Source organism: Aquarana catesbeiana, linkage group LG11, assembly GCF_042186555.1.
Source record: "Aquarana catesbeiana isolate 2022-GZ linkage group LG11, ASM4218655v1, whole genome shotgun sequence".
Taxonomy (NCBI): domain Eukaryota; kingdom Metazoa; phylum Chordata; class Amphibia; order Anura; family Ranidae; genus Aquarana; species Aquarana catesbeiana.
This window is the reverse complement of record NC_133334.1, coordinates 229,574,803-229,646,891: the sequence shown is the minus strand read 5'-3', so window position 1 is coordinate 229,646,891 and position 72,089 is coordinate 229,574,803. Positions and strand designations below refer to the sequence as shown.

The window sequence follows — 72,089 nt, the reverse complement described above, 5'->3', positions numbered from 1 at the left end:
TCCCCTTGTTAAAGAAGGCTTCCAGATTCCGATAAGCTCCCCACTCGCATACCCCCAAAACCACCGGGCAAGGGGATGAGGCCCTTGTCCCCATCAACATGGGGACAAGGTGCTTTGGGGTCATCTGCCCCACTACTGTAACCCCCTACACATCTGTCCCTCCACTGTACCACCCTGCGCTTCTGTCCCACCACTGTACCACCCCGCTCTTCTGTCCCACCACTGTACCACCCTGCTCTTTTGTCTCACCACTATAAACCCCTGCTTATCTGCCCCACCAATGTTCCCCCTTTCTCATCTGCCCCACCACTGTACCCCCCTGCTCATCTGCCCCACCACTGTACCCCCATGCTCATCTGTCCCACCACTGTACTACCCTGCTTATCTGCCCCACTACTGTAACCCCCTGCTCATCTTCCCCACCACTGTAACCCCCTGCACATCTGCCCCACCACTGTACTACCATGCACATCTGCCCCACCACTGTAACCCCCTGCTCATCTGCCCCACCACTGTAACCCCCTGCTTATCTGCCCTACCACTGTAACCCCCCGCTCATCTGCCCCACCACTGTAACCCCCAACTCATCTGCCCCACCACTGTAACCCACTGCTCATCTGCCCCACCAGTGTACCCCCTTTCTCATCTGCCCCACCAGTGTACCCCCTTTCTCATCTGCCCTACCACTGTAACCCCCTGCACATCTGCCCCACCAATGTAACCCCCTGCACATCTGCCCCACCACTGTAACCCCTTGCTCATCTGTCCCACCACTGTAAACCCCTGCTCATCTTCCCAACCAATGTTCCCCCTTTCTCATCTGCCCCACCACTGTACCTCCCTGCACATCTGCTCAACCACTGTAACCCCCTGCTCATGTGTTCCACCGATGTACCTCCTTTTTCCTCTGCACCCCTCTGCACATCTGCCCCACCTCTGTACCCCCCTGCTCCTCTGCCCCACCGCTGTAACCCCCTGCTCATCTATCTCACCAATGTACCGCCTTTCTTCTCTGCCCCAACAATGAACCCCCCCTGCTCATCTTTCCCACCATTGTAACCCCCTTCTCATCTGGCCCAACACTGAACCCCCCCGCTCATCTGTCCCACCACTGTAACCCCCTGCTCATCTGCCCCATCACTGTACCCCCCTGCCTTTCTGTCCCACCGCTGAACCCCCTTCTCATCCCTCCCACCACTGTAGCTCCTGCACATCTGCCCCACCACTGTACCCCCTTGCACTTCTGTCCCACCACTGTAACCCCCCTGCTCATCTGCCTCATCAATGTATCCCTTTTCTCATTTGCCCCACTACTGTACCTCCCTGCACATCTGCTACACCGCTGTATGCCCATGCTCTTCTGTCTCACTACTGAATCACCTTCTAATTTGTCCTAACACTGAACCCATCTGCTAATCTGCCCCACCAATGTACCTCCTGCACATCTGTCTCACTTCTGTACCCCCCTGCTCTCCTGCCCCACCACTGTAACCCCCTGCTCATCTGTCCCACTAATACACCTCCTTTCACATCTGCCCCACTGCTCTACCCCCCTGCTTTTCTGTCCCACTATTGAACCCCCTTCTCATCTCTTCCACCACTGTACCTCCCTGCACATCTGTCCCACCTCTGAACCCCTCCTGCTCATTTTCCCCACCGCTGTACCCTCCTGCTCATGTGCACCACCGCTGTACCCTCTTCTCATCTATGATATGCGTGATATGCAGAGCGGTGAAAGGAAGCAGAGATGAGACACATCTACCTGTCCTGGCACACTCATCCTGCTGATCCAGCTTTCACATCCAGCCCACATGCTTGTATGTGATGTATGTGATGTCACATCTGGAATGGATGCGCAGTGATGAGCTCAGGTCAGGGGCATTTTCTGAAAGCAGTGGGCCTGTGTGCAGGATCATAAGTTGGGCCCCCGCAGCTGAGAAAAAGTGTGGCGCTCTGCTCCACAGAAAAAGTTGGGTGTGATTTTTCATTGCGCTGAATACTGGCTGTGGCTTAATGGGACACAGAGTGCTGGATTCAGTAATAAGTGACACAAAAGTTCAGGAATAATTTCAACAAAGTTCCCAGAAGCTCAACAGTAATTCCACAAACGGTCACCTGATTGTGGTTTTCTCAATCACAGTGAAATCCCTTCTTTCTGAGATTGGTAGTGGCAACCAAGCAAGTCATGAAATTGGAAAGCATTAGTGTCTCACTGACACTCCCCTGCGCTGCTCTGCTGATGGGGAGGGAATCGAGTGCCGGAAAAAGAGGCTTCGTGTGCCGCTTGCGGCACCAGTGCCAGGGGTTGCCTACCCCTGATTTACATGAATGGATTATGGCAATTAACACTTCCCTGTTTACAATCACTTAGACAAATGTAAGGAAATAACATTGATCCATTGAACCCTCCTTCTAGTGGCTAATTTACACATCTGTGTATATAGCTTTTTGTGTATATCTTCTTATTTTATTATGTTATTATAAAAAATTTTAAAAACTACAAATTTTTTTTTATTTATTACTTTGGAGAAAATATAAAAATATGCAGCCACTGAAAGTACACTGCACTTCCTCTTTAATATATTAGCCTTGGCCAAACCACCCCTGTGTTTCTATGTTATCTCCTTCAGATCCGCGCTATAGCTGAATGACGGCTACAGCGCAGATCTGCTTTGCCGGGAGTACGTCTATTGATGTCCTCCTCTTTGCAGCCTTGCCACGCCCCCTGAAGGGGGCGCGCAGCACGCTGTGATCACCCGAGTCAATGAGACTCGGGTGATCACAGATCCGAGTCAGGGGCTGATCCCGCCCCCTTACCACATGATCAGCTGTCAGCCAATGGCAGCTGATCACGTGATGTAAACAGAGGATCAGTAATTTTTTTTTTCTTTTCACGCTGTCAGCGTGAGAAGAAAAAAAGCCAATAACTGGCTTCAGTTTGCAGTTACATTGGTCCCAAAGAGGAGCAGCATGTTATGTGCCCACCAGTACCGCCTGCCAGTGCCACAAATCAGTGCCAAAAAATCGGTCCCCACAGTACCCACCAATCAGTGCCCACAGTGCCCATGTTACTTAAATGCCAGCAATCAGTGCCACCTATCAGTGCCCACAAGTGCCAGCTATCAATGCTCACCAGTGGTACCAATCAGTGCCTCATCAGTGCCAGCTAGCAGTGCTGCCTATCAGTATCACCTAACAGTGCTGATCATTGCCAATCACTGCCACCCATCAGTGCCCATCACTGCCACCCATCAGTGCCACCTATCAGTGCCACCTATTGGTGCTCTCCAGTGCCACCTATCAATGCCCTTCAGTGCCACCCATCAGTGCCACCTCTCAGTGCCCATGAATGCCACCTATCAGTGGCCACCAGTGCCACCTATTAGTGCCCATCAGTGACGCCTTATCAGTGCCCATCAGTGTTGCCTTATCAGTGCCCATCAGTGCAGCCTATCGGTGCCCATCAGTGCAGCCTATCAGTGTAGCCTATCAGTGCCCATCAGTGTAGCCTCATCAGCAAACATCAATGAAGGAGAAAAAATACCTGTTTGCAAAATGTATTAACAAAATATAAAACGGTTTTGTATTTTTTTTTTAAAAATTCTGTGTTTTTCAATTTTTTTAATAAACGATAAAAAACCCAGAGGTGATCAAATACCACCAAAAGAAAGCTCTATTTGTGGGGGAAAAAAAGATAAAAATTTCATTTGGGAACAGTGTTATATGACCGCGCAATTGTCATTCAAAGAGTGACAGCACTAAAAGCTGAAAATTGGTCTGGGCAGGAGGGGGGATTAGGTGCCCAGTAAGCAAGTGGTTAATGGAGCAAGTTGTGCACTTGTGTTTCTCTTCCTTTTGAAATGAATTTGATTTCACTCATGTCCTAATGTATGTTTTTGTGTCAAGAATAGGTAAAGTTGTATACCGCTGGAAGTTTTTTTTTTTTTTTTTTTTTCTTCCTGAAAGGTAAAGTCATAATGTGCTAGTATGCATCGCATACTAGCATATTATGTGAAACTTACCTTAAAACGAAGCTGTTCCAGCGCCGCAATGTCAGCGCTGCAGCCACTTCCATATTCACCCGTCTTGCTTCCGGGTTCACAGGCTCCAGCTCTGTGATTGGCCAGAGTCGCAATGACGTCACTACCGCGCATGCGTATGGGAGCCGCCGTTCACGGCACAGGACTCGGAAGGAAGGGCACCCGTGGCCGTTCCTTCAGAGCACATGTGCCAGTGATGTCACTGGCTGCGTGTAATGTAAATATCTCCTAAACATTACAGGTTTAGGAGATATTTACACTACCTATAGGTAAGCCTTATTATAGGCAAGTGTCAGCAGCCGAGGAAGTTTACTTGCTGTTTAACGGATTCCATTCGGTATAGTATGACTGGACCTAGAGTTGCTGAATTCGGGTTTCCATCTCTGTGGAAAATGTTGTTTCATGTAAAGGATTTCTTTTATATAACTATACCAATGACCGTTGTGCAAACTTCCTCATTTTCTGACATAGTCAGCAGGTACATACATTTCAATATTTATAGAGGGAAATACAGGTATTTCTTTTAGTTTATCAAACCCAGTCAAGCCGACTAATGCAAATTCTATAAAAACATAAATGTAGTCAGAGACGTGTGTATCAACCATACAGCTACATACAGTAAGAGCAATGTTAAAGTGATAATAAAGTCTCGTTTTTTTGTTTTTTTTGGTTACAAAATAACCAACATATTATACTTACCTGCTCTGTTGCAGTGGATTTGCACAGGGCAACCCAGATTCTCCTCTTCTCTGGTCCCTCTTCGGTGCTCCTGACCCCTCCCTCCTGTTGAGTGCCCCCACAGCAAGCAGCTTGCTGTGGAGGCACCTGAGCCAAGCTGCAGCTCTGTGTGCCCATTCAGACATGGAGCCGCAGCACAGACCCACCCCCCTTTCTCCTCATTGGCTCACTCACTTTGATTGACAGCAGCGGGAGCCAATGGCGCTGTGCTGCAGTCACAGCCAATGAGGAGGGGAGTCCTGGACAGCCGAGTCTCTCGAGCAACATTGCTGGATCTAAATGGACCTCAGATAAGTATTAGGGGGGCTGAGGGGGGCTGCTGCACACAGAAGGCTTTTTATCCTAATGCATAGAATGCATTAAGATAAAAAACCTTCTGCCTTTACAAACACTTTAAAATAGAGTAAGCAAAGCAATTAAACAGAAGTTCAATTTTTATTGATTGTTATATAATGACAACTTGGACTGCCTTGTTAAAGCATATATAAACTGTATCTGAGTACCACAAACTGAAAATTCTATTTAATTCATTTTTTTATATTCACAGCAAACTCACCCATCCATACATGTCTCCATGCTTTATTTTGTTGAGAAAACTAGTTGAAAAACAACCCCCCCTAGCACTTCTAGCTGCAGCCATCTTGAGTAAGGGCAGAAGATTCATGTATCATTTATGTCCTAGAATCCATCTGCCTTTTAGCTCATGCATGCATGCAGGAGGGTGTGCTTAGCTGAGAAAGCCCCTCCTCCCCTCCCCCAGCACTCTGACCCCTCTACACCCCAGATATCCCCCCAGCACTCTGACCCCTCTACACCCCAGATATCCCCCCAGCACTCTGACCCCTCTACACCCCAGATATCCCCCCAGCACTCTGACCCCTCTACACCTCAGATATCTCCCCAGCACTCTGACCCCTCTACACCCCAGATATCCCCCCAGCACTCTGACCCCTCTACACTTCAGATCTCCCCCCAGCACTCTGACCTCTCTACACCCTAGATAGTCCCCCAGCCCTCTGACTGCTCTACAGCCCAACACTTATCATATACCATAAGATACCCCTTGTATTGTGACACCACTACATCCCTGATAGCACTATAGCCACCCAAGCTACCCCAAGCATTGCTACCCCCTATACACCCCAGATCCACCCTCAGCATTGTTTTCCCCATACACCCTACCTCCATGTAGTACCCCCTTTTCCAGTGGAGATACAGTGCATGTAAACTTTTGGCTATGTGCCCACCTCCAGCACTGGACTCACCTATACCAATCAAGCAGGCAAAAAGAGGGGCAGAGGAGGGAGCATCCCTCCGGGCATTCCAAGCCCTTCGGTGCAAACAGTGCTGGACAGCTGGCTCACCATGACACCATCCATATTCTACTTCCACAGGTGTGCTCTCAGTGCTGCTGACTCAGCAGCTCCCACTCCAGCTCCTACCCCGCAGCCTTCGAGTCCCAAGCATTCAACCTGCATGGGGCGGGGTCAGAGCATCATCAAGAACTGCACCCCAAAACACATTCTGCTACTCCTCCTGAGTATGGCGATACCACATGTGTGAGACTTTTACACAGCCTGGCCACATACAGAGGCCCAACATTAAAGTAGTACCTTCAGGCATTCTAGGAGCATAAATTACATTTCATACATTACATTACATCTCATTTCATTCCTACCTATCACACTTTTGAAGGTCCTTGAGCAGCAGGACAGTGGAATTACCCACAAAATGACCCCATTTTGGAAAGCAAACACCCCAACGTATATTCTATGAGGCATGGGCTGCAGATAGGTACTCGGTTACTCTGATGGGCTGGAGACAGGTACTCGGTTACTCTGATGGGCTGGTGACAGATACTTGGGTACTCCAATGGGCTGGTGACAGGTACTCGGGTAATCCGATGGGCTGGTGACAGGTACTCGGGTACTCCGATGGCCTAGTGACAGGTACTCGGGTACTCTGATGGCCTGGTAACAGGTACTCGGGTACTCTGCTGGGCTACAGATAGGTACTTGGGTACTCCGGTGGGCTGGTGACTGGTACTCGGTACTCTGATGGGTGGTGACAGGTACTCAGACGGGCTGTGACAGGTACTCAGGCACTCAGATGAACTGTGACAGGTACTCAGATGGGCTGTGACAGGTACTCAGGTACTCAAATGGGCTGTGACAGGTACTTAGATGGACTGTGACAGGTACTCAGATGAACTGTGACAGTTACTCAGATAGGCTGTGACAGGTGTTCAGGTACTCATGTACTCAGATGAACTGTGACAGGTACTCGGGTACTCAGATGAACTGTGACAGGTACTCAGGTACTCAGATGAACTGTGACAGGTACTTCTGCACTGTGACAGGTACTCAGATGGACTGTGACAGGTACTCGGGTACTCAGATCAACTGTGACAGGTACTCAGGTACTCGGGTACTCAGATGGGCTGTGACAGGTACTCGGTACTCAGATGAACTGTGACAGGTACTCAGGTACTCAGATGGACTGTGACAGGTACTCAGGTACTCGGGTACTCGGATGAACTGTGACAGGTACTCGGGTACTCAGATGGACTGTGATAGGTACTCAGGTACTCAGATGGACTGTGACAGGTACTCGGACATTCAGATGGACTGTGACAGGTACTTTGATGGGTGATGACAGGTACTTTGATGGGTGATGACAGGTACTTTGATGGGTGGTGACAGGTCCTCTTTATTAGGGGGGGCAATCAGTGTGTGTTGGTGTACACTGTAAGCGGTAACGAGATGTTACCGCAATCTCCTTCTCACACACGATTGGTGTGTGAGGAGGAGAACCCGGTAACATCTCGTTACCGCGGTTTGTTGACATTCTGTGACAGGCTGTGATTGGACACAGCCGGACACATGGTAAAGAGCCAATTTCATTGGCTCTTTACTGTGATCGGGGTTGGGCTGTGTCAGGGTGACAAGCCTCGTCCTTGATTGCCACTCTGCGCGCGCCCTAGGGGTGTGCGCGAGCGCCGTGCTTGTGGACAGTCCATGTGACCGGCTGTGATTGGACACAGTGGGTCATGTGGTAAAGAGACATTTTTTTATTGGCTCTTTACATGGATCTGGGATGGGCTGTGTCCGAGGGACACACCTCATCCCCGATTGCCATGCTGCGGGCCCCCGGGGGCCTGCAGGAGCGCCGAGAAACCGAAGGCATCATATCACGCCCGCCCAGGATGAGGGATCCCATCTGCGGATGTCATATGACTATAGCCCGGTATTGAAGTGGTTAAAGTGTTACTAAACCCACAACAGTAAAATCAGTCTGTATTTGCAGTAAAGCATGCTTGTTATACTCCTTAGTATGTTACCTAAAAGGGTTAATCCTCAGCATTGTGTAAAAAGGCTGTTCGATCCTGTCTTCTCTGATCATCTCCTTCTTCCACAGACTCCAAAAAATAACCTGATATTTACAGAGTCTATAGAGTCAGGCTGCTCAGATTGGTGTGTATTGCTTTTTTTTTTTTTTTTGGGAAGGTGCATGTGATCATCACAGGGCCTATCAGCACTGTTCAGACAGAGGGTCAGGGGTCTTGAAGCCTGATAGGACATCAGCACACACTGATACAAGTCACAAGATTGCTATAAACAGCTGATGAAAAAAGGTATTTAGCAGATTCTATTTACTAAAACTGTTGCATTTCCATGTTCTGTGTACTGTGGGAGACCAGATATAGTGAATGCAGGGTCTGGGTTTAGTAACGCTTTAATGTTGATTGATAGAGTTCAGTTCCACTTCAAGTAAGTCTAACAATTTTACAAACACAGTACAATGAGCATTATTTAATTGCTTTGTCTAAACATGTTATAACACTTTAAATGTCAAGTTCACTAATTATGTAAACCCCAGCAACCCCCCTTGCTAGCCCTCTGTCAGCGGCAGACACCCACACTGTCAACATCCCAGCCGGTAAAAATCTGGTTCTGGGTTGCTCCCACATGCAAGGTTTCAAAGACCTTAACCAGTTCCGGACCGCCCACCACATATATACTACGGCAGGGCAGCCCGGCTGCGCAAAATCACGTACAGGTACGTGATTTTGTGCACGAGATTTAGGGGGCACGTGCCGCTGGAGCTCCGCTCCCGCTGTGATAGGACACAGCGGGAGCCAATCCGCGGGTCCAGCAGCTGCGATGGCTGCCGGGACCCGCCCATCGTTCAGAAGAAAGGGTGAACAGTGGTCTGCCTATATAGACAAGAGTTAAAGAGAGATCTTGTGCTTCAGCTAAGCTGAAACATGGATCTTTCTTTTCCCCTTAAGTGCATCTGTCCCACACACAGTTAGAATTCATTCCCTAAGAGCACACTTAACCTTTTGATCACCCCTGGTGTTAACCCCTTCCCTTCCAGTGTCATTTATACAGTGACAGTGCATTTTTTTAGCACTAATCACTGTATTGGTGTCACTGGCCCCCAAAAAGTGTCACTTAGTGTCAGATTTGTCCATCGCAATGTCAGTCCCACTAAAAAGTGCTGATTGCCGCCATTACTAGTAAAAACAATTAAAAAAAAAAGTCCATAAAAATATCCCATAGTTTATAGACACTATAACTTTTGCGCTATAACTTTTAACGTTTATTGAGATTTTTTACCAAAACTATGTAGCAAAATACATATTGGCCTAAATTAAAGAAGAAATTGGATTTTTAAAATATTTTTATTTATTGGGAATGTTTTATAGCAGAAAGTAAAAAATATTGTTTTTTTTTTCAAAATTGTCTGTCTTTTTATGTTTATAGCACAAAAAATAAAAAGAGGTGATCAAATACCACCAAAATAAAAAAAGCTCTATTTGTGGGAAAAAAAGGACATAAATTTTATTTGGGTACAGTGTCGCATGACCGCACAATCGTCAGTTAACCACTTTCGGACCGCCGCACGCCGATGTACGTCCTTACTTTGAGGACGGATATCATTGTTATGGCAGCAGCTAGCTGCTGGTATCCCCGTGTTCGGCCGGCGGGCCGGTACAGGATAAAAGTGGTCTCTGCGGATTCGCAGCGAGATCACTTTTATCAGTGGCGGGAGAGGGGCCCCCCCATCCCGCCGCGATCCGGTGCCCTCCCCTGCTTACCAAAGCCGTCAGCAGTGGTGGAGGCAATCGGATCCTTCCCCTGGCTGTGCATGGAGACAAGTGAGGGGAAGATGGCCCCCACCCGTCTCCATGACACTGCAGGGTGGAAGCGACGTCAAAACGTCACTTCCGCCCATAGCTCTTAAAGGGCCACTTTTTTTTTTTTTCATTTTTTTAAATGACAAATTTTTTTTTTCTTTATTGCATTTTAGTGTAAATATGAGATCTGAGGTCTTTTTGACCCCAGGTCTCATATTTAAGAGGTCCTTTCATGCTTTTTTCTATTACAAGAGATGTTTACATTCCTTGTAATAGGAATAAAAGTGGCACAATTTAAAAAAAAAAACAGTGTAAAAATAAAAAATAAAAGGTAAAATAAATAAGAAAAAATTTTTTTTTTAAAACGCACCCTGTCCTGCCGAGTGCGAAGCGAACGCATACGTGAGTAGCGCCCACATATGAAAATGGTGTTCAAACCACACATGTGAGATATCGCCGCGATCGGTAGAGCGAGAGCAATAATTTTAGCCCTGGACCTCCTCTGTAACGCAAAACATGCAACCTGTAGAATTTTTTAAATGTCGCCTATGGAGATATTTAAGGGTAAAAGTTTGTCGCCATTCCACGAGCGGGCGCAATTTTGAAGCGTGACATGTTGGGTATCAATTTACTCGGTGTAACATTATCTTTCACGATATAAAAGAAAATTGGGCTAACTTTACTGTTTTATATTTTTAATTCAAAAAAGTGTTTTGTTTTTTTTTTAAAAGTAAGACCGTTGCGTAAATACGGTGCGACAGAAAGTATTGCAACGACCGTCATTTTATTCTCTAGGGTGTTAGAAAAAAAATGTACAATGTTTGGGGGTTCTAAGTAATTTTCTAGCAAAAAAAATGTTTTTAACTTGTAAATAACACATCTAAAAAAGAGGCCCGGTCCTTAAGTGGTTAAAGCAAAGCAGTGCCCTATCAAGAGCTTCACACTTGAAGTTCTGCACTAACTTTTAGAGCCATCAATAGATGTCTAGGGACTTGTATTCAATCCCATGGCGATCAAGGGTTATTGAGGTTCATACTGTATATCAGCACATATCTGCATGTCAATGAACAAAAAACACACACTTTTTGGTCCATTGATGTGCTGACTTGCATCAGCATGCCATGTAACCTGCAGTAACTTCCATTTATCTTAGGGATCAACAGAGGTGGCTCTGCAGTGCCACCAACATCTCAAATACTTGACAGCCCGTTGGCAACCATAGGTAGATGTGATATGATGAAAAAGGAAAAAAAAAAGGGCGCTTCTGTTAGGAAATGTCCTCCAGTGAACTGTACTAGATTATTATCACATCAGAATCAGCTTCAACATCAAGGTTGAAGGGTAACTCCACTTTCGTGGGGAAAAAAAATTGCAAATAAAGAATAAATAATATAGCTGGTACAACTGCGATACAAGTTATATTGTAATTGAATGTTATTAAAAATTACCTTTTCTTTTCAATCTGCAGCCACTGTAATTTTCTATAAATGCAAAGCTACATGGCGTTGTTATGTACACACAGTGTGTACTGACCACTCCTAAGAAACATAATTTCCTGCTTGTGTGATTGGCTCACCAATTTTCCCAGAAGTCTGCCTAAGATACAAGTCAGATTTCAGGCATCCCCTGTAACAAAAATGTCATTTTTTTGGTGAGATATTTCCAACAGGAACACGTCTAAAGGGATGCAGGCCCAGCAGCTTTCCTCATTAAAGCCCTGCAGCTGCCACAGCTGACTGATAATTATGAAACCACTCCCATTAGACCCACTCAGCCCAGAGGCACAGACAAACACACATGGAATTCTTCAGAATAACAAAAGGTAGGAATCTGCAACAAAGGTTGTTATAATCCCAGGGGGAATGTTTTTTTCTCAACAAAAGTGGAGTTACACTTTTAGGGGAGATGGAAAGATTGGGGGGGGGCACTTGCAGCAGCACTTCAGGTAGAGGAAGCAACTCTGGGGTAAACTAAAGTAAAAAACAGAAGGTGCTTCTAAGTGCAGCATTAAGGAATAAAAAAACGGTAAAAAACACTTACAATGTAGTAGATCAAATGAGCATCTCAGTCAGCATAATAGGCATCCGGTAGAGTCCTTCGCCTCTGGGGGGAGGGAGAGCTGGCCCGCAGCTGTGACAGGAGAGGGAGAAGCGAGGAAGCAAGATAGCCAATGGACTTCCGGAACCACGCTGGAACGTGGAGGTATGATGAAGGAGTGAATTGCTCATGCTCCGAAACGCGTTACCACCCCCTTGGCCTATACGTTCCAGTATGGTTCTGGAAGTTCATCGGCTATCTTGCTTCCTCGCTTCTCCCTCTTCTGTCAGAGCTGCGGGCCAACTCCCCATAGAGGCGAAGGACTCTACAGGATGCCTATTATGCTGACTGAGATGTTCATTTGATCTACTGCATTGTAAGTGTTTTTAAACGCTTTTTATTCCTTAATACTGCACTTAGAAGCACCTTCTGTTTTTTACTTTAGATGTGATATGATGGCTTATATTAATAAGGAAGTGACAATTTTCTCTAGCTGCCCCAAGTCACTGAGCATCTAAGGTTGAAATGTGTTTTTTTGTTTTACAGAATCCCCAATATGAAATTCAATTTGCAGAACATTCACATTCTGAGCCCCATCTAAGTGAGCCCACCAGGAAGCTGTCAAAGTATTTGGGCAATCATAAGCCACAGATGTTGTCACCTGTACTGGACCAACAACAGCCACAACTATCACACCCCTTGCATACATGCAGTTGCGGGCCAGGGAATGCCTCAGCTGCTCATGATTGACCAAGTACAGGTGAAAACAGGCACGCCCGCTCAGGTGAGATTGGATTAGGATTCAAACATGTCTGAGCTCATCCCTACTGGCAACCCTAACACATCCCTGTTTTTTGGTGTGTTATGCTGGGGTGAAACGTGTTGTTGGTATGTCTGTTTTGTATTATGTTGTGTATAATGCGTTTTTACAATGGGAAAATAGTTATACACGATAGTAGTGTAGCCAGGGGGGCAGGCACAAAGCTCCCTTTCTTGCAAAGGCAAAATAAAGACAACCTTTTCAGAGTTATCAACCTGGGATAACCAGGCCCAGCATGTTCATAAGCTATGCTCCATAAACTGTTTTTGCTCACTCCGGATTGGCCAGTCTTGGACTGGAAGAAGATGGAGTTGTTGAGACAGGGATTGTGGGAGACATAGTTTCATTGAGGACAAGCAGCAGTCCCCAGAGAGCTATGTGGCCTTGAAGGAGGAATGGAGCAGAATTCAGTGGGCTGCTCGCAGAGGTTAGGGCACTTTGACATCAGACCAGGGAAGGAAGGATGTCCAGGAAGAGTGCTGAGCCCCAGTGCACTCACCTACCAGTGCAGCCTACTCATCATCTGCACCTGCAGTCTCACAGAGCGGGTCAGCTGGTCATCATCTGCACCTACAGTCTCAGAGAACCAGTCAGCCTGTCATCATAGACACAAAAAAGAGGAAAGTGTACCAAAAATAAGCCACGTCCATAAATCATTGAGGGTACAAAATAAGGTAGTACTGAGTATTACCAGGGAGGCGGACTTTTTAGGCTAAGGAACAGTGGAGAAGATATAGCAGTATAAAAAATATAAATTTATTGAAAAATACAATATCTAAAAAACAATGACAATTGTAACATATAGCATCTATGATTATTGTGCAGTGTGCCCTTGTATGTCTACGCGTTTCACCGTTAGGCTTCCTCAGGACACGGCCAAGGTTCACAGATGAGACAGAGAAGGGAATATGTCTCTCTATCTTAAATTGGAATGCAAAATCACACAAGTCACGGTAGCATGAGAAAGTTCAATCAGCAATAAGAAAGTATATTAGATATAGCTAAATATCTCAGCAGGGGCATGTAAACAATATTCCTAATTAAGGTAGCAGCCATTAGAGGGAGGAGGGCCAACACTGGATGCACCACTTAGATGCTGGATTTAGTATCAGCAATGCTGAAGGCTCAATACAATCCCATCGCTGCATATTCAGGATACAAATAATCCAGCGTGCCCCTGGGAGACAGCAATACACTGCACAGTGCATTGTGCATTCCAGGCGTTATTCCTCCCTGCTTTACAGTATTTCCATAGACTTTAACCATTTTTCATTTTCTTGTACACTTAAATACTGCAGGCAGACTTGGACTTTGCAGAGTCAGCCCATGGCCTAAGGCAGCATAGCCTCCAGGGGTTTATATTGTCCTGCTGCTCTTATGTCACTCTAGGCAACTCTGTTACAGTTTAAGCTGGTAAAATCTGGACCCAATTACTTAAAGGGTTGTCTCTTGCACCCAACTGTGGTATAGTAGTACTTTGTGTAGTAAATTATGTTGTATTATCTTGGTCACAGTTTGTATTACCCTGTATTTTTTAACCAATCCACTACCAATACAGACCATGTTTGATCAATCTGGTGTGGCTCATTCAATAGAGGGGGTATGGGCGGAGACCCACTATCTGAAGAAAGGGACTATGTTTCAGAGGGCTCATTAAACCAGCTGCTCCATAGGGGTTGCACTACAATAGTACAAATGTTTATCCAAACCATGGTTTCTTGGTAAATAAGTATGCATTTTTTTTCTCTGTTTTTAATGGTATTCTGTACATGGTATATAAAGTCTCGTGAACACAGGCTTTTTGAGATCAGTTTTTGTGAATCTGAATTTATGGCAAACACGTGGTAGACTTATGGCAAACCAAACACATAATAAACGTATCCAAATCATGCATACACATGACAAACAAAATGGTAAAATGCATCTCAAACATTTGGGCCCTAAATATGCTGTTGTGGTTTTCATTGGGAAAGCAAACATTTCCTGTTTCACTGTCCTGGTTGTTGAATTCGGTAGTTGAACTAGTTGGTGAACTCTTTCTTTGCTTTGAAGATCTGGAACATTTTTTTTACTACTTTCTGTTCTGTACAGAGGCCCCTTTGGGATAAAAAAAAAAAAGTCTCCGTATCATACTCTACCCGTGAAGAATTTGCACGACAATCAATTTCACTGCATGCTATGCATTTTTATATAGACAACACCCAAGAATGTGGATAAAATGAAGATGCCACATTTTTTTGTAAAGAAAAGGGAAGATTGTTATTTTATTTAAGTGAGCCTAGTCCTAGACTGATCACCATCTACTCACTTCTAAAGCAGAAGTAATCTTATTTAACTCACATGCTTAATACTTTACAGTCTCTTTTTTAGACCAATATGTCTACACCATAAAAAGTAATGTGATTATAGAAATGTGAAGACAGAACAGTAGCAAATTGAGCGCAGGAAGAAGGAAGAAAGCGGGGCTGCCAACCGCCCATTTTTTACAGGCCTATTTACAAACTGTCCGTAAATGTCTGTTATGGACAGCAGCCATTAATGAAAAAATATGGCCAGGGGCCAGCTTTGGAACCGCACATGCACAGTTCCAAAGCCAGCCAGGGCGAGCCCAGGATCGAACTGGGGTGGTTGAGCAGTGATGTCATGCCACCACTTGGCACCTTCTAAGAATTATAAAGGAGGACTGGAGGGGAAGTCAAGAGCGGGAGCGCACAGGCCCCTGTGCTGGTGAGAGAGATTTATGTCCCCGTGTCAGTGATCACAATGATACCCCTGTGTCAGTGCAAACGGTGCCCCTGTGTCAGTGGGCAATGGAAACGGTGTCCCTGTTTCTGTGATCAGTGGAAATGGTGCTCCTGTGTCACTGGTCAGTGTAAATGGTACCCCTGTGCAAGTGTTCAGTAGAAATGGTGTTCCTGTGTCAGTGGTCAGCGGTCAGCAGAAATGGTGCCCCTGTGTCAGTGGTCAGTGAGATGGTGTCCCTTTGTCAGTGGAAATGGTGCCCCTGTGTCAGTGGTCAGTGATATGGTGTCCCTTTGTCAGTGGTCAGCGGAAATGGTGCCCCTGTGTCAGTGGTCAGTGAGATGGTGTCCCTTTGTCAGTGGTCAGTGGAAATGGTATCCCTGTGTCTTTGGTCAGTTAAAATGGTGGCTCTTTGTCAGTGGTGTTGTCACCGTATGGGGGAATGCTGCGGACTCTGATGTAAAGGGGAACTCTGTGGACTCTGATGTAAGGGAGAACTTTGTGGACTGTGATATAAAAGGGAATTCTGGAGTCTGATGTAAGTGGGAACCCTGTGGACTCTGATGTAAGAGAGGGGGGGGGGGGGGGACAGTGACCAGAGACCCCCTTTCATCAGAGATTTCCTTTACACCAGAGTCTGCAGCATTCCCTCTTACATCAGACTCCACAGATTTCTCCTTTTCATCAGAGTCCACAGTGTTCCCCCTTTACATCAGGGTCATCAGAGTTCCCCCTTGCACTGTAAAGGGGATCTCTGCAGACTCTGATGTAAAGGGGAACTCTGTGTTGGGTTATATTAACATGACCTTCAGGTAAATGGAGAAATATGTTTTTGCTTTTTGTTATACCTTAAGGAGGGAGTCCCACGAAAATGTTTTTTTTTAAGTCAGAAGCTACAAATACTGCAGCTGCTGACTTTTAAAATATGGACACTTACCTGTCACAGGTTCCAGCGATGTCGGTACTCGAGGCTGAACCGTTGCTCGGCTCTCGGGTGTTGCCGCTGCCATCTTCGGTATGGGAATTAGTAAATGAAGCCTTGCGGCTTCACTTCCTGGTTCCCTATTGCGCATGCGCGAGTTGTGCAGTGCAATCTGGATGGTCCGTGCTGTCTTTGGGACCCGTGCACCCCTGAAAGGTGCCAAATGTGACACCAGAGGGGGGGAGGGTTCCGAAAAGCGGAGGTTCAATTTTTGTGTGAACCTCCGCTTTAAACACATTTTAATAGCACTAGCTACATGTGTTGTAGCTTAAATATTGACATTTGCACTGTTTTGCACTGAACTTTTTGTGTCAAAACAAAACTTTGTTCTGTCAGTAAATTTGATGTGTTGCTTCAGCAAAACAAAATTGGTGCTGTCAGTAAATGTTGGGTGACCTATCAGTACATTTCACTTCAGGAGGTTGGCAACACTGGAAGGAAAAGGGGGTACATGCTACAATTGTCTGTAAACTGGGGTACACCTATACCAAATCAGAGGCATTAGAGCAGCCTTTCTCAAACTTTTTAACAGAGGTACCCTTAAAATAACTTTCTGGTCTCAGGGAAAACCTGCTAATAACTACTATATCTACAGTTCACGATGCGTATTACTGTGATCATCACGGAGAAGAATGTTCCTTATATTTGTGGTCATTGGGAAGAATCTCCCCCTTACAGATAGCAATGAAAATCATTGTATTTAGTGATCATTGTTATCTGAGAGACAGAAAATGTTCAAGGAACCCCCAGCATCATATGGAGGAATCCTAGGGTATAGCAATCCGATGATAGCAATATGTCAAGTGAAGGTGTTACATTCTACAAAACCTGAAAAGAAGAGGGAGGCAGATGAGAAAACCACCTAAAGATGTAGGGGTAAAAGACTCAGTTTCTTGTTAAGTCAAGGCCTTAAAAGAATTAGCGTCCCTATAAGTCAACAAACATGTACTGTATAGGTAGAAGAGGCCTCTTTATATTTGTTTTGGTCAGGGGACACCTGGGTCTCCATAGTCAGTATGTCATTAGAACTCTGTACCCATTCCATAAAGTGAGGTGGAGTGGATGATTTCCAATTATAGTAAATTACCAACATGACTGCTAATAGGCAGTGTATCAGGATAAATTCTCTGATCTTGGAGAGGGACCCATGTATCACTGACAAAAGAGCTACCTGGAGTGAAGCCATACTATCCGATATGCACATGGTATTGTAAGTGGAGAAGACATTCTTCCAGTAGGAAGTCAGCTGATGGCATCCCCACCAGAAATGCAGATAGCTACCTGGCTCCTCAGAGCTACACCAACAACAACAGGGGTAAAAAAAAAAAAAAATTAAAAGTCAGCAGCTACAAATACAGCAGCTGCTGACTTTTAATTGGACACTTACCTGTCTCTGGGTACAGCGATGCGGGGGATCGAAGCCCCGTTCGTTTCCCCCTCCGTTCAGCGGCGCCGGCATTGCAACTGTGGGCACCGGGCTGTGGCTTCACAGCCTGGCACCCACTGCGCATGCGCGAGCGGCGCCGCGCGCCGTGATTGGCCGCTCAGTCACCTGGGACCTGTTATGGGTCCCAGATGATTGACAGCGGCGAGGGAGCAGAGCTGAGCCCTTCCTGTGCCGAGGGGGAAGTGATGTCACCAGCCCAGGCACTGGAAGAGGCAGACTACGAGGGACCCCCTAGCAACAGGCATTTAGAGGTAAGTTAAAAAAAAAAAATATCCAAATGTTTTTTGGGGGTTTTTTTTAGGATTTTTTGGGTGGAACCCCACTTTAAGGAGTGGGCTGGGAAGCCGGCCACCGCGTCCCTAACAACTGATGACCTGATGCCAATTTTTTTTTTTTAAATGGCGTGGGGTCCCCTCTAAAATCCATACCAGACCCTTATCCAAGAATGCAGCCCGCCAGGGGGGGGTGAGAGAGTACCCTCCCCTCCTGAACCATACCAGGCCACATGCCCTCAACATGGGAGGGGTGCATTGGGGCAGGGGACCAAAGAGACAAGGGGGACAAGGGCCTCTACCCCACAGCCCTGGGCAGTGGTTGTGGGGGTCTGCAGGCCGGGGGCTTATCGGAATCTGGAAGCCCCCTTTACCAAGTCCTTAACAACCGGTGACTCATCAGCTGTCAGTGGGCTTCCCCGCTGAGAGCTGAAATGTATACAAAAGAATGCCGGCAATAAAAAAATCTGAAAAATAACAGCCTGGGGTCCCCCCAAATCCATACCAGGCCAAAAATTGTAAAAAGATGGCGTTGGGTCCCCCCCCAAAACCTATACCAGACACTTTTTAGATTATGCAGTTTGGCAGGCCAGAAAAGGGGTGGACGAGCGAGCGCCCCCCCCCCGAACCATACCAGGCCACATGCTCTCAACATGTAAGGGGTGCCTTGGGGTGAGGGGCTCTGCCCCCCCCACCCCAAAGCACCTTGTCCCCCTTTTGATATGGACAAGGGCCCTTTCGCCACAGAGCTCCTGCTTGCCCCAAAGCACCCACCCCCCATGTTGATGGCATGTGGCCTGGTATGGTCCAGGAAAGGGGGAGATGCTCGCTTGTTCCCTCCCTTTTCCTGACCTACATGCTTGAATACGGGTCTGGTTGGGATTTTGGGGGTATCCCACTGCATTTTTTCGCCGTGGGGGTTTGCACATACAGGAGGTTCTTCCAAAGAAGTGGGGTTCTGAAAATAAGTGGCACTTCTGCTCTTACAGCATCCATCTGAACATTTTCTTCTCTTTTCACAGGTAATCTGCGTTTATATTCCCATGTCCTGCAAACTGAAAATTGACTGACCGCTTATATACATTTTTGGTAATCTGCGTTTATATTCCCATGTCCTGCAAACTGAAAATTGACTGACCGCTTATATACATTTTTGGTAAATCTGTTTGTCACCGCTGTCTCAACTACATCTGTAGGCATGCTCACATTATTTCAATGTTTATTTAGCCATTAAGTCTTACCTAAATTATGGGTTTCCTTATCTTTACAATTTTGGCCTTTTAGTCCCCTTGCAGTTTGATTGTGGTGTGAAAGTTATGCCCTGCTTGCTGTGTTCCTAATATCCCCTCCTAATTGATTAATTGCCAGATTCCATCCACACCCAACACGGTATATAACAAGGCCTTCTTTACGGGGGAACATACAGGGGGCTGCACATACAGGAGGTTCTTCCAAAGAAGTGGGGTTCTGAAAATAAGTGGCACTTCTGCTCTTGCACTTCAGCGATTTGCACAAAGCTAACCATAGCAGATTGCAGGTGATCTCATTTTCATATTATCTCACCTTCTCTGAAACATGCTCTCTTTACCTCTCCTCCTCTTCACAATTGCTGCCTCTCTCCTCAAGCTCTCTTTTCTACATCCCTCTGCTCCACCACACAATCTGTACATATCACCCTCACTTCTCCCCTCCCCCTATTACTGCACTCATCACCTCTTTCTAACTCTAAGCCCACTTGCTAACATACCCCCCAGGAAACTAAAGCATGTCCCCTCATACAAATCATATTCTCATATTACCTCCCTCACTCTTCTGCTTCTCCTAATCGCTGGAGACATTTCCCCAAACCCTGGGCCTCCCTTATTTAACTGTGCCCAACACACCCATCACCATCACCCTACACCCTCTGGCATTAGTCGCAATCTACACAATTTAGTCTCCATTCCTCTTCTTTCCAACGCCAGCCTCCCTCTCTCCTGTGCCCTCTGGAACGCCCGCTCTATCTGCAACAAACTCACTGCTGTTCATGACCTCTTTGTCACTAATTCCTTTAATCTACTTGCTCTCACCGAAACCTGGCTCCACGAATATGACACCCCTTCTCTTGCTTCCCTCTCCCAGGGTGGCCTTCACTGGACTCACTCCCCTAGGCGTTATGGACGCAAGGGAGGTGGAGTGGGATTCCTCCTATCCCCCCAGAGCACCTTCCAGGTTATTCACCCTCCTCCCTCTTTTTCCCTCTCATCATTCGAAGCCCACTGTATACGTCTATTCTCTCCTACTTCCCTAAGAATTGCTGTGATCTACCGGCCCCCTGGACCATTATCGACTTTCCTTGATGAGTTTTCTGCCTGGCTACCCTACTTTCTCTCTTCGGATATTTCCACAATCCTTCTCGGTGATTTCAACATCCCTGCTAATACAAACACTCCTGCTACTTCTAAACTTCTTAGTCTAACCTCTTCATTTGACCTGAAGCAATGGGTACAGGCTTCTACTCACTCTGATGGCAACACCCTTGACCTTGTATTCTCCTACCTATGCACTCCGTGCAACTTCTCAAACATCCGAATTAATGAAAATCCCGTTTGATGAATTTTTTCCGAATATTCGTAAATTCGATAAAATTGGACATTCGGGCATTCGTACATTCACAATTTACGAATGTACATTCGTACATTCGTAAATTAGTGAATTCGTAAATTTGTAAATTCGAAAATTCGTAAATCTGAAATAATAGTTAACTAATAATAATTTAACTATTAGTAATTACTAGTAACTTTTAAATTATAGGTATTGTAATTTCCTTTCAAATTTGGCTGTTAGTGAACGTAACACATACAAATTTATCCGAAGTTATGAATGATCCGAAAAAACGGAATGGAACGTAATGAATTAATAATAATAAATAACAATAATAATAATAACAACGTTTTATTATTATTATTTATTATTAATTTGTTTCGTTCTATTCGTTTAGATGCAGCATTCGTTTTGGATAATTCGTAACTTCGGATAAATTCGTATTTGTTACGTTCACTGACAGTCAAATTTGAAAGGAAATTACAATACCTATAATTTAATAGTTAGTTACTATTTCAGATTTTTGAATTTTCGGGTTTTTGGATTTTCAAACTTCGAATTTACAAATTTCCGAATTTTCTAATTTACAAATGTACGATTTTACGAATTTACGAATGTACGAATTTACAAATGTACAAATGTAAAAATGTACGAATGTACGAATGAACGAATGAACGAATGTTCAAATTTACGAATGTACGAATGAATGCATTTACGAATTTACGAATGAGCGAATTTACGAATCGCGATCACAACGAATGACCCGAAAAAACTAAAAAAATAATAAACTAATGAAACAAAAACGAAAATGAACGAATTTTTTTGCTGTGCACATGTCTAAAGTGTATCATGTAACGTGTGTAGAAGAGCTGGTGGAGAAAATCCATGCTCAGTGAGGTATCGCTCAAAATGTCAATGTAATCAGTGCACGGACAGATGTCACTGACAAGTGAAAAGACGTTATCCTTCTGGTGTGGAGCCAGGTAAGTAATTTGGCCTCCAGCCATTAGGGGCGCTAATTCACACCAGAAAGCAATAACACCAGTCCTCAAAAAATCCACTTGTCTGCTCGCATTTTGCGAGCAGATTTGGAGGGCTGGCGAGTGTGGGTTGCCTGGGGGCAGGGGGGGGCGAGCAGCCTGGGTTTGTCAGAGCAATCGTAGGGGAAGAGAGAGGAGAGCCGCCGCCACCGCCTGGTTGATCAGAGCGCGGGGAACATAACAGCTTTAATTTCAATAGTGTGTGTTCCCCGCCGCGTGCCGTCATATACAGCCCCTCCTCTTTGTCCGGGCACTTTGACAGACAGATCACCCTTCCCAGGTTTGGACAGGTGTTCTGTCTGTCAAAGTGCCCGGACAAGGGGGAGGGGCTGTAAATGAAGGCGCGCGGCAGGGAACACACAGCTTTTGAAATTAAAGCTGTTATGTTCCCCGCGCTCTGATCAACCAGGCGGTGGTGGCTCTCCTCTCCCTTCCCCTACACAGGTAGGCTGCATTGGGGACACAGAGCTGCATTGGTGACACATGGCTGCATTGGGGACACAGAGCTGTATTGGGGACACAGAGCTGTATTGGGGACACAGAGCTGCAATGGTGACACAGGCTGCATTGGGGACACAGGCTGCATTGTGGACACATGGCTGTAATGGGGACACATGGCTGCATTGGTGACACAGGCTGCACTGGCGGGCACAGGTTGCATTGGTGACACAGGCTGCACTGGCGGGCACAGGCTGCACTGGGGACACATAGCTGCATTGGGGACACAGGCTGCAATGGGGACACAGGCTACACTGGCAGACACAGGCTGTACTGGCGGACACAGGCTGCACTGGCAGGCACAGGCTGCACTGGCGGACACAGGCTGCACTGGTGTGCACAGGTTGCATTGGCGACACAGGCTGCACTGGCAGACACAGGCTTCACTGGGGACACATAGGTGCATTGGGGACACATAGCTGCATTGGGGACACAGGCTGCAATGGGGACACAGGATGCATTGGGCACACAGGCTGCATTGGGGACACAGATAAAGTTGTTAATATCTATTTTTATAACATAATTTTGCATAAAACATTTAAGTGTCATTTCATGAGATAATTTATGAGGGCGTGTTTAGGGGTGGGATTAGGGGTGGGATTAGGGGCGGGGCATGGTTAGGGTTGGGCGGGGCAACTGGTGGCGAGTAACCCTTGAGGCCTGGCTAGTAGCTCAGGACTTGAAATTTTGAGCCCTGAATAACACCATGTAACCACATGGAGAAAGTGGACATATAAATTATCAGCATGCAGTTCCCAGCATGTTTATGTATTTCTTCACAAAATACGTTGTATTCTATATGAGAGATGTGCATATAGTGCCACTCACAATACTCTATGGAAATGAGGGAGATACATCTCAGTTTCTATGCATTTGTATGACTCGAATCATGTTGGAATAGGGCTTCATGTGAGCACCTTGAGCATTTGACTATACATTGGCTCATTTAGGTATTAGTTAAGTAAATAACATTGATTATCTTGTTACAATGGCATCTGACAGCCAATAGGATATATTAGGCAGCAAATAAGCATGTTGTCCCCCAAGCTGATGTGCTGAAAGTAGAGAATATGGGCATTGCACTTTGTTGTGTATGGGGCTGCATAGTGCATAGTCACAGACCTGTATGGGTGCCCACATCCAAAAGCGTCTACAATGGGCATGTGAGAATCAGAACTGGACCACGGAGCAATGGAAAAAGGTGGCGTGATCTGAAGAATCACGTTTTCTTTTACATCATTTGGATGGCCGGGTGTCAGAAACCTTGAAATCAGACCGAGACAGAAGTACAGTTAAATCACACTTGTTTAATAATAAAAGTAAAAGAACATACGTAGTCAAAACATAGCCAAAGTTCAGTAACCGGAACGGATAGTCAGCCAAGCCAGAAGTCAGGGATCAATATAGTGGAACAGCAAGCAGGATCTGGAGCCAGAAGGGATATCAGCAAAGCCAGTCTTTAAACAGGAACGCAGGAGATGTTTCTTGTGATGTTGACCAAGGTGAAGCAGAGCTCCTCTGGACTGGACGGCTTAAGTAGGCAGGACTGACAAGCAGGATATGATAAACAGCTGAGTAACTGTGGAGACAGATGGGAACTGGCAATTAGCCGACAGCTGAGCGGCCAGCTCAGAGAAGGAAGGGCTGAGCCCAGCCCTGACACCGGGTGCACGTGAGTCACTTACCTGGAGAAGAGAACCCGTCAAAGAGTTGCAATTCACAATTAAACAGAAACATGAAGGGACGAAGCATGGTCAACATTTAGCATAGACATTGAAAATCTCTCATGAAAATACGTAGGTCAGTATGCCTATTAAAACACAATCTGAATTATCAAATAAACTGATTAAGTATGAGAATGTCCCACTAGTAACCAAGTAAATGCAACAAATAGAGTAACACTGTGGAGGACCACACACACCAATTAGTGGATTTAAATCCGTGCAACTATATTTTTAACAGGATTATGTATTGTACCTGGAAGCAGACCTCCAGGTGGCCAGCTGGGCCCAGAGTGGGAGTAGGGTAACCGATTCAATGTATAACAGGATACTCAAATATCTGAAAGAGGACTACACCCAGAACTAAGCCCAGTAAACAGGAAGGGTGGGGATCAAGGGGGAGAAAGGAAGAGAGGGTTTGTAGGAGACAGTTGTGGAAAGGGAAAAAGAGAATTGAGCATCTCAGATGCAGGAGAAAGGGAACTCAGGTGAAAAAAGAGGAACAAGGCCCCCTCACCCAGGGAACGCGACTGGTCTCGGGGAGTCAGTCCGAATGCGAGGCCTCTTGAAGATAGGCATCAGTAAAGACACAATGTTGCCATGGTCTCCAGGTGTCACGGAAGGTCTCCTCTCGGTTAAGGTAGCAGTGAGATCCTCCATGTCCCAGAGTTCATTAACTTTGGAAAACCACAAGGACTTTGATGGCAGGTTCTCAGATCTCCAACATAAGGGGATGCATGCTTTAGCCACATTCAGTAACTGAATTGTGAGAGAAGCCTTATACTTCTTGATTGGACGGTTTGAGAGATGCACTAGACACACCACAGGGTTCCCCTCCAGATCGACACTAGTCAGATGTTTGATAGTACTGATCACCTCTTGCCAAAAGTTTGGGACAGTCCCAGAATATGTGGAGCATTGTTCCCTCCACATTACCACACCGCCAGCGCTTACTAGAGACCTGGAGGTAAAAGCGGTGTAGAGCGAAAATTTTGTAGCCAGTCTTCTGGGCAAAATTTTGTAGGACTTCTGGGCAAAGTGAAGAATCTTCTCTCTCTGTGCATCACTGAATTTGTTTTCAAGGTCTGATTCCCATTTTGAGAGGAACCCAAGCTCATACCCTGCTACTGGTCGGATCAGTAGCTCGTAGATCAATGAAAGACAGTGACAGGTTGGCTCCATCCTGTGGCAAATACGTTCCAATTCCATAAGCTGTCGAGATATACCCGGGGAGCGCGAATATCGATGGAGAAAGTTGCGCAGCTGTAGGCCACACCAGAAGTCAAGAGAGGGGTCAGCAGCCGCAGAGGGGGAGAGCTGGCCATCGGGCCCTAGAAAGTCACAGAGATGGAGCCGCCCACTCACCGCCAGATGTTGAAAGTGAGGGTTCTGGAGGCCAGGAGTAAATTCTGGATTACCCAGGACCGGCACCATGGGGGAAGTGATTGGTGATAATGAGGAGCGCTTGAATGCATCCCTGGCTACCAGCAATGTGCTGCCATTAGTAGGATGTTCGCTGAGAACGTTTGGTAGAGAGGAGGTGATCCATGGCCAACTCTTTGCCGTGCCATCGGAATTCTCAAGTTCCATGGCTACCCGCTGTTTCTCGGCACCATGGCAGTGCCAGTCCACAACCCTGTTGATGTGCACTGCTCTGTAGTAGGCCTGCACGTCTGGTAGTCTGACTCCACCCCTAGGCTTCGTAAGATGAAGAAGTTTAAGCTGGAGGCGTGGCCTCCGATGGGACCAAACTAATTCTTCTCCACTCATCTACAAATAAAATGTTGTCTAGAGTCAGGCTTAAAACGTATAGCTGACAATTTTAAACACCATTCTGGAATTAATTTTAGCTATGTAAGAAAAAGGGCTATTTCAGACAACCCTGGTACTTCAAAGCTTTCAGAAACAAATTCCTGTTCTTTCAGTAAAATAAGTTAATATGTGTCTTGGCAATATACAGTAAATCACACAGCCATAAATAAATCATCTACCACTAAACCTACCCCAGTTTATGGTCCATTAAACTTGGTGTGATGAATCTTTGAAACCTCCCCCTTGCTCTAATGTCTTTCCAGATGTAACTGACATTTGACAAAGGTAAGAAGGAAGACACGCTGTAGCTGGCACAGGGGCATAAACATATTCTAACACAATTTCGTGATTTCAGAAGTAGTTCAAGCAGTGCTAATATAGAAGAGTCACTTGCAGTTTCTCTTAGAAGCCTAGCTCTTAGAAGCCTGTATGACATGGTGACATTGAAGGAACACAATTAGGAAACAAAGACAGAGCATGGTAACCATGCGCTCCAGTTGAGGTCCCTATGACGAAACGTATTAATTATTCAGCAATGTTATGTTTGCCAAAGACTTTTAAATCAATCACTATATGGGATTTTATGCGGATGGAATAGTTTTGGCTAAAGTCATTTTTTTATTTCATCCCCTGTTCCTCTTCCCCCTCCCCCAATTCAAAGGGGGCCAACCTAGCTATTAAATTTGCTATATGCGATTTTGTTTATATTTTGTTTATAATTTACATGCGACTTTACATGTGGGATTTGGCTACACACGACTTACAAATTATTTTTTAAACTAGGACAACGTTACACCTACACACTCCAAAGGGGGTCACTTTGCTGTTTTATGTTTGGTTTTATTTTCGTTGAATTTTTTATTTGCACTTTTGGTCTATACTTTATATGCGACTTTACATATGGGATTTGGCTACACATGATTTACCAAGTATTCCTATGAATTAGGACAGCGCCACACCCACACACTAACCCTTCACTTACCTTCTGTTTTTTCCACCTTGGTGGAAATCACATCTGTGGAGGCAGCAGTCCTTTATGCGATTTCTTCCATTGTTTCCATTTTTTTCCATTTTCTCCACTTTTTTAATTTTCTGTTCCGGATACACCACTCATATTTCATTACTAAATAAGATCACAGCTGCAGGCAAGAAAGGAGAAATAGAGGGGGCTCATTGAGATGAAGGGTAAAAAGATGGCTAGAAAAATCAAGGATAATGGAGCATTTTGGGTCTAAGAATAATAAAAACCAAATCGAAAGGGTGAGATTGAAATGTAAGGTGTTGGATGCAGAAGTCTTAAAAAAGGGTATAGAGTGTAGGGTATGGGGTGACTTGTGACACAGTGGATTGTAGGTCATGGTACCAGGCTGCAACAGCGATCACATGATCGCAATGTCGACAAAGCTGTTATGAATTAATCTCATTCATAACAGCTCTGCTTCCTATATTAGTGAGCTGTGATTGGCCCACAACTTTTAAATTGTACCTGGGCCAATCACAGCACCTTGCACCATGTGATAAACTGTAGCCATTTACGCAGCCGCCTAGGGTGCACTGCTGCCTAGGGCGCCCGGCCACTGGTGTTCCCACTCTCTTCTCTGTGCAGCAAGCAACTAAGTCTCAGCATCAGCAGGCAGCTGCCACTCCGTTCGCTCATAGTGTCAGAGGCACAGCGGAGGACTGTGTCTGTGTCCCGACTCCCGAATGAATGGAAGCAAGCAAACATTCATTGATGGGCACTGGTAGGCTGCATTTGATGGGCGCTGGTGAGGCTGCATTCGATGGGCGCTGGTGAGGCTGCATTCGATGGGCACTGGTGAGGCTGCATTCGATGGGCACTTCAATAAAAGGGTGGGGTATACATGGGCAGGGCAAAGAGGGTGGAGTCAGGGGTGGGGCAAAGGAGGGGCGGCAAAATTAGGTTTCGCCTAGGGTGTCAAAAATCTTTGCACCAGTCCTGACCACTAGTAATCACAGCTGTCATGAAAGAAACTCAAAGTGTAAAAACAAAATCCCTGCTCACCCCCCCCCCCCCCCCCAGAGAAGTAAAGTGTTACCATGGTAAACTTCTGTGAAGACAGTATGTAAAAAATAGTAAAAAATAAAAAGCTAATATGTAGATAGATAGATAGATAGATAGATAGATAGATAGATAGATAGATAGATATAGATATAGATAGATATACATATCTATCTATATCTATATATATATATATATATATATATATATATATATATATATATATATATATAGATATAGATATATCTATATCTATATATATATATACACAGCTTGTATAACAGTGTAAATTTGCTGTCCCCTCAAAATAACTCAACACACAGCCATTAATGGCTAAACCTCCGTCAACAAAAGTGAGTACACCCCTAAGTGAAAATGTCCAAATTGGGCCCAATTAGCCATTTCCCCTCCCTGGTGTCATGTGACTCGCTAGTGTTACAAGGTCTCAGGTGTGAATAGTGAGCTGGTCTGTTAAATTTGGTGTTATCCCTCTCATTCGCTCATACTGGACACTGGAAGTTCAACATGGCACCTCATGGCAAAGAACTATCTGAGGATCTGAAAAAAAGAATTGTTACTGTACATAAAGATGGTCTAGGCCAGTGATGGCGAACCTTGGCACCCCAGATGTTTTGGAACTACATTTCCCATGATGCTCATGCACTCTGCAGTGTAGTTGAGCATCATGGGAAATGTAGTTTCAAAACATCTGGGGTGCCAAGGTTCACCATCACTGGTCTAGGCTATAAGAAGATTGCCAAGACCCTGAAACTAAGCTGCAGTACAGTGGCCAAGGCCATACGGAGGTTTAACAGGACAGGTTCCACTCAGAACAGGCCTCGTCATGGTTGACCAAAGAAGTTGAGTGCATGTTCTCAGCATCATATCCAGAGGTTGTCTTTTGGAAATAGACGTATGAGTGCTGCCAGCATTGCTGCAGAGGTTGAAAGGGTGAGGGGGTCGGCCTGTCAGTGCTCAGACCATAATGAATCAAATTGGTGTGCATGGCTCTCGTCCCAGAAGGAAGCCTCTTCTAAAGATGATGCACAAGAAAGCCTGCAAACAGTTTGCTGAAGACAAGCAGACTAAGGACATGGATTACTGGAACCATGTCCTGTGGTCTGATGAAACCAAGATAAACGTATTTGGTTCAGATGGTGTCAAGCGTGTGTGGCGGCAACCAGGTGAGGAGTACAAAGACAAGTGTGTCTTGCTTACAGTCAAGCATGGTGATGGCAGTGTCATGGTCTGGCGGGGAACCCGATGCGCGTGCACGAGCGCCAGCATGGGGATTTGTGTGTGTAAACACACAAATCCCTGTGCTGTCAGGGAAGAGCAAACATATCATTTGTTCCTACTTAAGTAGGAAAAACTATATGTCCCCTCTCCTAGTCACTCCCATCCCCACACAGTTAGAACACACTAAGGGAACACACAGTTAACCCCTTGATCACCACCTAGTGTTAACCCCTTCCCTGACAGTGACATTTACACAGGAATCAGTGCATTTTTATAGCACTGATCGCTGTATAATTGTTAATGGTCCCAAAAAAATGTCCTATCTGTCCGTCGCAATGTCGCAGTACCGCAAAAAATCACGGATCACCACCATTACTAGTAAAAAAAAAGTAAAATAAAAAAAATTACTAGTAAAAAATAAATAAATAATAAAAATGCCATAAAAATTCCATAAACCTTTCCCATAATTTGTAGGTGCTATAACGTTTGTGCAAACCAAACAATATACGCTTATTATGATTTTTGTTACCAAAAATATGCAGAAGAATATATATCGGCCTAAACTGATGAAGTACTTAGTTTTTTTTTTTTTAAATTGGGGATATCTATTATAGCAAAAAGTTAAAAATATTGTTTTTTTTTTTTCAAAATTGTCTTTTTGTTTATAGCGCAAAAAATAAAAACCGCAGAGGTGGTCAAATAACATCAAAATAAAGCTCTATTTGTGGGGAAAAAAAGGATGCAAATTCTGTTTGGGTACAGCATGACCGCGCAATTGTCAGTTAAAGCAACGCAGTGCCAAATTGGGCTAAGGATTCCCCGCTGACGGAGACACAGAGCAGGGCTGCGGATGAGAGCCACGTACACTGACTCCGGTGTCAGAGCTCAGCAGCCTGATATATCGGAGTTAGCGCAGAGAGGGGAGGGTAAGAACTGCCAGGATCAGCCAGGTATTACAGGTAGTACGGGGGCCAAATGACACAGCACGAGCACTGTGCTGTATATAATGCTTTAAAAGAACAGGATCTTTATTCATTTTTGGGGGTTAACAAACACTTTAATTGAGCAGCCTACATACGTCATATTACAAGTGATAACAAAAAATGTATTTGTTTGAAGAATGAGGTTATAAGCCAGCCATGATACTGCTGTGAGAATATCACTCTCTGAGTGATATTCTCACAGCAGTATCATGTGAGTTTTTGCAATGGAAAAAGAAATGTTCATCCTATCTTGAGGGTTTACCCACATTTTACAGAGGAAAGGTCATTGCTAAGATTCATGGCCACTGAGCCAAATCCTTCTTTGCGAGAAAACTGAAAATTGCATACCCACCTTTCCATAATTTTCCTTTCCTGTTGCATCTTCATGGCAGCATACATTTGGGTTGTGACTCTGCCCCTCACAACCCGATAGGACTGAATAGCTATAAATTGTAAGAGAGGACCCACCTCAGCATTCTCTGTATCCATCACCTTAGACGGATGGGCATCTGTATGCTGCCATGAAGATGCGACAGGAAAGGAAAATTACGGAAAGGTGAGTATACAATTTTCCGTTTACCTGTCACATCATGGCAGCATACATTTGGGAAATAACTCACCAAATGGGTGGATTCAAGAAGAAATTAAGTTTATTTAACAAGCAATTGAGGCATTGGCTTGAATGACTGACCTCCTGAAATCCACAGTCGCCAAGGTATCTCTGGTATTTCGTGTTCGCTGGAGTTGCTGCCAGGTGTATGTCCAGAATACCCCAGGTCTGAGTTGTGAGAGAGAAAGCCTGACGACTCAGAGACCACTTGTTGTTGGATAGGATGTTTCTGCTTAGGTCATCGGCTAGATGATTCTGTGCTCAGGGGAGGTACACCGCTCTCAGATCCGCTGTTTGTGCCCATTCAAGGGTGGGGTGAACTTCTTCCATAAGAGAATGACTCCTAGTTCCCCCCAGTCTGTTGATGTAAGCTACTGCCACTTTGTTGTCCATATGTAGTAACACCCCCTTGCTTCTCAAGAGGGGACGGAATGCTAAGAGGGCTTGAAAGGCAGCTCTCATTTCCAGTATGTATGAAATAATCTCCCGGGTTTGTAACAGCCAGAGACCCTGGACTGCCTGGTCCTGATAGTGGGCTCCCCATCCCTCCATACTGGCGTCAGAAGTGACCATTTCTTGTGGAGGGGGAACTATGTTCCTGAACCTCTTGAGGTTGTGTATATGGGTCCACCACCATATGGACTGTTTGACTGTTTGATTGGTTGAGACATCGACACTCCATCCCATTGTCTCAGAAATTAATTCTGAAATGTCCTTGTGTGCCACTGGGCCCACTGAACCATTGGTATGGTTGCTGATGTTGAGCCTAGAGCACTGAGTCATGCTCTGGCTGGTATCGATACTTTCTGAATTAGGAGAGTTATCTTCTCTTGGGGAAGTTGTACTCTGTTTAATCGAGTGTCTAGCTCTGTTTCCAGGAAGATCTTCTTCTGTGTGGGTTGAAGGTTGCTCTTTTCCCAATTTATCAACCAGCTGAAACTTTGTAGTGTGGCAATCCGTGTTTCTCGATCGAAATCGAGAGATTCCCGACTATCTGATAGGAGGAGGATGTCGTCCAGGTAATGATGGACTCTTAGACCTTTCTCCCACAGAAAGGCTATCACCGGTAACAGGACCTTTGCGAAAGTCCTGGGGGTGGTGGAAATTCCAAAGGGTAGACTCTGGAACTGAAAGTGTTGATGTTTTACTGAGATTCAAAGGAATCTTTGGAATGTAATGTGTATGGGGACGTGCATCTGATAAATCAATGGATAGCATCCAGTCTTCCAGATTTATCGTGCAAAGGATTGATTGAAGACTTTCCATCTTGAAAGACTCGACCATGATTTTCTTGTTGAGATTCTTTAGGTCTAATACTGGGCGCAGGTCTCCCATCTTTTTCTTTACTATAAATAGTAATAGAGAGTAGAAGCCTTTCCCTCTCTGGTGCAATGGAACTTCTACTATTGCCCGTTTCTAAAGCAAGTCTTGAATGTACTTGACTAAGAGCATTCTCTTTTCTCGTGATGCTGGAAGCCTCGTTGCATATAACTGGTCCCTGGGAATTTGGTTTTTAAATTTCCACCTGTGACCAAACTGAGTGGTGGCCATCATCCATGGGTCTCTTATGTTCTCTGCCTAAGCCTTCGTGAACTTCCTGAGCCTGGCTCCTACCACTGCAGGCTGGGCGGACACACCATCAAAAAGACTTTTGCTGTTCTCCTGTGGAGGAGGATTTTGTTTTTTGGAATTTTAAGAAGGAGGTCTGGGGATTCCTCCAGTTACTCCTAAATTATTTTCTGGGCCTGTATGACTTGGCCTCTCTATACCTTTCTGGGAGATTACGCCTGAATTGTGGCGGTTTCTGTTGTTTGGGTCTCCTGTCTGAGGGAATAAGACCGGATTTTCCCCCGGTGACTTTGGATATGGCTGTGTCTAGCTTTTCTCCAAAAAAGGTTTGTTCCATTGTATGGAATCTTACACCAGTTCATTTTTGAAGCGGCATCAGCTGTCCAGAGATCACGGAGGCCAGCAGCATTGCCCTTGAGAAGGATCTGATTGTGTCCACTGAAACCTCTGCAACGAAGACCCCTGCAAGACTAATTTCCTGAAGAGCTGTGATCACTTTCTCCTGTTCTGCTCCTTCCAGAATCAGCCTCTCAACTTTAGACGTCCAGCTGGAGATGCTCTTCCTACAACTGCTAAACCGATGGCCAGCCTACAAGCTCCGCCTGCTGCCGCATAGGCTCCTTTTAAATCAAGGTAGATTTTTCGGTCTAAAACTTCTCTCAATGTCACTGCATCTTCGAGAGGTAGTATTACATGCATGACCAAACGCATTAGTGATGCGTCTACCACTGGAGCTGGCACTAACGGATTTATGTTAGGCTCTTTTAGTGGGTAGAGTTTTGTCAGTCTGTTGTTGAGACTGTTTTTTTTCTTCAGCTTCTGTCACTCTTCTTTGATCAAATCCTCCAATTCATCAATGAATGGGAATGATTTCGGAATCTTTTTTAGGTTTGGAAAATATTTTTTTGTTTTCCATAGGGCTTCTTTAGACTCCTCCCATGCGATTGCTTCCTTCACGGACTTAACAAACGGTTCTATCAGGGTAAAGTTGAATCCTGTTGAGACCTCCAATTCTTCACTGTCAGATGAGCTATCTGCTGTTTTTGATGTGCTGGGTGTAACCGCTGAGGAAGTCTGAGCAGGCTTATCTGTTTCAGGCATTGATATTTGCTGGATCGATTCTTTTACCGATTCTCTAATGATATCAGTCACCACTCTGGCATACATCTCTTTTTCTCTAGTAGCTTCATCGAAGCACAAATGACAGGCCAATTTGTCTGGAAGTGCTATGGCGCCACAGACCCAGCAAGCATTTGCGGTCTGACAGGAGCGATGTCGGACCGAAGATGTTCTGTGAGAAGAGGACCTTCAATGTTATGAGTGACGATGTGGAGAGGGTGACTTTGAGCGACTTTGTCTGCAGCTTGAACGGCTTTTCTGAGTTGAGCGACTTCTTTGGTGCCCTGAGCTGCTCCTTCGGTTATCTGAGCGACTTCCTCGGTGTCCTGAGCTGCTTCTTCTGCGTCTTAAGTCCGATGATCTCTCTTTTTCTCAATCTTCACTACTTACCAATTCGTCCCCCTACCTATTAAGCTGTGAATGGTCTGCTTGGGCAGTGGTCTCCATGAGGAGTGAACACAGGCTTCCACCTAGAGTATGCAGTAGGATTTAGAGATGTACATAGGATAAGCAGACCAGTCACCCATAGTAGAGAATAGATTAGACTTACCTCAGAGTAGGAGCAGGGATAGAGTGGTTAGCGGGCAGAGTTTAGCAGTAGATCAATCCAATAGGAATAGGTGTCTTGTAATGACAGGAGAAAAAAGGAAGTGCTGGAGGCTTTTTAAATTTACCACCATCGCGGGGAATGATGTCACGATTGCGCATGCGCGATAGCGGGCCGAGGAGTCCACCCCCATGATAGATACTGGCAAAACAAGTTGTCGACTGTGGATTTCAGGAGGTCAATCATTCAAGCCAATGTCTCAATTGCTTGTTAAATAAACTTAATTTCTTCTTGAACCCACCCATTTGGCAAATTATTTCCCAAATGTATGCTGCCATGATACGACAGGTAAACGGAAAATTGTATACTCACCTTTCCGTAATTTTCCTTTATTGTCGCATCTTCATGACAGCATACAGATGCCCATCCTTCTAAGTAGGGATGAGCTTCGTGTTCGAGTCGAACCCATGTTCGACTCGAACATCGGCTGTTCGATCGTTCGCCGAATTGCGAACGTTATGGGCCGTTCGCGCTAAATTCGTGTGGCGCGTCACGGCCCATAATTCACTGCGGCATCGCAGTGCATTGCTGGCTGATGATTGGCCAAGCATGCACTATGACCCGCATGCTTGGCCAATCACAGCGCTGTCAGTAGAGAGAGCTGTAATTGGCCAAAGCCAGGGTGGCTTTGGCCAATTATGGCTCAGGGGATTTAGTACACACCCCACACTATATAAGGCCGCCTGCACGGCGGCCCTGTGTAGTGTGTGTTCCGGTGTGCTGAGAGATAGAGAGAGAGAGAGACAGTGTCATTTGATTTGAGTTAGATAGATTAGGCAGAACAGTCAGTCAGTTAGCTGCACTTACAGTGTATTGTGTATATATATGCATCCCAGGTGTTGCATATATATATATACACTGTATTCAGTTTAGCTAGATCCGTTCCTGTTATCTTCTATCTAGACTATTTACATTTAATGCAGTGCGTCCTGCTCACAGTGTTCAGCTAGATCCGTTCCTGCTATTTACATTTAGTGCAGTGCGTCCTGCTCACAGTGTTCAGCTAGATCCGTTCCTGTTATCTTCTAGACTATTTACATTTAGTGCAGTGCGTCCTGCTCACAGTGTTCAGCTAGATCCGTTCCTGCTATTTACATTTAGTGCAGTGCGTCCTGCTCACAGTGTTCAGCTAGATCCGTTCCTGCTATTTACATTTAGTGCAGTGCGTCTTGCTCACAGTGTTCAGCTAGATCCGTTCCTGTTATCTTCTAGACTATTTACATTTAGTGCAGTGCGTCCTGCTCACAGTGTTCAGCTAGATCCGTTCCTGCAATTTACATTTAGTGCAGTGCGTCCTGCTCACAGTGTTCAGCTAGATCCGTTCCTGCTATTTACATTTAGTGCAGTGCGTCCTGCTCACAGTGTTCAGCTAGATCCGTTCCTGCTATTTACATTTAGTGCAGTGCGTCCTGCTCACAGTGTTCAGCTAGATCCGTTCCTGCTATTTACATTTAGTGCAGTGCGTCCTGCTCACAGTGTTCAGCTAGATCCATTCCTGCTATTTACATTTAGTGCAGTGCGTCCTGCGCACAGTGTTCAGCTAGAGCCGTTCCTGCTATTTACATTTAGTGCAGTGCGTCCTGCTCACAGTGTTCAGCTAGATCCGTTCCTGTTATCTTCTAGACTATTTACATTTAGTGCAGTGCGTCCTGCTCACAGTGTTCAGCTAGATCCGTTCCTGCTATTTACATTTAGTGCAGTGCGTCCTGCTCACAGTGTTCAGCTAGATCCGTTCCTGTTATCTTCTAGACTATTTACATTTAGTGCAGTGCGTCCTGCTCACAGTGTTCAGCTAGATCCGTTCCTGTTATCTTCTAGACTATTTACATTTAGTGCAGTGCGTCCTGCTCACAGTGTTCAGCTAGATCCGTTCCTGTTATCTTCTAGACTATTTACATTTAGTGCAGTGCGTCCTGCTCACAGTGTTCAGCTAGATCCGTTCCTGTTATCTTCTAGACTATTTACATTTAGTGCAGTGCGTCCTGCTCACAGTGTTCAGCTAGATCCGTTCCTGTTATCTTCTAGACTATTTACATTTAGTGCAGTGCGTCCTGCTCACAGTGTTCAGCTAGATCCGTTCCTGTTATCTTCCTACTGACAGGCAGGCTTGTCTGGTTACAGTATATAAAGCTACCTGAAGAAAATTACAGGTGTTCTGTTTGATCCTATTAGTACCACGGTCAGGCAGCTAGACTATTTACATTTAGTACAGTGCGTCCTGCTCACAGTGTTCAGCTAGATCCGTTCCTGTTATCTTCCTACTGACAGGCAGGCTTGTCTGGTTACAGTATATAAAGCTACTTGAAGAAAATTACAGGTGTTCTATCCCAGCTTAGTGCAGCTACAGGCCATTAGTATGTCTGGAAGGCCAAGAAGGAGAGGCAGACAGTCACAAGCCAATAAGAGAGGGCAAGCAGGCTCTGTGTCTAGTGCTGGTCGTGGAGACGGTGCATCCTCATCAGCACGTGGCCATGGGACACGCTTGGCCTTTTTTTCGGCAGCTGGCCATGTTGAGCCGCAACATGCGGAAGACTTGGTCGAGTGGATGACCAAGCCGTCCTCATCCTCCTCATCCTCTCTCACCCATGCCCAGGGTGCTTTGTCTGGCAAAGCAGCGGCCTCTTCCCTCAGCTCAATGTCATCAGTGACTCCTTCCCTAGCTCCACCATGTCCTCATGAGGATTCCCTCGAACTGTTTGACCACAGTGTTGGGTACATGCTCCAGGAGGATGCCCAGCGTTTGGAAGGCTCTGATGACGATACTGAGCTCGATGAAGGCAGTAACATGAGCGCGGACAGAGGGGGTGCCCAAGAAGGACAGCAATCTGGCAGTCATGCTCCCCCTGCTGCAGCATACTGCCAGGTTTGCTCCAGTGATGAGGAGGGAGGGGATGATGAGGTCACTGACTCAACGTGGGTGCCTGATAGGAGAGAGGAGGAGGAGGAGGAGGAGGAGGAGGAGGCGGCAGCACATCACCAACGAGGCAGGATGCCCTCCAGGGGCCAGCCTAAGGGCAGCACATTGACTGCATCACACCCCAAAGCTCCACATGTGCAGGGCGCTGCAGTCTCTGCGCGTTATTCAAAAAGTTCTTTGGTGTGGGCCTTTTTTGAGACGAGTGCATCAGATCGCACCGCTGCTATTTGCAACATATGTCTCAAGCGTATCTCGCGTGGCCAAAATATCTCCCGCTTGGGTACCACATGCTTGACCAGACATATGTTGACCTGCCATGCAGTTCGTTGGCAAGCGTATCTAAAAGACCCACACCAAAGAACAAAGAGGATCTCTCCTTGCTCCTCATCAGCTGAGATTTCCAACCCCACTAGACCTTCAGTCCTCTCTGAGACCTGCAGTGAGAGGAATGAAGGTGTAGAATTAGGTGTGTCACAGCCAAGTACTTGTGGGCAATCTGCTTTTGGTACACCGACGTCAGATTGTACCAGGCAAATTTCCCTGCCCCAGCTGCTGCACCGCCGAAAGAAGTTTGCTCCCAGCCATCCACATGCCCAGCGGTTGAATGCTAGCTTGGCAAAATTGCTAGCACTTCAACTGCTGCCTTTTCAGTTGGTAGACTCTGCCCCCTTCCGTGAGTTTGTGGAATGTGCGGTTCCTCAGTGGCAGGTACCCAAACGCCACTTTTTCTCACGGAAGGCGATTCCGGCTCTCTACCGGCATGTGGAAGGCAATGTCCATGCCTCGCTGGACAGGGCGGTCAGCGGTAAGGTGCATATTACCGCTGACTCATGGTCCAGCAGGCATGGACAGGGACGTTACCTAAGTTTCACGGCGCATTGGGTGACTCTGCTGGCAGCTGGGAAGGATGCAGGACAAGGTGCAGTAGTGTTGGAGGTTGTTCCGCCACCACGCCTCCAAAATGCTGATTGTGACACACCTCTCTCCTCCACCCCCTCCTCTTCTTCTTCCTCCATGGCCTCTTCCTCGGAACCAGCGGTGCTCCGTAGGCGTTCAAGGGGCTACGCAAGTACGCAGGCCAAAAGATGCCATGCGGTGCTTGAGCTGGTGTGCTTGGGGGACAGGAGCCACACTGGGGCAGAGGTTCTGTCAGCTCTGCAGGGGCAGGTTCAGAGGTGGTTGACGCCACGCCAACTTAAGGCAGGAATGGTGGTTTGCGACAATGGCACCAACCTCCTCTCTGCCCTCCGACAGGGACAAATGACCCATGTGCCCTGTTTGGCTCACGTCCTTAACTTGGTGGTGCAGCGGTTCTTGGGCAGGTACCCGGGCTTACAGGATGTCCTGAGGCAGGCCAGGAAAGTCTGTGTGCATTTCCGCCGGTCATATAATGCCAGTGCTCGGCTGACGGACCTCCAAAAGGAGTTTAACCTGCCCAAGAACCGCCTAATCTGTGACATGCCCACCAGGTGGAACTCAACGTTGGCCATGCTGCAGCGGCTGCACACGCAGCAGAGGGCCATCAATGAGTACCTGTGCGACTATGGCACCAGGACAGGGTCAGGGGAGCTTGGTTTTTTTTCCCCACGCCAGTGGGCCATGATCAGGGATGCATGCACTGTCCTGTCACCATTCGAGGAGGCCACGAGGATGGTGAGCAGTGACAGTGCATGCATCAGTGACACTGTCCCCCTTGTCCACCTGTTGGAGCACACGCTGCGTGGAATAATGGACAGGGCACTTGAGGCAGAACAGAGGCAGGAAGAGGAGGACTTCCTTAGCTCTCAAGGCCCCCTTTATCCAGACAGTGTTCCTGCGTGCCCGCCGATCACACAGGAAGAGGACGAGGAGGAAGAGGAGGAGGAGGAAGATTGTGTCAGTATGGAGGTGGAGCCTGGCACTCAGCATCAGCAGCAGTCTTTAAGGGATCAGTCCCAAGAAACACATGGACTTGTACGTGGCTGGGAGGAGGTGGCTGCGGACCATGTCGTTCTTAGTGACCCAGAGGACTCCGGACCGAATGCCTCAGCAAACCTACGCTGCATGGCCTCCCTGATCCTGCAAAGCCTGCGTAAGGATCCTCGTATTCGTGGTATCAAGGAGAAGGACCAATACTGGCTGGCAACCCTCCTTGATCCACGTTACAAGGGTAAGGTTGCGGACCTTATCTTGCCATCGCAGAGGGAGCAGAGGATGAAACATCTTCGGGAGGCCTTGCAGAAAGGTCTGTGCAACGCGTTCCCAGAGACTGGGAGGTTACAAACTCCTGTTTCTGGACAACGTGTTGCTGAGGCTTCGGTCAGTCAAAGAAGGAGCGGTGGAGAAGGTGGCCGTCTGACCGATGCGTTCAGACAATTTTTTGGTCCGCAGCCCCAAGGTATGATCGGTTCCAGCAACCATCGCCAGCGTCTGTTTTACATGGTGCAGGAATACCTAGGGGCAAGATCAGACTTGGACACCTTTCCCACCGAAAATCCTCTGGGTTACTGGGTCTTGAGGATGGATCACTGGCCAGAGCTTGCACAGTATGCAATTGAGCTACTGGCCTGTCCTGCATCCAGCGTTCTTTCGGAACGCACATTCAGTGCTGCTGGAGGCGTGGTAACCGATCACAGGGTGCGTCTGTCCACCGACTCGGTCGATCGGCTGACCTTCATAAAAATGAATGAGTCTTGGATCACCACCAGCTACCAAGCACCTGATGCTGATGTAACCGAATAATTTTTTTTGAAATCTCAGATCCCTTCAAAGACTGCCTATGCTGATGCTGAGTGACTATCCCTGAGTAATTATCCTCTTCCTCCTCAATCATCACGCTGATAGCTTGTAAGAACATTTTTGGTTCTGGGCGCCACCACCAGTGCCTAAGGCACAATTTTTCAGCCCCTGTTTAACAGGGGCGTGTAATTACAATTTTTGATGTAATACTTTGCAGCAGGGCTCGTTCCTGCATTCCAACTAGAGTGTCTGTGAGGGGTTGCAGTGTTGTGGCACCAGCACCAGTGCCTAGGGCCCAATTTTTCTGCCCCTGTCTAACAGGGGCGTGTAATTACAATTTTTGATGCAATACTTTGCAGCAGGGCTCGTTCCTGCGTTCCAACTAGAGTGTCTGTGAGGGGTTGCAGTGTTGTGGCACCAGCACCAGTGCCTAAGGCCCAATTTTTCTGCCCCTGTCTAACAGGGGCGTGTAATTACAATTTTTGATGCAATACTTTGCAGCAGGGCTCGTTCCTGCGTTCCAACTAGAGTGTCTGTGAGGGGTTGCAGTGTTGTGGCACCAGCACCAGTGCCTAAGGCCTAATTTTTCAGCTCCTGTTCAACAGGGGCATGTAATTACAATTCTTGATCTAATATTTCACAGCAGGGCCCTGTGAGGGCTTACAGTGTTGTGGCCACAGCAACACCTAAGGCCCAAATTTCTGCTGAGTATATAGGGCAGGACCCTACTTTCAAACATCTAACTTACAAACGACTCCTACTTGCAAACGGAAGGAGACAACAGGAAGTGAGATGAAATCTACCCCTAGGAAGGGAAATTCTCTCCTGTAAGAGTTAATATGGGAAAACAAGTTCTCCTTTCCACTGATGCTTTCCAATCCTTGTTCCACAAAAAAACCCAAATTTTCAAAAAACATTTTTCATTGGGACAAAAAAGTGAGGTGAAATCTTCTGAAGAGGAGGAAAGACAGCAAAACAAATGTCACAGGGGTGATAACCCTTCCCTATGTTTTCCAAAAAGCTTAGAAAAGATTTTTTGGCTGGAGCTAAACACGTTAAAAATGTTAAAAATTACAAACAGATTCTACTTAACAACAAACCTACAGTCCCTGTCTTGTTTGCACCGCCTGTATACTGCTGTTCAGAGTATATAGGGCCTGGTGGCCCCACACCTTTCCTTATTTTAATTTGGGTGCGGGGTTCCCCTTAATATCCATACAAGACCCAAAGGGACTGGTAATGGACTGGGGGGTACCCATGCCGTTTGTCTCACTGATTTTCATCCATATTGCCATGACCCGACATGACATTAAACCCGCAAGCAGTTTTAAATGAGATTTTTTCCTTTAAAAATGACATTTGGTGCAGGGACTGTTCTAAACATGGGAAACACGCGTCACTTTACAGGCATACTATAGACACCCCCCAGGTACGATATTTAAAGGAATATTTCACTTTTTTTTTTTTACTTTAAGCATCATTAAAATCACTGCTCCCGAAAAAACGGCCGTTTTTAAAAGTTTTTTTTGCATTGATACATGTCCCCTGGGGTAGGACCCGGGTCCCCAAACCCTTTTTAGGACAATACCATGCAAATTAGCCTTTAAAATGAGCACTTTTGATTTCGAACGTTCGAGTCCCATAGACGTCAATGGGGTTCTAACGTTCGTGCGAACTTTCGGTCCGTTCGCGGGTTCTGGTGCGAACCGAACCGGGGGGTGTTCGGCTCATCCCTACTTCTAAGGTGATAGATACAGAGAATGCTCAAAATCAATCATATGCATACATTATCTACTAGTGTTAATCCATATGCGGATCATTAAAGTCATATGTTGTAAATTAAATAGTATCATATTAGTTATATCTGATATAGGCACAATAATTGGATGTATAAAGGCAACAGTGGTTTACTCTCACAGTAAGCAGAGTACCACTAAAAACTACTTCAACATGCATTAAGCAGAGTGGAGAAAAGCAGGAAATCCTCTGGGATTTACATGAGAATCCTTATGAGGGTTTGCAGCAAGCATCATGCAAGGGAGAGGTCAACCTGCGGATGTAAATCAAAGAAACAGAAAAAAGTCCATCAGTGGGTTGATAATCCCTGAATTCAGGGTATACTTATATGATTGTATAGTAGATCAACAATGCAACAGAGATGCTAAGTAAATTAAGCTATTTAAGCATAGATTAGTGAAAATTGTGTGTAGATTGCACTTGAATGAGATGAACCAAGACGTGTTTTGTTGCCACCAGTGATAGCTTTGTAAAGCAGACGGGGGGAAACTTGTTATGGTAGCTGCGGTGTTGTTCCAGCCACATTTCCCTAGGATGCATACTAGATTTAACTTGGTTCCATGAAAACTATTATGACCATATGATCCGGTATTAAGCAGACCCTCTGAGAGACAATGTTCACTGGGTGGGATGAAGAATAATAAGCATTTATATAAATGGCAGAACAAATGTTGGATTTAGTGATATTGGGTACGTTGGCGTGGATTTTTATTATTGCATCGTCCAATCCCCATAACCCATAAATGTCTGCATGCTTGACTACTCTGGAGGGAGCCTTGACTGGCTTAGTGTACTTTCTAAGTGGACTGTTCACTACCACTGGATTGATGCACAGCCTGTTGTGGCTCAAGAAGCTGCACAGAACCCCTTGATTAAGCCTCATTATATATGCTATGGGTGAAGGTTCTTTGACTGTTGAACTGTATGAGGCATTGGATATGCCATACTATATTCCTTTCGTTTGAGTGTTATCCACTCAAACTTCTTTGTAGCTCGGCTCTGCTTAATGCATGTTGTATGTATACAAATTATTGTGACTTTACTACAGCAAACATACAAAATGGTTCATTTATATTCTAGGTCTTCAGACTGGCAGAAGTTAATAGTTACTCATTGCCACATAGTGTGTATTATACTATACTAGACTTTCTCTGGAAGATGTGGCAGATATTGACTTTAAACTGTTTAATATTTAACTTTTTTTGGCTCAGGTTATCTTATTTTTGCTATTTCTGTAACAGGTGGAAAGTGCATATTAATTAGTCTTTTGTTTACTATTTTTGATTAATATAAATCTTTCAAAAAAAAATCTTTTTGTTTATTTTTGGAGATTACTCAAAGCTTTATACATTGTCCAACAAAATTGTCAATGAACAATGTAAATGAAAGCGGAGCTTGTGGTGATTTTCTCAACATCTAAACAAGGTATAACTGGGGAGAAAGAGCTTCAGCATGAATATGATATTTGGAATCATACTTTCAATTTCACTTTGTTTTTTAAAGTATAACTAAAAGCAACACTTATTTTGTAGTTTTGGATAGAGTGAAGAGAGATTAGAACAATTGTCAGTTTTTATTACATAGTAGGTGAGGTTGAAAAAAGACAAGTCCGTCAAGTCCAACCTATGTGTGTGATTATAGGTCAGTTATTGCTGTCTGTTCCCCCGTTAAGGAGATTCACCCTCTTTATTTGTTCTGTTTACCATTATCATTGAAAGTAAGAGAAAATCCCAAATTTTGTATTGTCCCCAGAAATGTATTAGAGGGTAAATCTTCCAATGGGGACACTAGTTCTGGTGACCTGGTGGTCCCCAAGGAGTACCCTTTATTTGCAGGGATTTCTTCTTCCTGTTTGGCTATGGGACCGGAAGTGAAGGGACATCTCCGCAATGGGATGCAAATGGTGAAAAAAAATCCGACAGAATATTATAACCCTCCCTTACTCTATCCAAAATGAAAAAAACAAAAAAAAACTTTAGTTATTTGTAGATTACTGCTATCAAAGTGAACAATCTTTAAGTTTCTAAACATACTTTGTGAAGATCCACACTTATTTACTTCCTTGAATTCTGTGACATATATCCACCATGCCCTGTAAGTAGGCACTGCTGTGTCACATCCTTCACAGAGCCTGCCTTCTGAACTACGGAGATGCTAAGAGGAGGAGTTTCAGGAGGTGGAGTCAGTACAGGAATCACTGTTTGCAGGCAGCAGGGTAGCATGGGATATGTAGTCCTTAGAAATTGAAAGTAAGCATCAGCGAAAAAGCTGCTAAGCATGTAAGGAATCCAGGAAGTTGTGGAAAAGGATGGCCAGTGAACAGGCAGCACTCACTACATAAAAAGAGATTTTTCAAGTATGCATTGGATTGTAACTATTTTTTGTATTACTATTACAATGCTGATGTTATAAAACAAAAGTGTATGTTGTTACCAAAGATTTTCTGTAAAGTGCCCTGTCTCTACATTAAAAATTGTCTATTAATGCTGTACCTGTAAAGAAAGCATATACTTACTTATCTCTTCTGCCGCCTGTGCCCCCGAAGGCTGCTCTAATCCTGGAAAATCCTCTTCTGAATTCTTCTGCTTGAAGACATTTTTGGGTGTGTTGATCTCCTGGTCCCCCTGTTGCACTCACTGCTTCTTCCTATCGACCCCTCATGTCACTACAAGAATGTTAGTATTAGTTAGTAATGATGAAAAGATTGGTAAGAGGAACCAGTGAGCAGTTAAGGGTAGGACAGGTAAGTATGTTCTTTCTTGGTATCCATTTTGGGGTGAAAAAGGAATGGGCAAGAAGTGCTTCATCATGATAACAGCACTTAGGATGTGACTGAGCTGTAAGACATCTGTAAGACATCAAAGCAGCTCTACAGGGTTAAGAAAATAGGACGCCATTATTGTATCCAGTGCCGGATTTAGACCTCGGGGGGCATTTCAAGTTCGGGGGCCCCTCAACTCAGTCAGACATCACAGTTATGCATCACACTACAATATTTACAAAAAGTCTTTCTTCCTGCACTTAGTATTTGCAAAATCTTTAATTAACCCATCAAACGGTGTCATCTTGAGGACACTGCTCTCCACAGCCAGTAGGCACAGAGCACTTAGTCTTTCATAGATTATTCTGGTTCTCAGATATTTCTATATCAGTACCAATTTGCTAGTGACCATCATGCTCAAAAATATTACATATATATTATACATTAACACCTAGAAAAGTATCAGCAAGCTCTTCATCATGTAATAAAACTGCTTGTTGAGATGGAGTGAGACATGACTGGAGCTTGACGAAGGATGCAAACTGGACAATTTCCCCAACAAACTTTGCAAACAATTGCCCCTTTTGCCTCCTTATACAGTAAATGCAGCACTGATTGTATCGCCTAAAAATGTAATTATACAGACTAGAGGCAAGGCTAATTTTAAAGAACACAGCTCTGTTGATGTGTGCTGCTTCTTGCTCTTAGAGTGCCACATTTGAGAACTTCATCTATAACAAATTATAAAACACTAGACAAGGTGGCTAGCAACTGCAAGCCCGTCTCCTAATCAGCTGTCCAGTCCTTTTCGGGCAAAGAACTCATAGGACCTATTCGCAGAATGGAAAAGTATGAATGGGCTCTGAGGCAAAGATGATCGAAAAAGAAGATAGCATGCCTTACACTCTTAAGTCTTGTACACACAAAGACTATATCGGATGAATGATCGTCCCTATTTTTTTGCATGCTAGTCTCATATAGAAAACTAGAAAATTAATTTCCTGGAGAAAATTAGTGGGAATGCTGAATAGCTGAATTGCTAAAGCTAACTGGATGAATAGCTTAAATCCGTAAGAAAAAGTTGAAGAAGTGAGAATAGTTGGAAAAGTAGGAATGGTTTTAAAATATGAATTTCATTAAAAAAGTTTAACAACACCACTAATGTATGAAAGGTTTTTTGAAAAGCTTTTTGATCATTAATCCCCACACCTAATGAGTGAGAGACAGTGTGAGAGAACCCTTCAAACAAGCCTTAATAAGTCCACAACAGTACATGCTATCAAAACAGCGACTTCACTGTTAGAGACACATGGCCTTTGTGAACGTATCGGTATAAAATTTATGTTGATAAACTTAAAAATGTGGGTATGTCAGCGAAAGAAGTTGGCTGTGTGTTTCGCTGGAAATGTGAAGAATTTTATACAGGACAGTTAATGGAAGAAAGTGTAGAACTCTTGTCATTTGGAAGCTCAACCAGCCAAAAGTAAAAGGCGTATCACAAAATTGAGCACATTGCCTGAAACTAGACAAAAATACCTATGTTTTGATGTATAAATTGTGTATGACAAGTAGATCTTGTGGGTGTGGGAGCAATTTATAGAGAAAGAACTAAGATAATTTTTGTAAGGCTCTGTGCTCTAGCTATGACATCATCCACTCTAAGCAGCCCAATACACACTCTGTTTAATCGATAAAATTTCCTGAAATGATTACTAAACTTAAACAGCTTTTTCACAAAAACTGTAAAAGATATCAAACTGAAAAGATATAGCCAGATAGCTGAATATTTTGTGAACATTTTAAAGTTTGTTTGGTGTCTGTAGGTGAAAGTATGAAGGAGCAGAAACTTTTGGGAGCGGAAGAAGATTTTAAGGATTTGAAGCATGCTGTCATTCACTTCAATGTTAAAAAAAAAGTGTTAAAAAGCTTAATATTTTAAAAAGTATAAATAGTAGAAAAAAAGTTGAAGAAGTCATCATTCGTTGAAAGAGCTGAACATTTTAAAAGTTGAATGATTTCAATAGCTGAAAGTATGCAGAAGTTACGCAGAGCCAAAAAACGTACGGAATAATAATGAAATGAAAAATAAATACAAACGAACCACAATAGTGGGACTGCTAAAGCAGTCCCACTAATTAGGAACCACAATAGTGGGACTGCTAAAACAGTCCCACTAATTAGGAGGTTACTAAACTTACAAAAATTCTCATACAACTTCGAAAGTGATGTAATGTATTGTATGTTATTGTAATGTATTTTTTCGTTTCAGAGTACGTGTAGTCTTGTTCTTCCGATTTTTTTCCGCCAAATATAGTACTGGTTAAACAAAATTCAAATGATCTGGTATCGTTCGAGAAAATTTTTCGTGTTTGTCCCTTCGGATAATTTTCAGATACACTGTTGTAATCAGCTCTTGAAAGCTGTGTACTAACGATCAGATTGCCATACGATCGCTTTGAAAGCGGTATTTTTCGTCCAAATTTCTAATCATGTGTGCTAGGCTTTAGAGGTATGAAGTAAAAAATAAACTAGAGTTTTGTTTGGTCAGTCAATCAGTGAATTAATTGGTGAGGTTGTCAGTTAATCAGTGCCAGTTTAACTACTCTCAGTCAGTTAACCAGTGAAGGGGATTAATTGTGGAAAGCTTCAACAATTTGATTTAACTGTGCAATTCTCCAACAAAACTAGAATGATTGACTAAAAAAAACAGATAAAAAAGTGAATCCACCTAAAATGGAGATATGGTGGTTTTAGTGGGACTGTGTTTGTTTCCCTGGTTGAGATTTTACTTTTCCACAGGTCCATTTTTTAGGTTACTGTACTTCTTAATTGTTTTAACGTTTGAGTTTTGCTGGCCATTGTTCATAGACTAGGAATTAGGGAGCGTTTGTCAGCAACAGAACAGATAAAGATTAGTTAGTAAGTGGAATGCAGTGCAGTGGGTTTGTTGTCAAATTCAAGGCATACAATGTTGCCTGTCCTTTGCCAGTAAATAAATAGAGGTCACCTTCAGAACAATGCAAGAATGACACATCCTTCTATTTTAATTCTAGGCTTGAAAACATCATTGCTGTTTGCTATAGCTGCTAGAGGTGCGCATCCTCACGGGTCTCACGATTCAATTCGATTACGATTATCTGGTCAACAATTTTATATGATTCGATTCCGCAATGCATCACGATTACTGATAATGGTTTGGTTTCCATCAAAAAAAAAATTCAAACATTTAGAAGAACTACATTTTTTAAATTTTATCTGCTTTAAAAAAAAAAAAAGGACACTCCCTGCATATAGCGGGGCAAGGACATGGAAGAGTCCAGGATATGAGGGAGGGGTAGGAACTAAAGGATGGAGGAATCCATGAATAAGAAAGGAAGGATGGAAGAGTCTGGGAATGGAAGAATCCATGAATAGAGAATGGAAGACCAGAGGAGTCTGGAGATAGGAACTGAAGGATGGAAGAGCCTGGGAATGGAGATGGAGGAATCCATGGATAGGAACAGAAGTATGGAAGAGGCTGGGGATGGAGATGGAGGAATCCATGGATAGGAACAGAAGGATGGAAGAGGCTGGGGATGGAGATGGAGGAATCCATGGATAGGAACAGAAGTATGAAAGAGTTCAAAGATAAAAATGGTGGTGGTGAGGGGGGACTGAAGGATGGAAGAATCAAAGGGAGGATGTTAAGATGGTCACGGAGTCCTGTAGGTGAGGAACATCAGAGGTAGAGGATCCCCTGGGCTGTGTACATAGCAGGGTTTGGGGGGTGATAGTCCTCTCCTGGAGTCCAGGGTTGGGGATGTCATTGTGGTTTCTGTATAAACTTATTTTACTAAAGTGGAATTCTACCCAAATGTTAAACTTCCACTTTAAGGAGTCTTAACCCCCTTACATGCCACAACTGGCATGTCATTTTTTTTGGGGGGGTGGGTACCTAGTTCTGACAGGTACCCAGCTCCCACTTCCACTTGGGGCGCCTATGTGGCCCCTCCCTCCCTCCCTGCAATCTTCTGGGACACGTCACAGGGCCCAGAAGATTGTCCAGCTATGCAGGACAACGCAGTGAGACATGCGCACCCTGCTGTGAAGCCACAAGCTGTCACAGCCAGATGCCCACAGTAGTATTGCCAGCACCGTGGACAGGTGGGGGAGAGAAGGGCGGGTTTGGGCAGGCACTTTGCTGGACCATGGGACAGGGGAGTGTCTTTTTATTAAAAGTCAGAAGATACACTTTTTGTAGCTGCTGACTTTTAATAAACAAAAAAATTACTGGAACTCCGCTTTGAATTAAAAATAATCTCACTCCCTTACAAAGTGGACTAATCCGGTGCACTACAAGGTACAGGCATTCACATACACTGCTGCTGGGAGGTCATGAGGGATTACAATCCACGGCTGACAAACAGCCCTGTGAAGTTCTCTGTACTGTCTCTGTGCTGACAGTTCCCTGGCTTTCCTGGTTGCACCTTCCAGCACACTAGGAGTTAACACAGTGGAATGTGAAAACGGGGAAGCCGGGGAACTGTCAGCATGGAGCATGTACGAGGTGTAAGTAGAGTACAAACACATTTGTACTCTACTTACTTCTGTTAAAATACCTTTGTTCTAATAAATCAAGAGTAACAATCCATTAAGAGCCCCGCTGTATGTGCTTTTTAAAAAGTATGGAACTTCACACTGCATTTCTCAGTGTGTGTACATGCCGCTCATGTGACTGCTCAACCCGCCTCTCTCCTCTCTCCTCTCACGTCTCTCCTGACGTCAGTGGGGAATTCTCAGCCCTGCCCACTGACTGTAGCTTTCAGTTTAGAAGAGAGGCGGACGGGGCTGAGGATTCCCCACTGACGTCAGGAGAAGCGTGAGAGGAGAGAGGCGGGCCGGGCAGTCACATGAGCGGCATGTACACATACTGAGAAATGCGGCATGAGGCTCTATATTTTTTAAAAGGCACAAACAGCAGGGCATGGGATTTATTAAAACACTTATTTTAACAACTATACACTCGGAGCGCTCTCCTGGGAGGGGCGGAGCAAGTCAGGATGACATCACCCTGCAACTGATTTTTCCCGGTCGTATGCATCGATGCCGCATCGGGGACACCTGAATCGCGATGCATAGATGCAGCAATTAATTTCAGCATCCCTAATAGCTGATACTATTTAGAGCTGTTTTTTTTTTTGTTTTGTTTTTTGATTTTTAATTCTCTTCCTACTTTCCAACCTTTAAATTCAGAATGATCTTTCACAATAGAAAGAAATCCATGAACAGGAACTATCCCTGCATGGCAAAAATGTAATCTTGTAAGATTACAATTAATTATTATTGCACCATACTCCTCCAGCACATACTTATGAGTTAACATCGGCTTTCTCTACTACAATGCTGGATTCCTGACACAGCTAGCACATGGTTAGGCCTCACTCTGAATAACCCCTAATAGTTCAAGATTTGCCATTTGCTGGCAGGGGTCTGCAGTGCCCTTTGGTGTAGCAACCAATAGCAATGAAAAGAGTACTTTCTGTACTAGCTATGACTTGGTGGACTACTGGTCCCAGTCAGTCCTGTGCAAGCTCTTCCAACCCTCCTGACTGCAGCAGCTTGTCTCTAAACCCAGCGACATCACAGTCTCTTCTTCTGGCTCTATATCCACTCCTGGCATGTCTCTCCCAGATCTTCTGACTGTGCCTGTCACTCACCGACTTGCATGGCAATGTTACCCCCTTTTCTTCTACTGCTCCTGTTCTGGACACCCCTCATTTGAGTTGTATGGAGAGGTTCCTTCCCAGCTCCCGAGCTCCAGGCCCAAGATCACCCCCCTAGAGGGAGGCCTCCCTCCAAGGCCATGACAGCCTAACATGCCATCACTCAGTTCTTCCACCGGACAACTTCTCCCCCAGCAGGCTGACCCTGGGTATATATAGAAGGCTTGCCCCTTGCCAATCCTAGTTGGGGATTGGTCAGAGATCCTAGATACACCCCATGTCACTTTCAGCTAGGCATGCCTAAATTTACCTGCACTGGCTGAACCAAACAACAACAAAAAAAAACACTACCTCTAGCAACCTACCTAAGGCAGAGAATGCTACATATCTTTTTTCCCCTTTCATATAAGTGATCACCTTCCCTCTGGTCTCAGCTGCATAAGAGCTGGGGGAGGAGAAACAACAGCACACTGAGCTTCACAGTGAATAGCTGTGCAGGTGGGGCATGTAAAGGCTAGTCTGATCATTGGAGGAGAGCAGGCTGAGTTCCCAGCATAGCTAGAGAACTGACCGCGCTGTGCTCTCCTGCTTAGTGTGGTCAGTTTTTAGAGCAGAGGGACTGGCAGGAACACCAGGGATTTCACACAAACAAAGCAATACAAAGAGAACAGGAGAATTTTTCATGCAAGTACATGGTACAGCAGGCACATATTAGGAATACACTAAGACCCAGACATTCCTACAGAGGCACCTCTTATGATGAACAATAAGCAAAATTATTGAAAGACGGCTATCTGAGGGGACAGTTCTTTGCCTTAGTTCCTCAGCCGGCTAGCGTTCGGGTCTAGGGTTTATGGTAGTGCCCATAAATACAGTCCTAGTAAAGTGTACATATGGTGGAAAAAGGCTGCTAGTTACATGTCTGGTCCCTATGAGCTCAGTCCAGCTTATATCAGCAAAGATCAATGGCAGCAATGTCCTCTCACCTGTCCCAGCGACACAGCTGCTTTAGTTGCACTGTCCAAGTATAAGTCTACTTCTGGATCCATGCAGTGTGTTGCCAGCCCTCAGCCCACTGGATATCCACCTTCCGCTCTCTCTAGCTCATGTCGCAGGCTTGTGTCCAGCCCCTCTCACAGCAAGAGGAAGTTACTCTGTCAGCAGCCCAGGAAAATATAGCTTATTCTCCTCCTCCTAACAGTTTCTCCTTGGGAACTGTAGCCCAACCGCTTATTGACTTCCACTGCAAAACTCTCCTGGACCACATCTCCCAAAGTTCAGTGTGGCAGCGTTCAATTCTCCTGAGCTCCATCTGCTTGTCAGCTCCCCCTGTTGGATGGAGGTGGAATAGCGTTAACCCATTCAGGCTGATAATCCAAAAGGCACAGAAAGCAACTGCAGCACGGTTTCCTAACTTGCTCTTTCTCACTAGTCATGAACCTGACTACACATAAATGTGATTCCTTAGTAATATTTCATCATCCACTTCAATTAAAGCTAATAGAATCTAGCCAGCACTGTTCTTTTTTTTTGAAAATTGTTTTTATTGCAATATTTTAAGTATGAGATACAAAATAGAGCCTATTGGGCATGACCAGGTTCGAATATAAAAAAACAATGAACATAACAAACAAAAACTAGAAGCAACCAAAAAAAACTTGGTACGCTCGAACCACCTATGCAGATTGATACAAACGTGTCTTTCAGAGCCTAGCTCACTATTAAGATAAATACTCTCTCAGAACTGAGATACCCAGAAATTTATCTGGCTAGTGTAACATGAAATCAAAGTCCTGTTAACAGAGAAACTGTGAATTACTATACAGAGTATATTCTAGTCATCTAGAGAGTCCACATTTGTAGACGGGGATTCCACCCATATGTCCGACATTTTGTGAAATTTTTTAGCACAACCTCTGAACAAGTAAGTGGCCTTGTACAATGGGAGGGCAGAGTTAATTAACCGTTTCCAAACATTAATGGATGGTGCAGCAGAGGATTTCCACCAGAGTACTATGCAGCACTGTTCTTTTTAACATTCTAGTTTTCCAGAAGCTACCAACAGTTACAAAAGTTGGCATCTCAACTGGATATCAGTTTGCGGCCATATAGCCCAAAAATACAAAAGGTAAGATTTGTCCTTCAAAATTAAATCAGTGTTTGTATAAAATTGTAACAGGCTTTTCATTATTATGTGAACCCTGGGTCTTGGATAACATATCTAGAAGTGACATGAATATATCCTGAGCTGTGGTTGGCATTAGAGAGATCCTGAGAGTAAAGTATGGCAAAGGGCAACCTAAGCAGCTCCGGATGGGAAGAGTTGGTGCCATATTTTATATAGGCAGACTGTGAAGTCCAGCTGTGACTGAATATTCAGCCCACGGTTCACTACTTAGCACCTGGGGATTTCCCATACAGTGACTTCTTTTTAGTGCTGCAGGGAACATTTTAGATTTTATGGTACAATCATTTTTATTGTTGTAAATAGAACAACGTGACAAACGTTCACCCACGCAGGGGTATTGTTCAGTGAGTATAACAATCAAATAACTTTTTCTAGGCATTGGCTGTCCACTGGGTGACCTAATATGGGATAATCCAAAAGTCCATATAGATTTCCAGGGCATAAGAGTCGGCTAACCAGGGCCCTTGATGCAGGTGCACAAGATTACAGCGAGGGGGGGGGGGTATTGCGTGTACTGGTCCATTATATACCCCTGGCACAGGTCGGGGTGAACATTCAGTAGAGAGCTATGGAAAAATTTGGGATATAGTAACGGAGGCCGCTTGTCAACATAAGGTAGCCCTAAATCCGAGAACCCAGGGCCACCTAAAAGTAAAAGAGACCAAGATATGGTCTTGGTTGCAAAAAAGAAGAAAGAAAAAGAAAAGGGGTCAGGAAATAAAGAACAGAATATAAAGAAAAGAATGGGGGAGGAGGAAAGGGAGAAGGGGGAGTCCTGCAGGAGGGGAAGGTGACCGGCCTGCTCTCAGGAGAGGCCCAGACTGCTTGGGTGCAAAGTGGTAAGAGCATAGGACCACCAAGGTGACCACACTTTAAGAAATTTAGAGTGAGTATCATTTACAATACTCAACATTTTCTCTGTGATCATAAGATCGGTTAGAGTCTTCTTCACCATGGCATAACCAACAGAGGGCCTCCTGCAAGCTCTGGCTATGTCAACTTTGGCCGCAATAAACAAATAGGAAGCCAGTTTCTGTTGGTACAAGAACAAGCCCTGAGTCGGGCAGTGCAGCAAGGCAATTTTAGCATCTCTCTGTATGGGTATATGAAAAAAGGAATGTAGGAGTCCAAACACCATGGACCAAAACCCTATGAGGTGAGGGCAAGTCCACCAAATGTGCACTACATCGCCACGGTGGACACATCCTATAAAGCACCGGTCATTATAGGACGGGTTTGAGCTCACAAGCGGGCCGGAACCCAGTACCACCGTAGAAGGACTTTGTAAGCAGCTTCTAGAGTAGCCATGTTGAAGGAGCACTTAGCCACAGAAGACCAAGCCTTGTTCAAGTCCTCTGGTTCAATAGAGGTTTCCAGTTCCTGTTCCCACCGCAACTTATAGGACGCAGCCCCAGGCAGTGAAGTTAGATTTTAAGGAGGTTATGTGCTGTCATAGTGCAGCACCAAAACCGCCAACCAGTAGAAGAGTTACCATTTACACCTGGGTAAATAAAACCTGCTGCTATGTTGGGACATGAGTGTGGGTAAATTAACTCTGATGCTGCATTGAAAATTGGAACATTACCCATTGGACTGGATAACAGTGGACAGTTATAAAGTACTGCATGAGCATTAGTGGATGCTATTATCATAGAGGATTTCCTGTTCAAAGACTCTGTTGCCTGTCTAAAGACTCTTTGAAGCCAGAGTTAGATAAAGCTGTTCTGCGCCTATAAAACACATGTTCAGTGTTGCCACAAGGACGGTGTAACCTATTAAGGGCTGTGCCATGTCTGCCAATAGGACTGTTCTGTTTCCCAGGTGCAGCTAGCTTTGACTTATTAAGAGAAATAGCACCCTAGGAAATGCAGAGACCAAGTTACTGTAATGACTGTGCTCTTGTTATTTAAACTTTTGTACAAGGTTCCAATCCGCTAAGTCTATTGTATGTAGCTATTTAGTTGTATGTAGTTATTTTTCACGTTTCTCCAAATTCCTGGCAATAATGATTTAATATTAATGATGTAATATTAATCAGTAATAATAGCTAATGACCATTTACATCTATGTTTCTAAGGAGTCTCAATTCATGTTTTTTGTTTGAACATTGTTTGTCCTTTCGTTTAAACACTCACTTTACACATTAAGCCCCGTGCACACGGGAGACATCGGCTATTTAAAAAAAAATGGCCGACATTCGGCCTGTGTTTGCCACCCTGTCCGACTGAAACCAGCCATTTGGTCGGCTTCTGTCGGACGAGTATGCTGGAAAACCAGCAGCCGACCGTCTCCCGCTCAGCGCTGGAGGAGACCACTGATCAGAATGTTCTGGTGGGGGGCTGCCCCCCCTGTCAGAACACAACAGCTCAGCAGGGGAGATCACTATACTAACTTAGCATAGTTAGTACAGTGGCTCTGACCGAAGCTGACAGTTTTATAAAAAACTCATATGCCCCGTACACACGGTCGGACATTGATCGGACATTCCGACAACAAAATCCATGGATTTTTTTCCGACGGATGTTGGCTCAAACTTGTCTTGCATACACACGGTCACACAAAGTTGTCAGAAAATCCGATCGTTCTGAATGCGATGACGTAAAACACGTACGTCGGGACTATAAACGGGGCAGTAGCCAATAGCTTTCGTCTCTTAATTTATTCTGAGCATGCGTGGCACTTTGTGCGTCGGATTTGTGTACACACGATCGGAATTTCCGACAACGGATTTTGTTGTTGGAAAATTTTATAGCAAGCTCTCAAACTTTGTGTGTCGGAAATTCCGATGGTAAATGTGTGATGGAGCCCACACACACGAATTTCCGTCAACAAGGTCCTATCACACATTTTCCGTCGGAAAATCCGACCGTGTGTATGGGGCAATAGTGTGTACCAGGCTTTAGTATGTGTAGTTCAGTAGTTGTTCAGTGAATATAGGCTAAATGGATGTGAATGAATGAAAAGTAATAATGAATGTAAGGGGCATACTAACGCTAGACATACACTAACAGATTTTTCAATGAACGTTTTTAAAATTGTTACGAAAATTCTCAATACATTTGATGGCTTGTCAAATACCATTCAAAAGTACATCAAAATTTCGTTTGCTTTTAACATTCGATTTTGGACTTCGACATTGGACTTGATTAAATGAAAACCACACATGCTGTCAGAAATTAGTTCATTACAGAATAATTTTACATCCTGCTCCTTCAAATTTTCTCTAAGGCCCCTTTCACACGAGGCAGACTCTGTTTCTACGGAGCCCGCCTCGGTCCGCCGGCTCAGCAGGAGATCTGTCCGTTGATCTCCGCTGAGCCGGTGGATAACAGGTTTCTCTCTGCTCACTGAGCGGGGAGGGGCTTGTCAGGCGCCGCTGCCGCCTATGGAGGGATCGGATGAAAACGCACAGCATGTCCGTTTTCATCAGATCTCACCCGATCCGATCCACCAGCGACGGACCTGGACTTAGGGCTTAGGGCCTGCTTTTAGCGGATCGGACGGGGTCGGATGTCAGCGGACATGTCTTCGCTGACATCCGACGCTCCATAGGCTAACATGGAGCGCCCGTTCAGGTCCGCCGTCAAAACTGACAGGCGGACCTGAATGGTCCAATCGTGTGAAAGGGGCCTTACTGTGGTCAAAAACGAATGTCAATTTGATTCCACTGATTAGGAAATCAAATGAATGTTCTTAAAGTGAAAAAAAAAAGTCTGATCAAAATTTGGCTAGTACATAGCCAGCTTAAGATTCTTTTAATTAATGTGCATGTGCCTTTTTAAAAGTTTTCCCAGCACACTTACCAGCTTGCTTGCTTAAAAAAAAAAAAAATGACACTGCCTAACAATTTGTTAAAACATTAGTTTCACATTTGCAAATCTATGTGGAAGTCACACTACCTTGCCAAGGCCTCCTGTAACGTAAGATCTCCAAATTGGAGCATATATAGCAATGGATTAATTAGGGGCAGATATGTCCTTTATCCTTTCAGCATGGTATAGTCAGGTTAAAAAAAGGTATACAAAAATGGCAACCACTCTAATATATAGCTAGGTTTTAAAGGAAGGTGCACATGGAAGGACTTTGCACAGCACAAACAAATAGCACGCTTACCAGCTAGCCTGAAAAAAATAAATAAATACATTAACAATTTGTGTTAAAAAGTGAGGTTTTACTTGCACAACACTTGCAAATAGTTGTGGAAACTGTATTGCTTCATCAAGTTCCCCCGAAAAGTGATGTCCCAACTTTTCTTTTAGTGTTTCCCTGGGCTGCCTGCAGGCATACCTGGCCCTATAGTAATAACTGCTTTATTTTTTCCATCTCTCGGAGATTGGAGTTGGAAGTTGGGACCAAAAAAGATGAGCTCATTGTAATGCCCCGTACACACGGTCGGACATTGATCGGACATTCCGACAACAAAATCCTAGGATTTTTTCCGGACGTTGGCTCAAACTTGTCTTGCATACACACGGTCACACAAAGTTGTCGGAAAATCCGATCATTCTGAACGCGGTGACGTAAAACATGTACGTCGGGACTATAAACGGGGCAGTAGCCAATGGCTTTCATCTCTTTATTTATTCTGAGCATGTGTGGCACTTTGTGCGTCAGATTTGTGTACACATGATCGGAAATTCCGACAACGGATTTTGTTGTCGGAAAATTTTATAGCAAGCTCTCAAACTTTGTGTGTCGGAAAATCCGATGGAAAATGTGTGATGGAGCCTACACACGGTCTGAATTTCCAACAACAAGGTCCTATCACACATTTTCCGTCGGAAAATCCGACCGTTTGTACGGGGCATTAGAGTTTACATACTTTTAAGTGATAAATGTATTGGGGACATTAACTAAAAAAAATGCATGTATCCCTAAACCATTTGGGTATAATGACATCTTTCAACATCTTGAGATGGTACTGCCATCAACCTGTGGTTGTCGGAACTTATTATAGACAGAAACTCATTTATTTCATTAGGTTGAAAATTCTACACTACTTCAAGCTGTGCATAAATCTGTCAATGCTAATACAATTAATGAGACATCATTGTTTGCCAAGAGCCACGGGCAGGGATAAGCTGTACAGTATGATGATTTGCCAACAGCCACAGCGGGGGGTAAACTGTACACTACTGAAATCCGTAAATCCAGGTAAGGTCAGTAGAAGTCATGAGCTAATATACCTTTTTTAATTTTTACTTTTTAATGTTTGGCTGGTATTGAGCATTTTGCTTCTAACGTGGTGCTACTAAGCTGTGCCCCATCAAATGCTGCAACTGTGCCCCATCAAGTGCTGCCACTGTGATCCCCCCCCCGCCTGCTCACCGTCTGCCCAGCACTTACCCTATCTCGGTGTCGGGTCAGGCAGCGGGTGAGGGAGGCGAGCTGTGGGACCTTGCAGCAGGTCAGACAGTGGAGAGCTGTGTCATCTATGCGTCTCCTCCCCTCCTCCTGATAGGCGTCCAATCGCAGCGCCTGTCTTTTCAGCCAATCGGGTGATGGGTGTCAGACCCGCGCTACCTGATTGGTGGGGAGGCGGTGCAGTGTTAAAAAAGCAAATATTCATTCGCTTTTCCACATACCTGGGTGAACTCCGAGCGCAATGCTTTGCCCTCCAATTCACCTTTTTTGAAGCCTATTAGAGCCTATGGCTTTAATCAGGTGCTTCAAAAATACACCCCCCCCCCCGTAATTTAGGCACCCAGCATCTGAAAAAGGGGGTGTGGCAGCGGCGGTCATGAATAGATTTATGCAATGCATGAATCTATTCATTAGTCATAGAGGGGGGTGGCTAGAGAGAGGGCACGGCGCCCGTGCGCCCTTAATGGGCGTTTGAAAGACCACATGACAGGGTAATTTACAAGCAAGAGATTGTGGGGGACGGGGTCAGAGCATTGTCAACCCATAACATAAAAGTTTCACAACAAAGACCTTTATATCAGTATCACTGGCCTTTATTTTATGAAAGTTAGCAATTAAGTAAAAATAGACATTACAAGTGATATTATCATGTTCAAGCTTATAGTTTTAGATTGTAGAGGTGAAGTTCACATCTGCTTTAACAAACTATGTTTGAATTCTTTGAATTGCAATCCTACGCTACACAGATTAGTACGCTCAAAAATGATTTTAAGGCCCAATATCTATCTGTAACAAGTGACTGATAGCTACTTTTTTTCTATTATTTCGGGTCTTTTTACTTTTTTCCTTATTTATTTATTTATTTCAGGTACTTATATAGCGCCGTCAATTTACGCAGAGCTTTACATATACATTGTACATTCACATCAGTCCCTACCCTCAAGGAGCTTACAATCTCAGGTCCCTAACTCACATTCATACATACTAGGGACAATTTAGACAGGATACAATTAACCTACCAGCATGTCTTTGGAGTGTGGGAGGAAACCGGAGTACCCGGAGGAAACCCACGCAGGCACAGGGAGAACATGCAAACTCCAGGCAGGTAGTGTCGTGGTTGGGATTCGAACCAGCGACCCTTCTTACTGCTAGGTGAAAGTGCTATATTAGCTTGGGTGATTAAAGTGTTTGAAACCTAAAAAAAAAAAAACTGGATCCTGTACCCTTAAAGCATGTTATACAGCACAGTACTTGTGCTGTGTCATATAGACCTTTGTATCACCTGAAATACCTGTCTGATCCTGCATGGTTCTGCCCTCCCCTCTGTAAACTGACCACGGTGTATCATAGCTGCTGAACCCTGACACTGTGGTCTGTTTACGTGCCTCCCTCATTTGCAGCTCTCCTTTCTCTCCTGTCCTCCTCTCCCCCTTCCCTCCCTGCCTGTTGGCTTCTGTGTCAGGGCCCGTCCCCTCCTATCCTGCTACTGAAAAAACATTTCATATCATATATAATCCTCCTTGTCTCCTAACGATAGGTGCTCCAGTGCCTGTGTTTTTTAAAAAAAATGCTTATACCTCATTTCAGAGCGCCGATCGGCAGTCACATGACCGGCCAGTTCTCTCCTCCTCCCCTCCCGACTAATGTCAGCGGGAGAATCCCAGCCCCGCCCGCTGCATCTGTCAGACGGGGAGAGGAGAGAGCTGGCCGGTCACGTGAGCACTGATCGGCGCTCTGAAATTAGGTATAATCTGCATTTTTTTTATAAGACACAGGAGCACCTATCGTTAGGAGACAAGGAGGATTATATAACGTTTTTACAGTGGTTTAACAACCACACATCAGAGAGTTGTTGCCCATTCAAGAAGAGCTGCCATTTTTGCAGCACCCCACTGCAACCTTTGAAAAAAATGTAATATAAATGTAAAAACACTGTGTACTCAAAGCACTGCCCATGATCACCCAAAGAGAACCCTTACCCCCTGCTGTATCCCCATAAATCCAAAAAGTGTTTGGTATTTTCTTAGTTAAACATACAGTACATTAAAAAATCGATTGATTTTATGAGTAACACCTGGATTTTTGGTAGTCCTCTGTGATCCAGGTCTGATTTTGTTTTATAAAATGTAATTTTCTCTTCTTTCTGACATGACATGTGCAGCAATGGAGGCTAGTACCTCAAGTGCATATTGGGCCACCTCCAGCCAGTGGTAGATCTTTGATCAGTAGTCCATGGCTACGATCACTTTCAAGCGTTTTAATTACACTCTTGCTCCCTTGATTGTGTTTTCTTAAACAGGGCAAGGATGGTCTTACAATGAAAAAAAAAATCCCTGTATAACTAGACCTTTGACTATGCTTGCTGGGTCCTCTTGAGTCTTCAGAATTAAACATATATCTGCACAACTTTTTGCATGAGGTATTGTTTACTACCAAAAAGCTGACATTTAAGAGGTGGATCCAAGGTGGATCCAAGCTGGGGTGCCTACCTTACAACATTACCGGTAATAAAACACTCCCATATAGGATACTGATGTATGTACCACAGAGCTTGCTTGAAAAAAATTCTGAAAATATGGGATATGTGGCAGGCAGAATATTTTACTTGCTGACCGTAAGATGCAGCTACTTCTTGATTTTGACTGTGGAATAATGTTGTCTGTGTTTTAGGAACTGCCTTTTGAACCAATTAGAGATATTCCACTACTGGGGGGGGGGGCAGTGTTTTTGCTGGCCATCTTATCTTCAAGGAACTATTTCTGGTTTTGCATAGGGCCAAGGTGGTGCTGAGGCCTAGGATTTCCTTCTTGCCTACGGTAGTTCTTGTCTTTCACCTCAACCAGGGCATCATTCTTTCATCCTTCTGTCTTCCTCCAGTTCGCCAAAAGGAAATTTTCCTCTATTGTCTGATTTGGTTCCGGCTTTGAGAGTCTATCTCTCAGCCACTGCTTCTTTCAGAAAAACTGATTCCCTTTTCTAATTCTGGAAGATTCCGATAAAGATGCAACTGTTTCTCATTCCACCATCTCTAGATGAATCAGACATGCCATTATCCAGGCTTATGGTCTCAAAGGATGGGCTTGCACCCTCTTTTGTCAAGGTGCAATCTATTAGATCCATCAATGCTTGTTGGGCTTTTTGCCAATAGGCTAATCCCTCTCCATCTCTATCTAAAACTAAAAAAACAGTTTACTGTAATGTCAGATGGTATAGTTAAAGCACAGAATCTTTCTTATTAGTGATACACTGCATGCCTTTGTTAGTAAACTGCATGAGCTTAGCTTTGAAGAGATAAGAGATCATTATCCCCCATCATAATGGCCTGAGGAAGCGAGATAAACTTGCAACTACGGTATATTGCATGAAGCCGATTTTGATAGCTTCTTCCTTTCCTCCATGTTTTGTTGACAGGGCAGTATGATCTTCTTTCCATTTAGGTGCTAGGATTTGGCAGGTTTAGTTCTGGCTCTCTGTGTTCAGTGGAGCAGTATTTTGTTTGCTAGGTAAATTTAGCTTGTCTCACTGTAACCAGTGTGGCTGCTGCAATTGCCGTATTAGGTAAATTTAGTTGTGCTCATTGTAATCAGTGCAGCTGCATGTGATTAGTTAGGTTTGCCCGGTGTTTCATCTGCTTTCCAGAGAGCTGGAGAACTCTCTGGAACATAGGTGTAAAGCAAAGCAAATAGCAGCATGAATATTTAAACAGCCCTAGCCAATCCCAGGGAGGATGGCCCTGAAAACTGCTGGGAGTCTGTATAAATAATCTGAGAGCTGCTGTGTCTTTGCCTGCAGTAGGGAAGTTCAGCCTGGATGGCCCTGCCCTCCAGTGGCAGCTGGTGGGTTTTTGTTGGTGGGGGCAGAAATCAACCACCAGCCCCCCTACCCTCCGCTGTCTGCCGTTCCACTGGCACTTACCCCATCGGTGGTGGGGATCGGCAGGCACATCGGGCTCTATGGCTCTAATCAGGTACTTCAAAAAAACACCCCTGCCGCTGTAATTCATGCGCCCAGCATCCTAAAAGGGGCCGGACACATGAATAGGGGGTGGTTGCAGCGGCCATGGATAGATTCATTTTTTGCATGAACCTATCCATTAACCATATAGGAGGGTGGTGTGATAGAGGGGGCGATGCCAGTGCGCCCTTAATGGATGGGCCGTCGCTGCTGCCTTCAAGGGCTACCATGTGCTTGCTGCTCGTGAGGCCTGAGGTGAGGTGGGTGACCTGAGGGCCTGGATGCTACAGAGAGCTGACTGTGGGACTGTCATCTGAATGTCTAGTCTGACATCACAGCTGAAAGGAAGTTTCCCTGTGAGTACGGACTGCTTTGAGAGATCTCGGAGACTTTTGGGCTACTGCCGTCCCTCTTGTGCTAGAGAATCAGCTGTGTGTGTTTGATCAAAGAGGACATTGGCTGGTGTCCTGAAGAGCTTAGTCTATCCAGTTATTTGAGAAAGGACTCTGCTCTTGGTGCTCTAATGAAAGAAGCCTGCTTTCCACTGCTTCTAATACTAGTTTACTGTCCTCAACCTGTAGTTCTCATTTTTTAAGTATCCCACTCAATTCCCTCAACCCTATCCCAGTTATTCCAAAAATAAAAACAACAAAAATAACACCTCTAGACTTGTTATTGAGCCAAAGAGTGACTCCAAATGTGTGCCTGGCTGTGGGGCAATCCACTGGGAAAAACTAGGGATGGACGCAATATTGGTTGCCGAAAAATATAGTCCAAAAATAGGGTTATCAGCGTTTTGCGGAAAGAAAAAAAAATGGCGATAATGCTGCGTTCCATTGTCTTCAATGCAAAATCACGTCCCATTGACTTCAATGCAGAATAATGTCAAATTAACTACAAAAAACACTCCCTATTGACTGCAATGCAAAATCGCATTCCATTAAAGTGGTTGTAAACCCACGAAAACCCGCCCCCCCCCCCCCCCCCAAAAAAAACCCTGCAAGACAAAGGCATAATGAGCTAGTATGTATAGCATACTAACTCATTATGAAATACTCACCTTAGATCTAAGCCCCCGCAGCGGTCCCGGCACACTGCTCTGCCCAGCGACATGTCTCCCAGAGTTATTTCCGGGTATCGCGGGCTCCAGCGCTGTGATTGGCTAGAGCTGTGATGACGCCACTCCTGCGCGGGAGCCGCCGGTAACGACACATTAGCCGAAGCAACGGCACAAACTAGCCGTTGCTTCAGTGCGCATGCTGATACAGTGGATATCTCCTAAACCGTGCAGGTTTAGAAGATAACCACGGTAGCTACAGGTAAGCCTTATTATAGGCTTACCGCTAGTGAAAAGTTGTCTGTAAGGGTTTACAACCACTTTAACTTCAATGCAAAATCACGTCCTTTTGACTTCAATGCAAAAGTGTCCCTATTGACTGCAATGCAAAATCGCGGCCTATTGAATTCAATGCAAAACACCCCCTATTGACTGCAATGCAAAATCGTGTCCCATTGACTTCAATGCAAAATTGCGTCCCATTGATCTCAATGCAAAAAACAGTAGCCATATTACTTACATTTTTGAAAAATGTTTAAAAAACTGTCCATTTCGGTTTTTGGCCAAGTACTTCCTGAATTTTTGGTTTCGACACCGGAACTTTCATTTGGGTGCACCACTACAAAAACCAGCGGCCCATTTGCGGGTAGCATTACATAATGATGGGCTATGACAGCTCAACAAGAAGAGATTCAAGATGGTTCTTTAAAAAATAGTTACATTTCAGCTTATTCATCTGACCTGATCCAGACTTCTTGTTTTGTGTAACATACATCTAGAAATGGCTATTGTTGTCTCTTCTGTATATTACTTCCTTGTTTGTACCAGAGCCCTCTAACCACTGAGAGAAACAATGACGACTTTTAACAGCCTAAAGCCACTTATTACTCAAACATCCGCCAAAGCTAATTACATCTAATGGAAAGGAAAGTGTACACTGGGAAAATCCGGGTGGTGACACATGTGATAGATAATATTCAAGTTAAATCACTCACTGGCTTCCTACGTTTTCAAGGATTTGTCTGCTGCATTCTACATTTTGGAAAACACATGGAAAATCAAATGGTATATGAGGTCTGTCTTTAAAAGCTAGTGCCACCTTTTGTACCATGTTACATTTTACACCCATCAGGGACATGCGGTGAGGTCAGTGGCTGGTGAGGCACTGGCTAGTTATCAAAGCCAGATACACACAGGTTAAATACGCCGCGATCGTTAGAGCGAGAGCAATAATTCTAGCACCAGACCTCCTCTGTAACTCTAAACATGTAACCTGTAAACATTTTAAAAGTGTTGTCTATGGAGATTTTTAAGTACTAAAGTTTGGCGCCATTCCACAAGTGTGCGCAGTTTTAAAACGTGATATGTTAGGTATCTATTTACTCAGCGTATCATCTTTCACATTATACAAAAATTTTATACAAAAAAAAAATTAGTTTTTTTAGTTAGTTTTTTTTGTTTTAATTCATGAAACAGTTTCTTTAAAAAAAACAAAAAAATGTGTTTGAAAAATTGCTGCACAAAATACCGTGTGACATAAAAAGTTGCAACAACCCCCATTTTATTCCCTAGGGCAGGGATATGCAATTAGTGGACCTCCAGCTGTTGCAGAACTACAATTCCCATGAGGCATAGCAAGACTCTGACAGCCACAAGCATGACACCCAGAGGCAGAGGCATGATGGGACTTGTAGTTTGTTTAGCAACAGCTGGAGGTCCGCTAATTGCATATCCCTGCCCTAGGGTGTCTGTTAAAAAAAAAAAAATATATATATATATATATATATATATATATATATGTAATTTTCTAGCAAAAAAATTACGATTGTTACATGTAGGAGAGAAGTGTCAGAATTGGCCTGGGTGGCAAATGGTTAATTACCATAAGTATTATACAAAAAATTATTCTATATTGTTTTTAAGGTAATTTATTATATTTTCAAAAACTTTACTCAAGCAAGTGGCTTTATGGACAAATTACTGAAGTTTGAAGTTATAACTTAATATTTCATTAATAATAAATTATCTTATATCATATATCATAATACAATGTTATTTAGCTTGATTAAAATAGTACCTTTTCAAAAGCAGCAGATCCTCCCTCTTAAAGAGGAACTGAAGTCTGCTCACATAATTTGTAATAAAAACATCTTTGCCTTTCTGAAGCTTCCCTCCAACCACTTTGCATATTATTTTATATAGTATCTCACAAAAGTGAGTACACCCCTCACATTTTTGTAAATGGTTTATTATCTTTAGTATCTTTTACTATCTTTTTAGTATCTTTTCATGTGACAACACTGAAGAAATGACACTTTTCTACAATGTAAAGTAGTGAGTGTACAGCTTGTATAACAGTGTAAATGTGCTGTCCCCCTCAAAATAACTCAACACACAGCCATTAATGTCTAAACCGCTCTCACTCTCATACTGGTCACTGGAAGTTCAACATGGCACCTCATGGCAAAGAACTCTCTGAGGATCTGAAAAAAAGAATTGTTGTTCTACATAAAGATGGCCCAGGTTATAAGAAGATTGCCAAGAGCCTGAAACTGAGCTGCAACATGGTGGCCAAGACCATACAGCGGTTTAACAGGACAGGATCCACTCAGAACAGGCCTCGTCATGGTCGACCAAAGAAGTTGAGTACATGTTCTCAGCGTCATATCCAGAGGTTGTCTTTGGGAAATAGACGTATGAGTGCTGCCAGCATTGCTGTAGAGGTTGAAGGGGTGGGGGGTCAGCCTGTCAGTGCTCAGACCATACACTGCACACTAAATCAAATTGGTCTGCATTGGTCTAAAGATGATGCACAAGAAAGCCCACAAACAGTTTGCTGAGGACAAGCAGACTAAGGACATGGATTACTGGAACCATGTCCTGTGGTCTGATGAGACCAAGATAAACTTAATTGGTTCAGATGGTGTCAAGCATGCGTGGTGGCAACCAGGTGAGGAGTACAAAGACAAGTGTGTCTTGCCTACAGTCAAGCATGGTGGTGGGAGTGTCATGGTCTGGGGCTACATGAGTGCTGCCGGCACTGGGGGGCTACAGTTCATTGAGGGAACCATGAATGCCAACATGTACTGTGACATACTGAAGCAGAGCATGATCCCCTCCCTTCGGACACTGGGCCGCAGGGCAGTATTCCAACATGATACACGCCTCCAAGATGACCACTGCCTTGCTAAGGAAGATGAGGGTAAAGGTGATGGACTGACCAAGCATTTCTCCAGAACTAAACCCTATTGAGCATCTGTAAGACATCCTCAAACGGAAGGTGGAGGAGCGCAAAATCTCTAACATCCACCAGCTCTGTGATGTCGTCATGGAGTAGTGGAAGAGGACTCCAGTGGTAACCTGTGAAGCTCTGTTTGAACTCCATGCCCAAGAGGGTTAAGGCAGTGCTGGAAAATAATGGTGGCCACACAAAATATTGACACTTTGGGCCCAATTTGGACATTTTCACTTAGGGGTGTACTCACTTTTTCTGTCAGTGGTTTAGACATTAATGGCTGTGTGTTGAGTTATTTTGAGGTGACAGCAAATTTACACTTATACAAGCTGTACACTCACTACTTTACAATGTAGCAAAGTGTCATTTCTTCAGTGTTGTCACATGAAAAGATATGATAAAATATTTACAAAAATGTGAGGGGAGATACTGTATATACTGTGATTCTGTACTTGTCAAATATGGTGCAGAAATCTCCCTCCACTAAGTCTGGCTGCATCCATTTTAACTGTGGGCAGCTGAAACTGCTGCCTGTTCACTTCCTGGATTTACACAGACACACAGAGACACACCTCCAGCTTATGACTCATCCCCCCTCCCTTCTTGGCAAACTCTCATGAGAGTGAGAGAGAGCTGTGTATGATGTCATAAGCCTAGGTTTTTTTACCTGACAAGAAACAGGAAGTGGGCTGTATAAGGTATTTACTGGCAGAAAAAAATGTTTTACTATCCAAAGTTAAAACAACAAGGGCAGAGGATTTAATAGATGGAAATTTGAAAAAATGACTGAAGGTCCACTTTAACTGTGTCAGAAAAACATGGGATTATGGGTAAACCTTATAACCATAAACACATGGTTTTTTCCTTGTTGGGCTGGAAGGGAGCATGTGTCTTTTAGACACATTCCCCTTCTATGACACTGCAGTGAGAAGACAGCCTCCACTGCAGCATTTTTATTGTTCCGCTTGTTCCAATGGTGCTTTACCATTGGTCCAAGGCTCCAAGCTGTCCATTGAGCTCAGTGTCTCTGACAAGAAGTGGGAGGCACTTTGAGCTCATCATCTCAGTCTGCTGCAGAGTGTGCCAGCTTGTATTTAAACTGGCTGCTCTGTATGTAGCTTCTGAAAGGCTGCGCAAGGAGCTCCATATCCCTGGAACCATAGATGATAGGAGCCCCAATCAATGGTGGGGTACGACTTCAGCTACCCACCCCCCAAAATTGGGGTCTCTGTGACTCCAGGTCGCTGAGCTACGACCCTCAAAGCTCAATCTTTTTTTTTTTTGTTATTTTATTTTTTTTATGATCAGAGCCTCACCTGCCTCCCCTGACTGCACATAACTGATACCCGTATATAGGGCGTAATATTTAACATGGTGCAAATAGGACCCCCCCCACCAGCAGCTGTTGCTTTTTAAATCAGCATCAGATGGACTTTTTAAGGGCCAGTTTTAGGTGGGGGCAGTGGCCATTTGTTGTACTGTTGGAATACTGGTGAGGGGATGCATTGGACATCTTTGCTGCCATTGTGCTAAATGCTGGGTATCCAGTACGCCCCGTGCCCTTATTGGGGGGGGGGGGGCTCCTTCCAGGCTCACCTGCCCTCTGCCTATCCATTTTAATGCATGTGCTTATACCATGGAGGCTCTCAAAAATGTATAGAGTTAGGACTGCGGATAATAATGGGGTGCCTTGTCGTGGCCTCCGCAGCTCACGAATGTATTTGCAAATGTGTGCAAACTAAACCCCTGTTTTTAACGCAGAATGTTAGACAGGTTAATTTAGTTGGTTGCAGGCTGGCTGACAAGTTGATCTGGGAATTTTTTGTTTTACATGAATTGCCCTTCCATGTGCTCCTTGCTGCAAAGATCAGTTATAGGTGGGGGCAGTGTCCATTTGTTTGTACAGATAGATTTGTAGTTCTCAATGGAATACAAGGGCGGTAATAACCATACTCATAATCCAGTGATGGTGAACTTGGCACCCCAGATGTTTTGGAACTACATTTCCCATGATGCTCATGCACTCTGCAGTGTAGTTGAGCATCATGGGTAATGTAGTTCCAAAACATCTGGGGTGCCAAGGTTCACCATCACTGTCATAATCGATTGACACTTTCTCCAGCTCTCCAACTGAAAGCCCATACCTCAGAAGGAAGCTGGAATAAGTGTCTGCAGGAGTCTGACATTGCACCCTCAATCCCATGATTGCAGGTGCAATGCTTTGCGATGCTTTGCCCTCCTCTGCAAAAAATAAAAAATAAATGCACATTTCTTTCCTTTTAATATACAGTTTGTGCATTTTATTATTTTTTCCTAAAAGGTGGCCTTTAAAGGGTAACTCCACCATTGTAGGTAAGAAAATAGCAAGTAAAAAGAAAAAATATATAGCATACTGTATACAATTGCTGCACAAGCTTTACTGTAATTGAATGTAATTACAAGTTAGCTTTTGTTTTCAATCTGCAGCATTGCAACTATCTGTAAAATTCAATGCAATATAGCATCTTAGAGGTAGAGAACACCCCCAAAATTTCATTTCTTTCTTCATTTCCTCACTGATTTTATCAGAAGTCTGCACTAAGATACAAATCAGATTCATTTTTGGTGAGATACCTCGGGGTTAATCACATTTAAAGGGATAGAGTCCCTAAATTTTATTTATTAGAAAACTGCAAGTGTATCAGATGTTTAATAATGAAGAAGTCACTCCCACGCAAAATCACTCTGCACACAACAAACAAGCTTTTTCTTCAGAGCAAAAACAGGTAGGGCTGTTAGGCTGGCTTCACACCGCAGAATGGAGCGGCTCATAGCAGGGGTCCGGTGCATCCCTGTTCACCGTTTCAGGTCTGATTTTAGTCCGAATTTTTGGCTGAATTCGGACCTGAAACGGACCAGAAGATGCACAGGACTCCTATGCAATTTGCATAGGGAGCCGGTCACAGACTCCTGACATACGAATTAGATGCAGGGAAACCCACATCCAATTTGCAATAATGTGAACCCAGCCTTAAAGTGGTGCTAAAGTCTTAAAGTGATATTAAAGTCTTATTTTTTTTTGTTTAAAAATAACAAACACGTTATACTTACCTGCTCTGTGTAATGGTTTTGCACAGAGCAGCCCGGATCCTCCTCTTCTCAGGTCCCCCTCCGGCGCTCCTAGCCCCTTTCTCCTGCCGAGTGCCCCCACAGCAAGCAGCTTGCAATGGGGGCACCCAAGCCGTGCTGCTGCTCTTTGTGTCCATTCAGACACATAGCCGCGACTCAGCCCACCCCCTCTCTCTCTCTTCAATGGCTCGCTAACTTTGTTTGGGAGCAAATGGCGCCCACTGATATGTCTCAGTCAATGAGGAGGGAGAGTCCTGGACAGCTAAGGCTCTCGTGCAACATTGCTGGATCGAGATGGAGTTCAGGTAAGGTAAGTATTAGAGGGGCTGAGGGGGGCTGCTGCACACAGAAAGTTTTTTATCTTAATGTATACAATGCATTAAGATAAAAAAACCTTCTGCCTTTAGAATCACTTTAATTTTTTTTAACCTTAATGTATTCTTAACGTGCCAGTGGGGGACCCCAGAAGAAAAGGATCAGGGCAGCTTCATGCAAAACCATTGCACAAACACGATAAGTATAACATGTTTGTTATTGAAAAAAATTAAAGGTTTAGAACCACTTTAAAATCCCTGCAATGTACACTGATGACCCAGAGGGGATTGCTTTTTGTTCAACAAATGTGGAGTTACAGAACATACACTTTAACCAATGATTGTCCTGGTACATTCAGTTTTCTCCTGCAGAGTCACACTGCTTTCCAGAGATCTGTGGTGTCATTTTTGCTTCTTCATATACTTAGGAGTTATTTTTATTTTAATCAGCAGTGACGGGTTGGTTTGCATACCATGAGAAACAGTGAATACAGAATTCCTGGCTTCCCTCTGGCAGTAACAGACTCTGAGTCTGCTTTGTTATATATATAATGCATGAGTCATTATGCAGCGTCATTAATCATGACATCATTCTTGCAGACTTCTCTACACTGTAGTATGCATAGTACATCTACCCTTCCAAAGAAACTACCCTCCTAAAAGTCACTAATGACTTACTAACTGCTAAAACCAATGGCCACTAACTCCTTACGCATACTATTAGACCTTTCTGCTGACTTTGTTACAATTTGACTATGCACGTCACATTAAAAATGAATTTCCCTTGGCCTCCAAGACTCTGTTTTGTCATGGTTCTCCTCCTACCTATCTCCTACCGATCTGGGCTACTTCAGTGTCACCTACAGCTGTATCTTCTCCTCTCATCTTTCTGTAAGGGTCCCTCAGGGTTCTGTCCTCTATCTACACCTCCCTTGGTCATTTGATAGCCTCTCATTGCTTCCAATACCATCTATATCCTGATGATACCAACATCTATCTCTCTACTTTTCAGCTTACCCACAAATGTACTAACTGACAAAACAGTACAGAGGTCACTTTCTATAAAAACTGAGCTTATAATATTTCCTTCCCGTATGTCCCCTTCCCAACTTTTCCATTGAGATTAATAGTACGACTATCAGTACCCCCTATCAGGCCCAGGGTGTTAGGTGTAATCCCGGCTCTTCTTTTTTTGGCCCTACATCCAATCACTGACTAAATCTTTGCTGCCTTTCCCTCCGTAACATTTCCAAAATATGCCCCTTCTTTACCAACCATTCCCACAAGCCATAATTCACTTCTTAGTTATCTCTCGCCTTGATTATTGTAACCTCCATCATCAATGGCCTACCTATACACAGACTATCCCTCTTCAGTCTATCATAAATTCTGCTGCCAGTATTATACACCTTACCAACTGCTCAATGTCCACCACCCCTATCTGCCAATTCCTCCACAGCTCCTGCTCACCAAAGAAATAAAATTCCAAATACTAACAACATGCAAAGCCATACACAACTTAGCCCCGAGCTACATCAACAACCTTGTCTCAAAATATCACCGAACCATCCTCTACCGCTCCTCTCAAGACCTCCTGCTTTCTATCTTCCTCATCTCCTCCTTCCATGCTCACCTCCAGGTCTTCTAGAACCTCTCTCATCCTCTGGAACGTGTTACTTCAATCTGCTTACCTATCTTCTACTCTGTCTGCCTTTAGGCAATCCCTAACTACTCACTTAGCCTATGGGTGACACCAGAGGCGGCTCTAGGCTTTGTGAGGCCTTAGGCAAAACTTATACATGAGGCCCCACTCATAAAAATAATTCAAGCAGTAAAAATGAATACATTGCATTGTACAGTGTACAATGAAATGGCAATTCACCCATGGCCAGTCCTCAAGGATTCCCAGCATGTCACTGGATCATATCACACCAGGATATGCACTGTAACACAAGCTCCCTCTGTATAGTGAACGGCACTTACTAGACAGCTCTACGTTATGCCCAAATTTCACATTACCCAACAAAGCCATGGATCCATCATCTATTTTCCTAAACCTATGCCCCATACCTGCTGTGGACACAGCCAATGCATTTACTATGGTCAGTGAACCTGAATACAGAAAAGCACTAGCTGAATTTCTTTGTACTGCAGTGTCAGGAAAAGAGAGGAGAGAAAGAGGGAAGTAGGAAAATATGTTGAGAGAGTAAGGGGGAAGGGGGGGGGGGAGAGAGCGTGGGGAGAAAGAGAGAAAAGGGGAGCAAAATAGTGTGGGGGTCGAGAGACAAAGAGGGATGAGTGAGGAGTGGAAAGAGAGGTAAGAGAAAGGGGAGAAGAAAGGGACGGGGAGGAGCAAGAGGTGGGAGAGAGAGAGAGAGAGAGAGAGAGAGAGAGAGATGAGAGAGAGAGAGAGAGAGAGATAGAGAGAGCAGAGAGGGATAGAGAGAGAGAGAGATAGTGGTGAGAGAGAGGGGGGAAGAGAGGGGATAGTCGGGAGAGAGGGAGAGAGAGAGGGGAGTGAGAGGGGTGAAGAGGGAGGGGGAGAGAGAGGAGGGGGGCGAGGGGAGTGAGAGGGAAGAGGATGAAGAGGGAGGGGAGAGAATGGGGAGGGGGTGAGAGGAGAGAGAGAAGATTGGGGAGAGAGAGAGGGGAAGAGGACGGGGAGGGAGAGAGAGAGAGAGAGAGAGAAGGGGGAGAGAGAGAGGGACGGGGGAGGGAGAGAGAGAGAGATGGGGGGGAGAGAGAGAGAGATTGGGGGAGAGAGAGAGAGCGATGGGGGAGAGAGAGAGAGGAGGGGGTGAGAGAGAGGAGGGGGAGAGAGAGGAGAGACAGAGAGAGTGATAGTGGGGGAGAGAGAGGGGGTGAGAGGGGGGAAGAGAGATGGGGACAGAGAGAGGGGGAAGAAAGAGGAGAGGGGGAAGAGAGAGGAGAGGGGGGAAGAGAGAGGAGAGA

General features: G+C 44.6%; 1 long non-coding RNA gene across 2 annotated transcripts; it reads right to left on the bottom strand.

Annotated features, from left to right (window-relative positions):
- Positions 1-14,167: 14,167 nt before the first annotated feature.
- Positions 14,168-51,225, bottom strand: LOC141111650 (uncharacterized). Of its 2 annotated transcripts, none has more exons than XR_012236467.1 (3): positions 50,904-51,225; positions 26,858-27,014; positions 14,168-14,875 (listed from the first exon to the last, which is right to left on the bottom strand). It is a non-coding gene; the product is annotated as an uncharacterized lncRNA (long non-coding RNA). The 2 variants fall into 2 exon arrangements; XR_012236468.1 differs by lacking the exon at positions 14,168-14,875 and adding an exon at positions 23,630-24,027.
- Positions 51,226-72,089: the final 20,864 nt, after the last annotated feature.